Genomic DNA, 53,834 nt, shown 5'->3' on the forward strand with positions numbered 1-53,834 from the left:
ATTCACCCTCTATTATCAAAGCACGAGCTCTAGGTAGCAACAGTACACGAAAGGTAACGGCTCGAAGGAGCAAGTTTGAAAAGGTTTTAAACAGCGCTGACACAAAGGTACCAGAAAGTGCACTTCAAAGTTACTTACTACGAATGAGACCGGTCCCAGGAGACATAGAATGCATTCTCAGGCAGGAAATCCACGTGGGTATATTTGTGTGTGTAGTTTGCTTAAGGTATTTGGGTGGGTTTTGTACTAACACCATTTATTGCAGGAGTGAAGAATGAAGAAAGAAGACGTAGCTGAGGCCCCGAAGATTGAAGACATCGCAGGGGCCTCGAAGAATGAAGAGGGAAGATAATGTGTGTGTGTATCGGGAATGAGTGGACATTGATAATCCCTCGCCTGAACTGGGTGTACTTTTTTGTACTTAATTGTAACATGTCTGTAACTCCTTCCCTTCCAGCCATGAAGATTGAAGACATCAAATTGAGCTCGAAGAACGGCAAGAATCCGAGAGCGTGTGCTTTTAAATCTACCGTGTGATTTCGTGTGATTATTTATATTTGCGTGTGCTGCGAATATTTTTCCGTTGCGTCGCGTTTGGGCTTGCATGTTAGTGTTATTTATTTATTTGTTTGTGCATGCACTAATCTTACCTCTTCACAGATTCAAGCCATCGCTGGACATCCAGGAGTGAGGAGTGAAGACTGCACGAAGAAGAGGAAATTGAGGACGTAATTATTCACAGAAGAAAGAAGAGAAGACGTGTGCGATATTTGCGGCTTAGTTTTGGGCCCTTCTGGCCAATGAACATAAAGTTGCGTAAGGCTAGGCGTGCTTTAGTTTTAGTTTTTTGTGCCGTGGTTTTGCATTACGGATTCCATTGCGTCATGCAGGAATGTGGCTGTGACTAGGTAGGAAATTTATGATTTCCTATCGATGCCATTGTCTCGTTCTTGTGTGATGCTTTGGAGCGGTGCAAATCCTCGGAAGGGTTATTTATTTGTGTATGCACTAACCCGCTCTCTCCCTAGGTCCGCAAGCCATCGCTGGATGTGAAGAGAAGAATGAAGATTCATCGGAAGAATAGAAGACAGAAGAGGATGGCATCGCGGAACCAGAAGAAGGCGAAATCTTAGCTTTGGGCCCTTTAGGCCAATGAACATAAATTTGCGTAAGGCTAGGCGTTTTTTCCGTGCGGTAGTTTTAGTTTTTGTGCCGTGGTTTTGCATTACGGATTCCATTGTGTCATGCAGGAATGTGGCTGTGACTAGGTAGGAAATTTATGATTTCCTATCGATGCCATTGTCTCGTTCTTGTGTGATGCTTTGGAGCGGTGCAAATCCTCGGAAGGGTTATTTATTTGTGTATGCACTAACCCGCTCTCTCCCTAGGTCCGCAAGCCATCGCTGGATGTGAAGAGAAGAATGAAGATTCATCGGAAGAATAGAAGACAGAAGAGGATGGCATCTCGGAACCAGAAGAAGGCGTCATCTTAGCTTTGGGCCCTTTAGGCCAATGAACATAAATTTGCGTAAGGCTAGGCGTTTTTTCCGTGCGTTAGTTTTAGTTTTTTGTGCCGTGGTTTTGCATTATGGATTCCATTGTGTCATGCAGGAATGTGGCTGTGGCTAGGTAGGAAATTTATGATTTCCTATCGATGCCATTGTCACGTCCTTGTGTGATGCTTTGGAGCGGTGCAAATCCTCGGAAGGGTTATTTATTTGTGTATGCACTAACCCGCTCTCTCCCTAGGTCCGCAAGCCATCGCTGGACATGCTGAGAAAAGGAGAAAGAAGACTCTTGGAAGAAGATGGGATGGTGCACCTCACCGAGCCGGCTTCTTGCGGCTCTACAGGAGTTGCAGCAGATAAGGAGCGGTATGATCTCATAATATTCATTCAAATTTGGTTCATTTTTCCCACATAAATTTTTTAATTAACGAGTTGTTTGAGAATGTTCAATGTTACATTCATTAACGGAACTCAATTGTGCTTACACTGAACTTCTAATTTGCTCATAATGCCATTAAAATGAACAAATGAACTTAATATCCTCCTCAATTTAGTTATTGACTAATCAGTTTGAAAATTGTACTTGGTACTTAGTAACTGGAAGTGATTTATAATTTTATGGATCTATACTAACTTAGAATTGAATTGAAAAGTTATGAAAAAATATTTCCAATTATCTGCTTATTCATTACAAATGATATTTTCCATCATGATTTTTCACTCTGAATCAGAGTTATTTAACTTTTTTAGTTTTTGAAAGGTTACCCATTTCAAAATCAGTCCTTCATTTTTCCTATTCAAGGGAGATATAGTTCCATTGAATTGGAATCATTTTATAAAAATAAGTATTATTAATTAATAGAATATTATTTTAATTTCCTCTGTAATACGGGAAACGTTATTTTACACTCCAAGTTTTTTAAATCTAAGTCAAAGGTGAGCCTATTCACACTGTGACGTCCATGCGCCATAAGAAAATTTATCGATTGAATCAGCCATGAAGCCGATTTTCAAGCGTATTGCTTTGTCTCTTTATGAGTGTTCGTTTTTTTCCATTACAGAGTTCGATGGATCGTATTGTGTGAGTTGACTACTCGAGGCCTCGATAAAAGCACGTGCAAAGAGATCGAAAGAATACAGCTCGTTGCCGCAAGCAGACGGTAAGATTTCATTCATTCCTCCTCCAAGTTTTGAGTTAAGTTCAGAACCAATATTTAATGATCACATAGGTACACTATGATTTTTACATTCAGGAACCTCGATGATAAAAGTAATGATTGCGTGAGAAAAAAAATAAATTCACATTTCCTACGCGAAAATATTTAATTCAACCGCATCCAAAATTAAGATTTCGCGCTTTTTTTGTAACACTCACAAAACTAAAATCCTGCGCTGAATATCAAGGCATTGATTGGTTGGCGACGACGATAGCGTTTGCTTTCATATATTTCGATTTGAAACTTCATTTCTGAGAAATTATATAATTCGAATGAAGGACAGGTGTGGGAATTGTCGTGAATCTAGCATACGTATTTACTTTGCTGTTTAATTTTCTCATTGTAATGCGGAGGTCGAGGTTTCCATATTGGCCTTGCTTTTGGTAACTCAGCATCCGTCATGCGTGCTCAAGTAATAACTTCCTCGGAGACCCAACCTGAGTGAAACATGAGATTCAGGTCATATTTTCTACCTATCTGAATTTTTCCGTGAATTATATATTCCGAGTATAAGTGACATATTTTAAAAAAAGTCGCAACAATAATGTGTCAATGGTGTCAGAAAATTGAGTATATATTTTTCATTTTTTTCGGCTGTTTTGTTTCTGATGTGATTACTTAGAACTCTGCTTCTTTGCATGATCTTGAGAAATAATTTATGTTATTTCTTTCGTATCATTAGACTTATATATTAATTATTACATCCCACAAGAAATTATTATAATACATCCTCCTGGATAGCATTTTATCCTCAATATGGATGCCATATTTGTAACTTCTGTTTTCGTCTTTTTCAATAATTTCATCGTGTTGATTTTTATAATTTCATTATTGTTTTCCATTTCATAAAATAGTACATAAATTTTTGCTATCAATTTTTAGTAATACCCATGAAGTACAAGTAAGTCGCAAAAAAAGTTATATTAATAACACACTCAGCTCACTGTAATGATTTCCGGGAAAATTTTTAATATCGCCTAATCATGTCTTTAAATTTTTAAAGAATAATGAAAATACATTGAAATATTGCCGATTTGACAAGCGTCAAATAATTTGGAATTACCCACTTTTGCATTTTTTTAATTTTAAAAATTTCTACAAGCTCAAAAAGTTAATATTTTCTAAACGTCTTCCTCGACATGATATTTCTGAGCTGAGAGTCAACTTTTTATGTCTCTCCTTTGTTGGATTATGAGATTTTTTTGTTATATTACCACAGGTCAAGCTTGTGGACAACGACAGCGATTGCTTTAGGAGACAACTGTTCAGGTCCATGAAATGGACACCTGAAGGTTACTGCGCCGACAACTAGGGAATTGAGGATTTTATCGTGAAGAAATGAAGAATGAAGATAGGAAGAAAGAAGACACCAAGCCTGAAGATAGTTGTTTTTTTTTGCATTTTTTGTTGCAATTATTGTACAGGGTCTTTGTACATTTTTTATTAATGCATGTATTTTTTCCAGCTATGGTTAGGATTTGCGGCAGGAGAGTAGGGATTTTATATTGCGTCCTACCGTCGAGTAGAAATAACACAGATTAGGCAGGTCTTCGTGTATCGTGGCCACGATTCCGTATTTAGGCGTTTAATTAATTCATACGTATAAAGTAGCATTTAGGTAGGCAGGGCTGTATGAATGGATGAATGTGATTTTATGAATGAGTGAATGGAATGTGATTTTATGAGTGAGTGTGTGCTTGTAGTAGTAGTGGTACTAATGGTAGTGTTAGTAGCAATACTGACACTAACTCTCCCTTCCTTTCACTAAAAATCCCTCCCCACCCTCCCTCCCCCTCAAAATCCAAACTGCTCCCTCTACGTGGGGAGGGGGATAAACAGAGGAAAGTCTAATTGTCCAATCAATTGTTGATTTTAATGAATCATTTATGTCATCTCCTGCTTGAATTACAGCATTGGACTTTCCTCTGGCTAAAGCAGTATGGTATCCTAGTGCAATTTCAAATTCTGTATTTGTGCTTTGTATTTAGGAGGTTTGAAGTGATAGAATGTTATCTAATTTTTGGCTCGTGTAACTTTGTTCTGTTTATAATGTTTTCACTTTTTTATTATTTTAGCTGATTTTATCCACCAATTTTTGGTACTTTTTTTTTATATTACCTCATTACTATGATATGGTGAATAAGTATTACTGTGTTCATTTAAGGAATTAAAGTAATATAAAAATTATTTTCTGTATTCATTCATTTTCACTGCTCTTGATAATGTTGTGTTGTGTGATGGTATATTCTATAAAATTAAATATTAACTTGTATTCCCATTTAAGCATATTTTTGTAAAATACGTTTTTGTTCCTCCTTTTCGTTGGTATTGGGGATCTTTTGTTAAATGCATGATTCAACTGTCTCTACACGCTAAAATATGGTATTAATTTTTCTATTACCTTTGTGCATATTATTTTTTGTAAGTATAAGTAGAATTAGCTTGAATTAATAAAAATTTGAAGTACTGCGCTTTTTGAATCCCTTTTTTGTTAGGCTTTTCTTCGATGCTGTTATTATGTGCCCAGTCAGAGTTTCTAACCTGCCATCCATGTTGACGGCTTCCGCTGAGAGTATCAATATTGTAAGATTACGTCTGTCTCATTTACTGGTGAAAAATTTATAATTATATTTTTACTCCTGGTTTTCATTTTAGTTACACTAACACTACGCAGTAGAAGTTAGAATATTGTTGACCTCACAATGTGGGTCCATATGTAAAATTTTGCATGGGTTTTGCATGCTGAAAAATTTCGAGATTGAAAAACTTCTGAATACCTAGGTGAAAATGACACAACCGCGGTTAAAGGTCTTGAGAAAATTAATACACTACTTTTTAATCAAAGAGGACTACCGTGGCCCTAATGAGGACTCAGGGGTTGTCACCACCTGATGTGAAAGGGATGGCATAAGCAGCATGGTTGCTAAGATGTCCAAGTTTCCAAGTGTGCTCAAGTCAACATACCGATATTGTCAACTTGTGATCGCCAGAGTTCATGCGTGCAGCAAATGTTTATGATGTTTAATTTGCTCTACCTGGGCAGCCGAACTGACTTACCATAGGCTTTTTGCTTGGAAAAGTTATTCACGAGGTCTGCAGATCACCCAGTTCACCACCAACGGCTATACGGAGGTCATTTGTTATTGACGCATGAGGTGAAGTATCTGGACAAGCAAGGTGTCAACCCTAGTCTTAGAAGTATGAGTCAATGAAGTAGTATGTGATTAACTTTAGTGAAACTTCTTTTTCTTTGACCCCCTAAAATCCCTGATTTTCCAATGACTGTGATCTAAGGACAATTGAATGACTATATGATATGCAGGTATGGATTTTTATGCAGCGGTTTCACCTTTTTTCACATTTCACCTTTCTTACGCGCTGCAGTGCTTTCACTCCTAATTCGGCATTTGGGATTTTTCATAAAATGAATTGATGAATGAAGGATCTGATCCTTAAATCAATATTCCTATATCTGAAAGTCATAATTTAAGGTAAAAAAATCACAAATTTTTGCCTCGAATATTAGAAAGAGGATCTTCTGTTTGTCCTCTGTGTTGCCACCCATCGCGAATTTAAATGGGTTTACTAAAGTCGCCACTCAAGTCGCTGACGGACATATATATCCGAGTTTGATGGGGAAATAAAGAGTAATTAGGAGCGTCCACTGAGGTTTACATTCACGATGATGTGATTTATCAAATAGTGCAACTACAGATCGATAAACTCTTTAAAATAAAGACACTTAATTTCCATACGTTTTGCTTTGGGGGCTATATATTTTTTGAATTTATCACTATTCCTCTTGTTAATAGTGCTTTATGTTTTTGCTATATATATGCATACTGGGGGGATATGCATAGTCTTCGTCTATCTATATATGACTCAAGATAAGAAAATAAGCATAGGATTCGATGCGGTAGTTTTTTATGTGCTCATGTATTCGCATTTTTAATTGAGGTATATTTAACTAAAAACCACCGTTTGACGGACTAAAGATACTTAACTTAAATTCAATCTTCGAAAGCCCTTACTTTTCTATTTGAGAATAAACTAAAAATACAGGCGGAGTAATCTAAGGTAATGTGAGGACTGTAAATAAAGCATAAGTTTCGATAGAGAGGTTCTTTAATTTGCCTTTCAATTTCTTTTTATCAGAATGTGCCTGACTTTAGCTCTTAATTTGATTGAGGAAAAGACATGGTAGTATTCTTGCATTATAATTTAATACATAGTCATTAATTTCATTAAAATTCAGGTTTAAACTAAAGCAACAGAATTTTGAGCTGATACCCTCAATGGCCAACGTTCAACTTGGTAAGCCTGGAGATGAAAATTAAGGAATATAAGCGGATGTGAACATTAGGAACAACAGTGTTATGTGGTTACAAGATAATAAATGAACCAGAATATATACCCACTATATACAATGTGTAAAATATTTACAATGTACATATACAATACTAGCTGATCCAGCCAGTGGCATAGAGAGGGAAGGGGGTTTGGGGGATAACCCCCCCCCCCAGAGCTCAGAGAAATTTTTAAGTTTAATCCGGTTTACTTAATTGGATTGATATTATCAATAGAATAGCATAGGGATTAATAAAGTACCCCTCACAATGCCGTAAAACTTACCATTTTGAACCATTTATTTTAAAAATCCGCAAATTACTAATCTCACACCTACCGCTTATCCTGGAGGGTATTCAATACCCCCACACACCTCAGTATTATTTGCACCTAAACCCTCCCCCTCCTGTCTTAATTCCTGGCTGCTCCCCTGCATTTGGCAACAAAGGTGTTAGAAGATAAAAAGCAACCTGTATGTCTTTTTTGAAGGGTTATTCGAAATTGTTACTTTAGGTGGTTTTCAGATGTCAGTGCAGTTTCAAGGAACAAATTCACTAAATAGATAATATAGGAGCATCATATATTTTTCAATTTTATAAGCAGTGAAAATTTCATCTTCCATATTTTTTTTCTTACGAAATTGCTATTTTCATTAACTGTTTTCTGGTTTTTAAGATCCAGAATAGAATCAAAATCCATTTCCCAGCATGCATTTTCCTAAATTTTTCCGGGGGAGGAAGGGCTCGAGTCCACCCGGTAAAGGGAGCCCTTGGCGAGGGCCCCCAACCACCCTGACCGCCCCTACAAGGAGGGAATAGAAGAGTGGGCCTTAGGATAACCTCCCAGCTGTAGTGGGGGGTCCGAACAAAATTGTAATTTATCTACAGTAAAATTGATATACCACAGTTGGGGTCTATATCCTTTCTACACCCTGTGCCCTCTCCGGATCTGCCGCTGACTGTGATCTGCTCTCCCGTTCTTCTGCCCTTCCCGGCAAAAACTAATAGCTTCAAGAAGTCAATGTGAAAGTCTTGGAATGGGGTACAATAGAATCATCTATTTCGGGGTGGGGAGATTGTTTCGGAGGCTCTCCTTGAAAGTTGCAGCGATGAAAGTGGAAACCATTGGTTGTAGCCAGTGCTGAGGAAGGGTAACAAGGTCCAAGCTGCCCCCTTATGCAGTGGCGCAGCGAGGGGGGGTTTTGTGGGATAAAACCCCCCCTAGAGCTCAGACAAATATTTAAGTTAAATCCATTTTACGTAATTAGATTAGGATTACTTATAGAATAGTGTTAGGATTAATCAAATATCCCTCAGAAAACTGTAAAAGTCGCCATTTTGAACCATTATTCTTAAAATTTTCTGGAGGAGGGCCCCGGCAAATCCCGCTTACCCTGGCGGGTATGCTATACACCCACACCCCTAAGTGTTAGTTGTGCCTAAACCCCTCAGCCTTAATTCATAGCTGCGCCCCTGCCCTTATGAACTTCTGAGATATCAAGTGAATCCTTTCACCAAGAAAAGTCCGAATATACCCCATCAAATTAGGATTTAAAAAATTAAAAAATAGTTCTGCTACGGCCTAAGAGAATGATTTTTTTCTCCTGAAAGTGTGGCAGCTTTTTAAACTATTTGTTATCTTGGTAAATTCATTATTATGAAGATTGTCTTATTTCAATAGCCGCTTAAAATTTCTATTAGATGCAGCAACTGTGACGTAACATTTGAGTTTCACATACCCTTGGTCATGAATTAGTAATCCTGTTTTTTCTATGATATGTGAACATAAAAACTGAAATCGCAGGTTGCCCAAGGCCGTAGCCAGGGAGATCGAGGGGGATATATCCCCCCCGAAATGAAAACAAAAAAATTAAACAGATATTACCGACTTTATGCTTGCTTGGTGCTCACACGACAATATTATTGCGGCGCAGTGGCATGTAGTAGTGAGTAGTGATACTACTTAGTATAACTTCTCACTACTAAATGTCACTAGATAGGATGTACTACGCCAACTAAGGAAGCAACGAAACTTCGGAGTCGTGCTCGAGCTGTATTCAGGAATATTGGATAGGCTTAGAGATTTTTCTCGATGTTTCGTGGTGCCGCGTCTACGAAATAAATAAGCACGCCTTCAAGCACGGAGAGGCAGTTCCGTCTTGGAAAGTGATCCAATGCGACTTCAGTCAATAATTATGTAAGCGAAGTTGTAGGTGCAGTGCGTGTAGTTGCAGTGAAGTGTGCGAAATAATAGTCCTGTGAATTATAAGAGAGATGAGTGAGTTATGATTTTTTAAGAGTCCGTACTAAGTGAAACTTGCGAAGTATAATATGCCTATCAATTTATCAATATCAAGCTGTTTAATATACGAATCGGTAGGTATTTCAATTTGGCATTGTATTTTTAGGGCACTGTATTAAATGAAACAAGCCGTTTCGGAGATAGAAAAGTTTGAAAAAAGGATCACGAATCTTTAGTGGTAGGTACATTTGAAGGTATGTAGATATTTGTGTTCGGATTTGTTAACTACCGAGCGGGCGCGCCTGATATTTTTACACGACCGGGCGCGTGGCGTACTTTGTCCACGATAGATGCATTTATATGGTAACTCTCGACTATTGTTAAAATTTATCTTTATTTGTAGTGTGGCGGGCGTTCGAATCGCAGCGCGCCACGGCCGGAAGGTAGCACCGCCTGGAGGGAGACAGGCGGAAGGCCCTTGGCGCCGGCAGGGTAACGGGACCCTGAGGTTTTGGCGCCCTGGCAGGGGAGTAGCGTCCCGACAGCTTGAGGAGAGAGACCTGCCGATCCCGCGACCGTGATTTTCAATCCGCGAGCATCCGTGCACAACAATCGCATGTGCGCATGTAATTCTATCCCGAAAATAAACGGGTTAATTCCTAAACTATAGAGGTCTTAGTTATTTCGCCGCCTGCCGAGATAACCCTTAAAGACATCTAAAGTGGTGACCACGCCGACGTGATCGTATTAGGACCACGTGAGTGATAATTCTAGCGATTTTGTAGGGTATTTATGCGATTGTGTTTTATAATATTTGTGTGTTGTGTTCGCGATGGCTGACGGTGATAACCGCGTCGAGCGCATTTCAATGCGCGTGCCTCCGTTTTGGCCCGAAGACCCCGCAGTGTGGTTTGCCCAAGTCGAGGGACAATTTCATCTGAACGGTATCACGCAGGATGCCACGAAATTTTATTACATTATGTCTCAACTGGACCAGAAGTACGCCGCGGAAGTGAGTGACATCATTATTTCACCCCCGGCGGAAGGAAAATACGCGCGGCTGAAGGAGGAGCTGATACGCCGTCTCACGGCGTCACAGGAGCAGCGGATTCGGCAGCTTCTCGAGCACGAGGAGATTGGGGATCGCAAACCCTCTCAATTTTTGCGTCATCTCCGATCCCTCGCCGGCACATCGATTCCCGACACATTTCTCCGGACGCTGTGGCTCAACCGCCTGCCCGCCCATGTCCACACCATCCTAACGGTGCAGCAGGATGCCGACTTGAATACCCTCGCTGCCTTGGCGGACAGGGTACATGACGTCACGCCAACGCCTCAGGTAGCCAGCATTTCCGCCAACGACGCAGTGCTTAAGAGAGTCGAGGATCTCACCCTGCAGGTGGCTACCCTGATGAGCCAGATGGCCCAAATGACCGCCAGCGTGACCGCGCAGATCACCGACCCTTCGGCAAACCGCTCTCGCCGGCGATCCCGAGGCAATTCCCGCAGCCGCTCCCGGGCGAACTCCCGTCCCCCATCTAGCGACGGGCTATGCTGGTACCACGCGAGGTTTGCGGAGAAGGCGCACCGCTGCGAACCCCCATGCAACTTCGCGGAAAACAAGTAGGGCAGTTGGTAAACGCGGCAACCGACTCCCGCCCTGCTGTCAGCCGCCTTTTCATCACGGACACCACCTCTAAATTACAATATCTTATTGACACGGGATCCGACTTGAGCGTTTTTCCCCGGACGTTACTCAAAGGTCCCCGCCCAAAATCTACGTATCAATTATTCGCTGCGAATGACACGGTCATTGCCACTTACGGCTGGCTTGAGCAGCATCTAAATCTTGGCCTTCGCCGGGATTTTGTGTGGAGATTCGTGGTGGCGGACGTGTCGAAGCCGATCATCGGAGCCGATTTCTTAAGGCATTACGGACTCCTGGTGGACATCCGTAATCAACGGCTCATCGACAGCACGACTTCACTGAAGGTAAGCGGCGGCATAGTGCGAAACCCTCTCCCCCACATAAAGGCTGTATGTGGAGGAAATAAGTATCACAGTATCCTGGCGGAGTTCCCTAATGTGATCCATCCTGGTGGTGCACCGAGGCAGACATCACATTCCACTGTGCATCACATACGCACCACACCTGGACCACCTATTTCGTGCAAGGCGAGGCGATTGTCAGCCGACAAACTCCGTTTGGCGAAACGGGAATTTGAGACCATGATACGAGATGGAGTGGCACGCCCCTCGGAGAGCTGTTGGGCGTCTCCCCTCCACCTAGTGCCCAAAAAGGGAGATGAATGGCGTCCCTGCGGCGATTACCGAGCGCTTAACGCACGGACAATCCCCGACCAGTATCCCGTGCCTCACATTGAGGATTTTTCCCATAATCTTCTGGGAAAATCAGTGTTCTCTACTATAGATTTAGTGCGGGCGTATCATCAGATACCTATTACCCCCGAGGATATACCAAAAACCGCCATCAAAACTCCGTTCGGGCTCTTTGAGTTTAATTTCATGACGTTCGGCCTTCGCAACGCTGCTCAGACATTTCAGCGATTCATAGATGAGGTGCTCCGAGGTTTAGACTTTTGTTTCGCCTATGTTGACGACATTTTAATTGCTTCCGCATCCGAGGAAGAACACGAAGAGCACCTCCGCCAACTCCTCACACGCCTCAATGAGTACGGGGTTGTTATTAATCCAGCAAAGTGCGTGTTTGCCGAACCTGTTGTAACATTTTTGGGTTACCGTGTTTCTTGTGACGGTTCGACTCCCTTGCCCGAGAAAGTGAGAGCGATCGCTGAGTACCCACTGCCGCAAACGGTAACAGGCCTGAGGCAATTTTTAGGAACCATTAATTTTTACCGGCGTTTCCTCCCAGGCGCTGCTACTCTCCAGGCTCCCTTGAGTGATTTGTTGGGGGGGAAGGTAAAAGGGAAGGACCCAGTGCAATGGACTCCCGAACAAAGGCAAGCCTTCGACGCTTGCAAACAAAGCCTAGCCCAGGCCACTATGCTTGCCCACCCCAACCCCGACCTACCGCTGGCAGTATTTACCGATGCGTCGGACTTCGCCATCGGCGCTGCCCTTCAGCAGCACACAGCGAACGGTTGGCAACCCCTGAGCTTTTTCTCCAGGAAGCTGACGGCGCCACAAAAGAAATACAGTCCTTATGACCGGGAACTTCTAGCCGTGCACGACGCTATTCGCCATTTTCGCCATATGGTTGAAGGGCGAAATTTCATTGTATTTACAGACCACAAGCCACTAATTTTCGCGTTCCACCAAAAACCGGAAAAGTGCTCCCCGAGACAGTTTCGTTACCTTAACTACATAAGTCAGTTCACCGGCGATATTCGCCATATCGCCGGCAGAGACAACATTGTCGCTGACGCACTCTCGCGCGTGGAGGCTGTATCGCCTGCCGTGTCTTTTGAAGACCTTGCCAAGGAGCAAGAGGCAGATGAGGAACTAACCGCGCTCCAGCGAACCGGCTCGTCTTCTCTTGTGTTGAGGAAAGTGTGTGCGCCTGACAGTGATGTGACACTCATGTGCGACGTGTCCACCCCCACGGCCCGCCCCTATGTCCCCGCCCCCCTTCGCAGACGAGTGTTTAACTCCCTCCACAGCCTATCTCACCCGGGAATTAAAGAATCGGCTCGACTCGTCGCTAGTCGGTTTGTTTGGCCCTCAATGAAGAAGGACTGCAAGGAATGGGCCCGGAATTGCGTGCCATGTCAGAAGAATAAGGTGACGAGGCACGTTAACTCCCCGATAGGTGATTTTCCTACCCCCAGCCACAGGTTCGAGCATTTACATATGGACCTGGTGGGCCCCCTGCCATACTCCGGTGGTTTTCAATACTGCCTCACCTTGGTCGACCGATACACCCGTTGGCCGGAAGCTATTCCCATTCCTGATATCTCTGCGGAGACGGTAGCCAAAACATTCTTTCGAGAATGGATTTCGCGTTTTGGCACCCCCCGCCGAATCACCACGGATCAAGGCCGCCAGTTCGAGAGCCTCCTTTTCCGGAAGCTGGCCGACCTCTCAGGAGCAACACATCTGAGGACAACTGCCTACCATCCTGCCGCCAATGGGCTTGTGGAGCGTCTTCACCGCCAACTGAAGGCAGCCATACGCTGCCACGAATCCCAAGGATGGACGGATTTCCTACCAGCGATCCTTTTGGGCCTCCGCTCAGCATTTAAGGATGACCTCGGTGCCACCTCCGCGGAGTTGGTGTATGGAGAACCACTGACACTCCCTGGCGAATTTCTATCGCCATCGACTGGCCACACGATGGAGGACCAGTCCGATTACGTGGTGCAGCTGCGGCGGCGCATATCTAAATTGAGCCCCCGGCCCGCATCTCGTCATGGTGAAAGAGCCATTTTCATTTACAAATCCTTGGCTTCCTCCCCTTCTGTCTTTGTCAGAGATGACAGATCCCGCGGCGCCTTACAGCCGCCTTACGAGGGTCCGTTCGAGGTGCTTCAGCGAGGCAGCAAAGGATACGTGCTGCGCATTCGTGGGCGAGAGGTGATGGTCTCCATCGACCGCCTCAAACCCGCTTTCACCGCCACTGAAGACATCCCTTCAACGCCTGCAGCTCCACCCATGACCATTCTTCGGCCACTCCGGGAGGCCGCAACGCCGACGCCAGCCGAGACGACCGAGCAGCCACCATTACCCCAGCCTGACGGGATGGCGCCGGCTGCCGACGGCCGCATCACAAGATCCGGACGCAGGGTCCATTTCCCGGCGCACCTGCGCGATTTTGCCACCTAACTCCCTATGACCACCCAACCTTCAACCCCCTTTTCCGTTTCTTTTTTTTTCTCTATTTATCATTCCAGATCTCCAGAGCTCTGTCACTGGTGAGGGGGTGGTGTGGCGGGCGTTCGAATCGCAGCGCGCCACGGCCGGAAGGTAGCACCGCCTGGAGGGAGACAGGCGGAAGGCCCTTGGCGCCGGCAGGGTAACGGGACCCTGAGGTTTTGGCGCCCTGGCAGGGGAGTAGCGTCCCGACAGCTTGAGGAGAGAGACCTGCCGATCCCGCGACCGTGATTTTCAATCCGCGAGCATCCGTGCACAACAATCGCATGTGCGCATGTAATTCTATCCCGAAAATAAACGGGTTAATTCCTAAACTATAGAGGTCTTAGTTATTTCGCCGCCTGCCGAGATAACCCTTAAAGACATCTAAAGTAGAAATTAGTTCAGGCTAGTACGTTTATAGGTGATATTGGTATAAAGGGCACACAGATGGTAGAGGTGGTACACCCTTGGTCGCGCGGCGTACTTTATACGCCACGGTTGTCGGGTTCCTCTTGCCGATCTGAAAACATTTTTCTACAATAATTTGTACTTAAAAAAATCACGCTGCAGATAGTGAAAATTACATTGTATGAATACACGAGACCATTCAAGAAAAGCGAAGCACGATGTACACGGTATTTATAATAAATACGTATATAGTTAACTGTATACGCTATTTTATTTATCTAATTTAAATAATTTCATGTTTGTCTACTATTCCATGAAACCCTCCCGAAAATATTTCCTGGCTACGGCCTTGAGGTTGCCTGTAATGATTTGGAGTCATTGGCGGATCCAGAGGAGGGAACGTGCCCCCCCCCCCCCCTCATGACCCTCAAAAATATGAAAGATTTTTAATACGGTCCCATTATCATGCGTTCGTTTTGTATTACGAGGTATCCTTGTGACCTCCTCCCCAAGATAGAAATCCTGGATCCGCCCCTGTTTGGAGTTAATTAGAACTGTATCATGCTCTCCAGCACTTATAAGCCTATAGGCGGCTTGGGATTCCGACCTCGAGATAGCCTACGACCGAATTTCAAAATACGTCACGCAAATGTTGGTGCTATTTTTTGGCACATTGCCTCAACTTTCAATTGGTATAGTATTGAAAGTAATGACGAAACGACCAATAGCGCGATTAAGAATACCCTTCAATTTATATTTCAATGTGTTCGAAAAATCGGCGAGGAGAAAAACCTGGTTTATCGTAAACTTAGACCATATAAGCGAGTAGACCCACCGTTTGGGCGGAACGCTGTGGCCAACATCGCGCAGTGGGAAAGTGAGGGGGATAAGGGAGCATGACGTCACGGCTGGGAATGCAGAAGATATACTGTATATGCGCTTGAGATATTTTAACACTCATCCGCTGCAAAGTCGCTGAAAAGTGAAGATGCTGGGCGGGCAAAATGATTATAGACTTAAAAAAGATATTTTTGCGATGAACTAAGGCATCTTAGAGCCTTGACTGTGTGCAAAATGTTAAATAACCAAGATTAAGCAATATGCGATTGTATTAAATACATTGATTAAGAATGTCATATGTAAACATGTGCGTACCCAGCAATGGGCAGGGGCGGGCAGCTGCCCCCCTAGAAGCAAAAATTCTTAAGTATAATCTACTGAATTGAAACGAAAGTATTCGACAAAATAACATTCAAATTCGATATTTGAGTTTGAGAAATCTGCTATTCGACCCATCTCTAATAGTAACGCCAGAAATATACGACTTAATGTTTCTTGACCAGGGAGACAAATGATGGAATTGTCTATCAGAGATTTTTCTATGCCAACAAATGAATGCCATAAATGTATTTCTGGCACCTTGCCCCTTGGGAGCTGGTACATACCTCTACCCCTCCTCATACATTACGTCTCTTTGTGGCAATCGAAAAAAAACCAATGCCCCCAGGAGAGTTTTAAACCAGGAAAGCAGGGAGCCCAAATAACCTCGGAGTCCTAGATAATGTGGAGTCCCTGCTGAGATGGTCTCTTGGGACTCAGTCCAGCAGTCATGCTAAGGAGAGAACTCAGCCCTCCCAAAAAGGTTAAATTCTCCCAATAAATCAGCTTTATTTCATCATGAAATTCATTTGTTACTCATTTATATTTATGTACTTCATTTGCGGAACCTTACATAGCCAATATTAATGGAAGCTAGATTTTATGATTTAAATACTGGTTTCTTTGAATATGTGGAACGAATTGGAATAGTGATGAAGTAACTATGAGTTGAATAATTTTAAAAGAAGTAATTTATATTATTTCATCTTAATTTGAAGCGATTCCATCGTGCCTAGCTGTCATGTCGTATAAATTTTGCTCCATTTATGTTAATATGATTTATCATGTTATGTATCATCATTCTTTACCGTTATAATATCGGTACACACTTATGCCTCTTTGGAAAAGTAAGAGAGAATGTGTCCACCTCTCTCCTCCTCCCTGGGTTCCTCACTCTCTCCCCCATGGCTCAGCCAAGAGCGAGGAGATGCAGCGGTGAGTTCATTCAGCTGAGGGAGAAGCTTCAGATATGCTCAATGAAAGTTTTTCAAGCTGTCTCTCTCTCTCTCATGCAATCACTCTCCTTCTACTGAATGTAAAAAGTGGCCGTGTAGTGTAGACACGGAGGCAGAAATTTGCTTGGGATAGTTGGTGCTTTTTTGGTAAGGGGTTAGCCTATACTGATATTTCTCGATGACAATTATGTACTTTCAAATCAATGAATGAAATGCAAGTTTGATAAAAATTCCTATGTCATTCCCATCCCCCCTGTCAGCCTGGGATCAATAGATAAAAGGTCTTTGAGCTGTACTTGGGTGTTTTGGGGGCCTTCTTTTGTGCAGAAAAGAAGAATAAAACAATCTCCCTTCAATGCATTGGGGGAGAAAATATTGATATCTTTTTTTTTAGCTATACCATACAACCAATGGAATTGATAAAGAAAATATGACTGATATTGATTAGCATGTAAATGCAAGTCCATCAATGCATTCACATCATTGTCTACTCTGGCAAAACAATAGATGACTAATCTGAAAAATTTTCCTGCTCATAAATTAATGTTGATGTAAGCACAAAATATTTTACTGGTAATATGTGCTTTAATTAATAATTTTCTCCAGGAATAAGAGCAAACACACATCAATCCTAGAGATATTTGTCAATAAATTCAATGCCAAGTTTAGGGTCTCTAGGGATTATTTCGTGCAAAATAACTACGCCTTATGTAACAATGAACAACTATCAATTTATTACCTCAGCAATACAATTGAGTCGCACTGAGAGAATCGGCGAACCGCGATGGCCGCTGTTTCAGTCCAGTTCCGCGCTACAGCAGGCAGGTCTAACTCGCGTGGGCTCAGGGATGCTACTCCCGGTGAAGGGTGCCAAATCCCCAGGGTACCATTACCCTGCCGGCACCAAGGGTCCTTCACCTGTCTCCCTCCAGGCGGACTGTCTTTCGTGGTAGCGTAAATGATTTGAACGCTACACCTAGCACATGGAAACCACAATTAGACAAGGGACTATATTCGGAGAAATACAGTACTAAAATTTTTGAACCTCTTTTCTGACCAAAAAACTAATTACCATTCAATCATGGACACTTTCAAATAATATCTACTCAGGGAAAAATTTTTGCTTTGTAACTGCTTTGGAAGCCTTTTGAAACTGCTTTGGAACACCAAAATCTGCATTGGAACTGCTGTGAAACTCATTTTCACTCATTTGTACCAAAAATTAGAAATATGAAGACGTTTGTAACTCATTTGTGATCCCCTTTGGAACTCCTTTGTACAGAGTGTGTTCGTTTGGAACCGCTTTCTACTCATTTGGAACTACGTTTGAACGATTCCCTGTAAACCATAATGGTTGCCACAACGTTGCAGCAACGTCTCACGGCAACCAACTGGGAGTTCCATGCAACGTTGTGACAACGTCTTATTTACTGCCAAACGTCCTCCGTACTACGTTTTCACAACGTCTTCACAACATCTTTGCAACGTGACACGTAACATGATTGCAACCTGCCTGCAACCTTCTGTAAACCATATAGGTTGCCACAACGTTGCAGCTACGTCTCACGTCAACCAATTTACTGCCAAAATTTAATCCTTACTACATTTTCACAAATCTTCGCCACCAGAAGCGTAACGTGATGCAACCTTTAATAAATAATACTTTAAATTGTGTCGTTTCAAAGGAAATTTTTTTATTATTCCTTATTTACAATTTGTTTTCCTTTCCTCCACCCTCTGATGCCTTGACTCAGCGTGCCTGAACCAGTCAATTGCCTTCTCCTTTATGTGCTTATGGCCATATTCCTTTAATGTGGGCTTGCAACGGAAAGCATCTGAAATTAAATTTTAGTAAGGATTTTAGACACAAGTAGTTTTATTGAACAGTTCCCATTTTGAAATAATTTTATAAGCACAACATACCAATAATACAGGCACACGTTCTGGTGGCACAGAACTGGATTTTTTTAGTGTTCATTTTGGAATGGCCGAAAAATGAAAATCTCCGACCAAGGTTATTGGTAAATAGGTGGTATAACATGCCGAAAACACCCTCAGTAATGTTATTCCGACCTCGTCTGCATAACTCTACAGTCTGAAAAATCAGAGGAATTTTTACAACACAAAAAAACTCACAAATAGCTACTTATAAAAGCCCATCAAACAAATGACACTCAAAAGTTTTATTTTACCAGAGCTGCGTGGAATGGCTTTTTGAGGAGTTCCACCTCCAGGGCATCAAATTCTTCCATTGTATCCATGGGGAATTTCCAGGTCAATAATAAGTCGTTGTCACTTTCATCTGGCATCTGGCAGTTCGACTTAGCTCTTTTCAAAGCCCGAATTTCCTTTAAAATTTCCAGCTGCGTCTTCTCAATTCTCTTTAAATACTGAAGAAGGTCTTCAGAAATAACTATGGGACCAGAAGAAGTTTACATTACTAAAAAATATGTATAATGTACTTTTCATCTTATTATAAAGGTGAGAAGTAAATTGACTATAATATAATTAAGACAGTAGTTTTTATAGGGCCATTTTTAAATAGATGCACATAACCAATATGATGTGATGGTCAGCTGATGAAATCAGCAGGATTAGTATTGCACTTGCCACCTAGGTCAGAGCCCACAAATTTGGACTTTCTATGAGGCAAGAGTTGGCAAATTACTTCATATGAAATGACAAACAAGGGTTTGAGACACGAGCTTGGCTGCATATACTTAGTCATTTTCTTAAGCGATTCTATTATCATTACTGTCATTACATGAGATCTTGAAATGACCTCGATAATTAAGGCGTAAGCAGTTAATTTTCCCACAAAATCCACCTGATAAATTTAAGGCTGGAGAGTGGTTTCTTTACTTTAGAGAAATAAAAGTTTAGTCCAAATGTTAAAGAAATAAGCAAGCACAACAATAATTGAATGTCATTCAAAGAAAACAGAAATTATCTCATGATATTTTTTAGAACAGCCAATCTTGAAAATCATAGGAATGGTAATAAAAATAATCGAATGCTAGGGTTGTATTGAAAGGGAGAGTACTAACTTTGAATACAACCCAAGAGACTAGAGAGCATAATTCAATTCTGGGCGCTGGACAGCACAAAATAGCAAAAGTAATGTCCTTGCAAGAATTTCAACAAAATGCAAGGATGGATTGCTGATAGCTCTCAAGGAAAATACCTAAGCTACTGACATATGTTGGTCTCATTGAAGTATTTAATTAATAGAAATTTGAAAACTTTACTTACAGCTTAGAGCCGAATGAATGTGTGTCTGTCCAAACTTTATGTTCCCTTTAAGGCCTTCCAATAAATAATATTTTGCAATATCATCTAAGAATGATGCTCTCAACCCACGCCTTGTTGCATCAGGTGGAGTGGAACCCCCAACTCTTTTCAAAAAATCAATCTGAAATAAAAATTATTATACTAGGGATAATTCATTGAACCAAAGGCTGTACACATCCACTATGACAATTTCACATGAAGAATACTGGGTGTCCCATTTATCTTGATCACCCGAAATAACTTTTTGTCCAGATGGAAATTCAAAAATGTGTCAAGCAAATGTTCATTAGCCGTCAGGGGGACATTAATTAGCATGATTGACTTCCTTGTAGCTTTATTATTTACAAAGATATGAACAGCGGTATGTCTTTTTAAAATGGCACCCTATATTTTTTATTTGGCAGTTCATTTCCTCTCCTAAAGACTTATTCAAAAATGTAGCACAGTGGACCATTAACATAAACACAGTGTTATGAAAAATGTCTGACTCAATAGCACTTAGTGCAGGAAGGCGGGTATTGGAACTACTCCACCAGTCATTCATAAAAAATATAGGGTGTCATTTAAAAAAGACATACCACTCTTCAAATCTTTGTAGAAACAAAGATACAAGGAAGGCAGTCATGCTGATTAATGTCCCCCTGAGGGCTTATGAACATTTGCTTGACACATTTTTGAACTTCCATCTGAACAAAAAGTTATTTCGGGTGGTCAAGATAAATGGGATACCCTGCATAATTGGAATCAAGATCAAACAGTCTGCTTGCTTAGAAGAAAACAATATTAGGGAGCCAACGCATCTCAAAGTCTTTGATCACTCTATTGAAAAGTGCTTCAAGCAAACATAAAGGAAGATGAATCTAAACCATTTCCTATACTGGGCTGGGTATTAATAATATTACCACAGATAAACTGATATTCACTTTATCATTATGGCCCAATGGTTTTATCCCTGAGTAATGTGCACAAATAGACTTGCATCCAACAAATCAAATCCCATTACTTATCCCCTCTTTAACAAAATCACAGTGACATCTTTAACTACAAAAAATTATCAAAAATGAGACACAAAATTGATTGAAATGTTTTCTTTTAATAACAATTACCTGATTGGAACTTTGATCCAAAACTTTTTACATCATCATGAAGATGTTTTTGACATGAAGCTACACTTAAACCCACTACACCTAAATGAAAAATAAACACTATAAAAAATGTAAATAACTTTAAATGACTCAATAAATAGTAAAGCCGAGAAGTTTTTCTTCATAATCCTCCCACACTACGGTGATGCAATGCGTCAAGCATTAAAATAAATTTAAGTTTATGCATATGCAATGTTTTTCAATCCACAGAAGATGGATTGACTGAGCTGTCTCAGGAAGTGTGAGAAGGTTGAAAATATTAAGAATATGCTTCATTTAAAATAAAAAATGTTGCAATAAGCAACACTTCTACTTACCCAGATTCTGATGAAGGAAGCAAAAGTAGAACTTCAGCGGTTGATAAACTTTTGTTGGAGAAGTTTCGCAAACATAACACTACAAAATTACGTAGTAACAGTAGATGATTGCCTAGGTGCTGGTGAAACAAGTAAAAGAAGAACTTAAGAGGCTGATATGCTTCGGCAGGATCAATTCCGCTCACGAAGAACACAACACAGTTCACGTAACATTATTAATGTGCACATGAATACGACAACGGCCATCAAACGCCCATGGCCGTTGGCATGTTGTTTTTCTCTCGATGGAAATCGACTATTGGTGGAATCGACCATCGATGGTATCCACAATCGATAGCTCGACATCGCGGGCGGGAGTCTAAATCTTGGTAGGCGAAAAATTAAGTTTCGCCTTATGACTTGAGGAATAAATCCCACTGGGAAATATATCTTTTTTGTATCATCGCCTTAGTAGATTAAAAAGCACGAGTGAAATCACATTTCGAAGAACATTCTTCTTTATGAAACGAGGAAAACTTATCATGGCAAGATTTTTTTTACATCTTAAGGGAATTGATTGATTTTTTAATTAATCTGCATTTCGTAGCACCCCAGGTGGACGGCGTTCTTGGGTGTTCCGAAAAGAAATGATGAAACACACTGTAACAACTGTGACTCAGTTATTACATACACAAAAGCCTACTGTCAAAATATATACCGCGAATATCCCACAATGGTTCGCAATGTCTCTGGGACGAAATAGGAATATAAGGGATCAAAATAGGATATTCCAGGAATATCCTCTGCTGTGTGGGTACCTATTCTTTTAGCTCAATATTTTCATATTTTAATGAATGAGGGAAAATTGTTGTAAGGACGTTGCAAAGCAACCTGTCTGCAACGTTGCAAAGAGACCTAAGTAGCTCTGCAACCTCGTGCAACCTGTCTGCAACGTTGCCAGGACGTTGCAAAGAGACCTCAACAGCCCTGCAACCTCTGCAACCTCGTGCAACCTGACTGCAACGTTGCTGCAACTCATTGTGTTTACAGGGTTCGGCAGGATTTCCAGACGTCATCATTCGTATTGTAACTGCTGTGTACGGAGAAAATTCATTTGGAACTCCCTTTGAACGAGATGACAGGATTTCCGGGCGTCATCATTCGTATTGTAACTGTTGTGTACTGAGAAGATTCGTGTATAACGGCTTTCCATACGTTTGTAATTCTTTGTGAACAAATCCATGCGATTTATATACGTCATCATTTGTTTTGGCACTGTCTTCTACGCGCCAACATACCATGGCCAGGTTCAGTCTGATACGTTTGGTCGAGAAAACGAAAATTCTTTAATATATGCAATAAAAATGCATACGTGGTTTAATAAGAAATAATCGCAAGTCAGTTGATAGAAACGGAACTCCCAAATAATCACTCGAATTAGTTTAAAAATTATTCTATTTTCCTTGTGGCTTAAATCGTATTTTTGGGTCCGATTTGAAATGCGACGAGATTATCTTCACTACGTATACGGTATACCGAGAATTTTGGTTGCGTATAATAAAGGTATTCAATAACAAATTCATGGCGCTCGCGTTTTTTTGCGTTTCCAACTATATTATTATCGTAAAAATTCAATGTCTATACTTTCAAAGTATACTTCGCAATTATAAATATTGCGAATTTTACGGCATATTTGCAACCTTTTCTTTCATTGCTTTCGTTCTTTGATATTACCGGAAAAGTAGTATTTTGCATAGATTAATATACATAAAACCATAGAGTAAGTATATAATATACTTACTCTATGATAAAACATACCGATCATGTATTGTCTTCGCGATCCCTAGGAAATGGTTTATGTCCATATTTGGATCCGTATTTTAGGGCTGAATTTTTTCGCCATGAATCCCTCCTTCGAAAATATATTTCAATGTCGAGGTTGACAAGTTCGATTACCCGGAAAGGCCTTTTTTCGCATTTCCCATTGCATTTTCAGATATTTAACATGACGGTTTTCAAGAAAAAATATCCAGAAACGAAGGCATTTCACTCAAAAATGGACACTGAATGATCCACATCAACCACGTAAGATCAGAATTAAGCTCTCGATAACGACTTTCTTGACCACCAAAGTGACTTACCCCTCACTCCCCCATATGAAAACATGAAACTTATGTTAAGCTTGTCGAGCTTGAAGGTCTTTCGTTTATGGCTTTGCAAAGGAATGGAGCTATAGTGAAATGGCGGCACTGCCGCACTTCCATTAGTAATAGTCATTTTGCCTAAATATCCGAAACAGACAAAAATAAACTTCAAGAAAATTGAATACGCCATCTTGAACTGCTTCAAAGCAGGTGGCATGGTGTACAAATGAGTTTCAAAACGGATGAACGAGTGGTACAAACGAGTTCCAAATTTAAATCCAAATGAGTCCCATAGCAGATTCCAATAGAAATCCAAGGCAGTTCAAAATATGTTACAAATGAGTTGATGACATGGTAGGATGCTAAGACGTCAATAACTGCTGTGTACCGTGTTTCAATTCCACAGTAGTTCAAAAGCACATACAAATCAGTGGTACAAAGCAGATAGATGACAGTTCCAAATGACTTACACAGCAGAAATTTTTCCCTGAGTAGCAATAAGACTTCATACCTGCTTCTCCATCTTTCACATTTCAGACCTATGCATTCAATTTATTCAGACAGGAATGATGTACCACTATAAATTGAATCATATTCTCAGGAGCCATGTGCCAGTAACAGTGTCGTGTAAGCAATACTTAGGTGTAGGTAGTATGTTGCAATAGGTAGTATGTCATGTTTCTTTTTAAAAGAGAAAATAATTTTGAATTCAATTCTTTCAGCACAGTTAGCAAGAAATTAACACTTTATGTGCGGATGACATATATATATGTCACGAGGGCTTTTCCACTCAGGCAGATGACATAAATGTATGTCTTCGGGAGTTCGTTCTTCCACTGGTCACTAGGGCGCTCCGAGCGTGCCTAGCGTTACTTTTTCATCCTCCCGCAGTTAGGGAGTGACCTTACACCATTGCGGAAGTGTCCGTTTCTAGTTCTACGTGTTCCTTCATTTTTAGTGTTTTTTTGTTTACTTTAGTGCTATTTTTGGAACAATTTGACACGTTGGGATTTTTCTTTTCATAACCTTCACCTATTCTACATTATTCTTATCGTAAGTATCATCATCATGTCTTACATATGGATTATTTTTTTTAATTTGTTTTTTTACCTTCATTTCTAAATTATTCATATTTTATGTGCTATCACAAAAATTATGATAACTTTTTTATTAAATATATTTATCCCCGTTCCATACTCACTACATTATAAAAAAATGATCTTAGTGCGGTGCTTCAGTTAATTATGATATATTTGAATTTCTTTTCAAGGAACTTTTTTTATTATTGCAAATTACGTTTATCCTGGGTGATTTTTTTTGGGTCTTTTTCCTACTCTTACGGCATATTTCCTCAGTCATTGCTCCACATCAATTACTTATCCTCTGTTCATTATGGTGTTTTCATTTTGTAGGTCATTAATACATTCTAGTGTTAGGTACAGATACAGTCTTTACTTTCATAAAAACTAACATATTAATCACATATGCAACACTCCATTACACAAATAGCACTATTTTGCTGGATAATTTTTAAGGCTCAAGGTTGGAGTCCCTCCCTACCAGCCGCACTCCCAGAGATTATTTCAACTTGCAAATGATATTTTCTTTGGAATAATCCTCTCATAGACGGAGAAAAATGCAGAAAGCATTTTCATCTGAAATCCTTCACCAAGGTCCTTCACTAAGGGCATTATGGATTGGAAGCCATTGGACAGGGAGAACTGGAAACTTGGCTGGGCCTTCTTCTCCACATGGGCGCAATTAGGGTTAATACGATTTCTAACGATTGGAGGTCAGAATTAGTGCGAGTACCGATTTTCGGGAGAAAATGTGCCGTGATAGGTTTTTAGGAATGATGCAGGCTCTTCATTTCTCCGCTAACCGCGAAGGCATCCGTAGGACAGTGACTACGATTTGCCTAGAATGTGAAGGTCAACCAGGGCTCTGTCTAAGGCCTTGCTTTCAAATACATCATAAAAATTTGTGAGAATTTTTATTGAAATGTTTCAATGTTGCAATAACTCTGAGGTAACATAGATTTGCTTTGATAAAAAAAGATGTTTCTTCCATAAATATATATTTTTCTTGCCGTTCATAATTGTGTGTTCTACTTCTGTGACTCGTAAAAATTAAATCTACGGCCGTTGAAACAAAAAAATACACGTAAAACCTAATTCCAAGATATTTTCGTCATTAACCAAAGGAATCAACGGTAGAAGAAGTATTATAAACGGAAATATGAAAAGTTCACTCCTTCATACAAGGAAAATTGCATGTGTGTAATGTGGGTTGCTCGAATTGTCAATTACTGGTGACGGGTGGCATACATGTATGTCATTAACGTTTTTTACAAATTGCGAGAAATAGAAACAAAAAAAATTGCAAATTCTGTTGTATTACTTCCAAGACCACCGTTATGAAGGAAAATCACTAGTGATGGGTCGGTTCGATTCCTCGATTCTTCGATTCCTCGATTCTCGACCAAGAACCGGAATCGAAAACGAGTACTTGCCAAGGTGAAAAATCGATTCCGATTCCAGTAGTACTTCAAACAACAAAATATACGACCGCGTTTCCAACAGTTATTTGAATTTTCGCGCCACGTAATCGTAATGACAAAACACATCTTCTATGGATGTGCGAGTACTCGAAAATTCAAGTCGATCGAGTAGTTGGTACTCGACTCGAGCGTTTCGAATAGCATTACGAATGTCGAGTCGAGTAGTTAAGGTTACAGAGCTTTCGAGGCTAGAAGGTCCAGCAATCTGCCGACAGGAAGCGCTATCATAAAACTCATGTAATAACGCAGTTTTTAAAGCTGATAAGTCATTCTAATGCCTCGGCCAGGTAGTTTCAGCCTGCCGAATACACTATAGTTGTCGACGTGGGCGCCGAATACCTTTACGCCAGCCGCGGCGGCCGATCGTCTTCCTACCCGGCGCACACTGGTCCGAAATCGGAAAAAGCTGGAATAAAGTTCAAAATGACCTTTTTGGGGAGAGAGACTTGAAACTTAGCGTATATAATCATAAATCATTACCAGATATAGATTTATATGCCATTTTACATATATACGAACCTTTAGTGAGATACAGAGGCCCAAACATGACCAATTGTTCGATGCCACGCGAGATATCGTTTTTCCTCAAAAAATCTTTGAATTTATCCAAGTGGTTTTGCGTTGGTATGAGTTTTATGGAATAAAAAACGCAATATTCCTTTGATCTGGTGCTTTGCCTATACTCTCAATGACTTTTAAGATTTTGGCTCTCATCTGTCTGGTTTTACGACGCAAAATGGCCGACCCGTTTTTCACGTGAAATTTGACATAAAGTAGACATTATCTTTCGTTTACGAAAAATATAACTCGGAAAATTTGAACCACAATATAAAGTAGAGATTTCTAAAGAGTACTAATTAGAAATCTAGGAAAAAAAGTCTGCGACGAAGGAAATAAGAGCGATTTCACAATCGCGCGTCAAGGCTCAGCTACACGCCGCGGAACTCTAAGGCTCGGTAACTGAGGCCGATTTTTCAAGTTTTTAAAAACATTAGTCTTGAAAATCGTCATTTAAAGCATGGATAATCATCTCCATAGACTTAAAACACTAAACTGAGGATGTTAAAAAGGATTATGTATACATCGACTAGACCATTTAGCGCATTACTCGAGTGAAAATACTAAGGATTGGATATTTTTCGAAACTATCCCACGCATAAAAAATATGCCCCGGGTATTGAAGTAAAGTGAGGAGATTAAGTCAGCATACTTAAGAGAGAGAAAAATGAACTGTTTCCGTGAAAAACAACAACCGATACACTTTTTCCCTTTCCACCTTCGCCGAGGTGAGTCGCGTGGAAGGGGGAGTTTTCACACCACAAGGCTCTTTTAGCCTTTTTTATTACTGCGTCCGTACGATGTGATATTCATTTGTAGCGTTTAGTTTCTTTCTTGAACTTAAAAAAAGCAAGAGATTTTAAGGTTGATTAAATGACGTGAGAAGTATAGAAGTTTTTTGGCTCTACAAAACTAAAGTTTAGTTCTATAGTTCGTTCGCTTCGTCCACTTGAATTCCATGAAGATTCAAGATCCAAAAAAATCGTTGATATACTTTTTAATAAAAATTCCAAAGTCTCCATAATCTTGCAATTTTGGTAGGAAAGTACTTGTCCAATCACACAAGTGTGTAGCAAAAGGCAATTTTCTGCAGGCAGTAATACTGTAACATGGAGACGTCAAAACCTGCTGGCTGAGCATGTAGAATAATTGGTTTTTCTGCTTGAGAATTTGAAAGGGCCAAATATTACATGATTCACATATGTAGTATGTATGTAATATTTATTACAGCTATGAAAATTTCTGTACTCAGGGCTCTCCCTTGTAGTTTGGATACATATATATGGTCGACATATTATTAGTGCCAATATTTTAAAGTAATAACTATCATGTAACACCACTTTTCAAGTATTTTCTGTTTTGAAATTTAGCTATTATATTTTAATTACATAGTGATGATATGAAAGATGCTTTTGTCAACTGACTCTTTTACAGAGTAATATTTTTAAAAGTGGTTTTCTTGTTTCCTGGAATTAAGTCATATTTTTCTTGGAGCCTATGGCATCAGAATCGATGGAATCGGTATCGGTAGAATCGGAATCGAAATGTCAGAATCGGAATCGGGATCGGAATCGATAAAATTTTGGAATCGACCCATCACTAAAAATCACCCATCCGTCACTGGAGGTTTCGGCAAAAATATCATCCGCATTGAATGTGTTAAATGTATCATTACAGAAAATATGCACATGTAGTCTGATGTACTACAAGGAAATGAAAAGGCATTAGGTATGAACAGCAAAAAAAATGATTATGATAACCAAGTGTAAAAGAAGTAAAAGGCTTGATATGTTTTATCTCTGTATACAGTAGAGAATGTATTACTTGGGTCAATGAATAAAGATTAGGTATCTGTTTTTGAATAATATTAAGTTCAGAGAATTGACTCTTAATGGACAGTACACATTACTTAATTAATGTTTGGCATGGAAATCATCTCACATTAAGAGGTGACCATGTTTTGGTTGAATATAGTCAAGTCCACCCCTGAATGATAATAAAAGATGATGTGCTTGAATTTCGGATAAAATCACTACTTTACAAAAAATAACATAGAACAACTTGAACTGGATGAAAATTATAAGTACCACTCATATCCAGGGCTGATAAACCACCACAAACAATCTTTTTCTGTGCCAGACTGGAGCCTGGGTCGAAGACTTCTTGCAACTCATCACCATCTCCTTTATTTTCATTGGGAAAAGGTGACAATACCATTCACAGAAGACATTCTTGCTTGATGCACTGATGTATGCACACTGCACAGACAATCATTCATTGATTCAGGCATGAATATGTACTTCCAACTGATTCACAGGCGTAAATGGATCATTCCTCTGAGTTTCTGTCATTCTACGAGAAAATGAAATGGAGAAATAAGATTTTCTCACTTTCTATGACTAATACGATTTGAACACAAGCGTACCCAGCAAAGGGCAGGGTGGGGCAGCTCCCCCCCCCTTCCACTTAGAAACAAGAGTCGCAGAAGTCTCTGAGCAAAATCAGTGCTGAACTGAAACAAAAGCATTCAACATATTTTCTTTAAACCCACGAAAAATGATATATATTAGTTTAAGATGTGTAACTAAAATAAAGCTGTTTTTTCAAGGAAATAGTATCTTAAATCCTATTGCTGCTCCCCCCTCAGACCTTGGCTTGCACCCCCTTCCCCTAGAACACGGCTTGTCCTCCCCTAGTAATGATTCTGGGTACGCCCTTGAATTTGAATGTACCTGAACAAATGGAAAAAAAATTTAAATTGAAGTTTTACAATAGTACTTCTACTAAACAGATTATTTGCAACCAAAAATTGTGTCAAATGGTAATTAACAAAAAAGGATTAACAAATACATATCAAAAAACAAAAGAGAGTCAAAAAGATCTCGCTATGATCTTAGAGTAAAGAGAAGGGAGAGCCTTGAAAGTGAGCTAAGATTATATCATGCGTATTACTCTATACAAATTATTTTCATTATATAAAATAAAGTTTAACCTTGGACTTTTATTTTGAAATTTGTCTGTTTTATTTGATTTTCACACTCACCCCTTTGCTTATCCTCATTTCTCAAAAGACTTCTTTGCTTCAATATGTTTACATTCCATGGTCCAACATCCTCATCCACCACACTATCCAGGGGTGGTATGGCCGGGTCGGCTGATCGGTGACAGCCAATGGCCCCATAGCTTATGGGCCCATCACAATGCTCGAGTCTATTAATTTTGAAGCGTACATGAATGGCGTTATAGAAAACTCAGATTACTTAAACATAAGATTTTTTTGCAATTACAAAATTCTAGGTGTTCATTAGTTGCTTTATTTATAAAATAATGACAAAAATTATATAAAAAACAAATTAAGGTGCCAGAAGATAAAAGAGAACGTGACGCTTTTTAGAAAGGGTTATTCAAAAGGTTATTTTAGAGGTTTAGTTTAGATTTGAGTGCATTTTAAAGGAAATTAGGTATACTCTTAATAGATAATAAAACCATAGTAAGGTTTTAATTTTTATTAGCAGGGGAATTTTCACTTTTAGTGCTACTTACTTTGTTTCCTTGTTGTGTGTATTTATTATTCCTTTTACCAATTTTCTACTGATGCCATAAATATCCGACAGTACGTTTCTTTACCCAGGAGATGAAAGCCAGAAATATGTATTCAATGGAGAATTTCCTACACATTTCCTATACCAGATAATGACACAATTTCTCAATAAATTCCTTATTAATCTACCGAAACCTACGACCTGTCTTTCCTTATCTACCCATCCTTCCTTTGCTCTTAAATATTCTTAATGATTTCTTCAGCAATCCACAGTTTCCTTATCCTATGCCTTTCCATCTTTTTGGAAAAGGGTATTTGAAGGGTTATTATATAGGTTTCTTTTATATTTCAGTGCAGCTTTAAGGAAAAAATATTCTTAATAGTAGATGATAGTACCACAATAAAGTTTTAATTTTTACAAGCAGTGGAATTCTCACTTTGCTAGAGCTACTTTCCTTATGAAATTGCTATTTTTCATTAATGTTCATCTTATTTTTAAGAGCCAGAATAGCATGGACATACAATTTCCTAAAATTTTCTGGAGTGGGACCCCTGAATCCTCCAGGAGGAGGGCCCCATAGTGGACCCTAGCCGAGGGCCCCCAGTCACACTAACCTGCCCCTGGCACTTTCTCCCTTTAGGATCAACCTTGCTGGTCTATTCCATGTGTCATACAGTTCATCAATGTATTCTTTCCACTTATTCTGCATCATTCTATTATTTGGACAAATTGCTTCATTCTTAAACCAAATTTGCAGCATAGCAAGTCCTCCTTTAATACCAGATAGTGACACAGACTGGCTTATGATTCCCCTACCTCTTCTTCCCTCTCCAAGCTTCCCCTTTCACCAAATTGCTTCTTCCCCTAAATATACTTCAGCCTCCTTTTTTCTGTGCCATGTATCATTAATCTATGATTCTGCTTCGCGCTCTCGCAGTGAACGGACGCGTTTCCCCGGCCTTGGTCGTGCCTCTAAGTCTCGAATATTTGCCTGAGTGTAAGGTGGTGCTAGCCGACGGTATTAAGGTGGTGTTGTTGGTGATCTTCATCTGGTGGTTTTGGTGGTATTCTTTGGTGATCTTCATCATGCCTGCCTGTTCGCAATGCAGCCAAGTTCTTAAGCGCACGCAGAAAACTGTAACCTGCCGCACTTGTGAAAAAGTGTTCCACCCTGCTTGCGCCTCGCTCAACGCCGCGGATTTGCAGCTGCTAGAGGACACTAGTCGTGCCTGGAACTGCGCCACCTGCATAGCGAAGTGTCGCTCCACCCGCGGTGATGACACCCCGATCAAAGCCCTGGACCCTGGATCTCTCTATGACAAGAGTCAACGTGAGGTTTCCAATCCCATATTGAAGGAGTTATTGGATCGTGTCAAGGTAATCCAAGAAAACCAAAGTGAGCTTGTGAATTCTTTAAAAAACGACATAAGTGAACTAAAGAAAGTTATATCAACCTGGGAAAGCTTAATCAACGAACATAGCAAAACTATTTCTCTAATTATCGAGTCACTATCAAATATAAGTGGTAAATTCGACGGTATGGTGGCTAAAAATGAAATTTTGTTGAAGCGAGTCGCTAACCTTGAAGCTCAGTTGAACACATGGGAGCTGGAGGGCAAGTCGGTAACTTGGGGCGCCTCGTTTGGGAGAGAGAGTTGTCGCCCAAAATTGTCTCCCCACCCAAGTCCGTAACTCGGTAGAGAGAACTGTTTCTCCCAGGCCTCGCTCACTCCCATAAGGCCCTATAGTATAGCTTTTTGCCCTCTCTCTATCTCTCTTTCGACGGTGGAGACATCTGGCTCGGACTTATTTGGCAGCTATCGATAGAAGGTCTCATGATCGATTGTGGCTCTCACAATCGATAGGGGTTGACACTATCGATAGAGATGGTCACCGATTAGGATCGAAGTGTCGTTACCCGGATGAATTCCATTGTTTGTTTTGGAAACTGTGATGCATGTGTATCAGTGTGTATCGTTATTTTGATCCCATTACGCGCTCCTATTTAATTATAACTTGTTTTTGTGTGCGTGTACCTGTACTCCGGAGTGTTTTCTTGCTCGTTGGGAGTGGTGCCGAGCTTTTACAATATGAATAGCGGACTTTGAAAGAGATGTATCTGGCGATTATACCAAGGACTTGTGAAGTTGAAGTTTTGTGCCTGCGAATCCCATCAGTTTATATCATGATGAAGGACAAAAGAAGAAATAGTGACTTCTTCAAGAAATCCAAATTTGATTAGGTTGGCTCGTTAATGATGCTGTGACTTTCGCATGTTCAGTGAGTAACGCCATTAACAATGTTGTAGTAAAGTAAATCATTCTCTTTCTCAAATTAGAGGACACTAACATAGTGAAGCAATAAGATTGGATGAATCGAAAAAATCCATGATTAATGTAAGGTATCCAGCAAATAAATTCCTAAAAGACGATTGCTGTCTTATTCTTTATCCTTGTAATATTATGTTAGTAACATGGAAGGAGTAGGAGGATTGCGCTCCTCTCCTCCTTCTTCCATAGTAGTAGTCTATTTCCTTTTTTTTTTGGAATTGATTCTTTTCATATTATTGGTTTCATTGCATACAATACCATTTACTGAGATTTTCCTCACATTGCGTACTCCTAATACTATTTATGCATATTAATTTAGTAATGTCGTTTATGATTAAAATTTAACTTGGCTATTGTTAATGTAAAGGCATGGTATTCTAGTTAACTGCTTACTTAGTCTCAACAGTGGACAGGGTCGGGCGACATAGCTAGGGGGCGACCAAATTTGATAGTGGGCTATTCCATACCAAACCCCAAGTAATTCGGGGATATCTCATGCCAAAACCCCCAGTAGGTGGGTGACAAAACAGTAGTTTTCCGTGGTAAGTATTTTGCCTTGAGCCGGCCCTGACAGTGGACGTCGAGAAAAAGAGTGCTGTAGGTCAACGAAGTCACCGGTAGTATTATTTAAATCATAGAGGTATCTTGGCTACCTTCGTTTCCCAGCCGGTGAACAACATGAACGTAATGCCTCTTGCTACAAAGTTGCGGCATTATAGCGAGAGAAAAATCTTAGTCAATAAAGACAAACTACGTACAAGGATTTCCCGATTTCCCCTGTGGATTTTCGAATTCGCGCTTTAATCAGTGCCGAGCCGCCAGAGGCGCTGTTCCCGGCGACTGCCCTGACATCTTCAGGCATTCGTTAGCATCTGCCTAGTGAGCGGGGCCTGGTTTCTCCCGTTCGGATGGGAGAAAACTCGCTCCGATGGGTAGTATGAAAAATTTCTAAGGCGAATCTGATATTGGAGCTTGATTTATCGAAAAATTAACCGTGTGCAATTTAAAAATGTTTTTAATTTTATGTCAAACTCATCCATGCAAATATTTTCTAAATTAAATGCATAATAACCTCATTATGACTTACTAAAGTCGGGACTACTTTTTTGACCGCGCGCAGTGATTCCTCGCTTGCAAGCGGCTGCTAGGCTAAATCCAAGTGCCGGTATATTTTGCTTGTCACCATGTAAATTCTTCATTTCGTATCAATTACAACCTCACCAAAGTTGAAAATTAAGAGTGTATTTCTAATGTGAATACAGCTTTTGCTCGCTGCTTGCAGATTTGTGCAAACATCTTTTGTGCCAAAATTGTGTTATTGTCAATGTGACAACTCCCGTAAATCTTCTGCTGATAATCACAGTGCCAGTGGTTGCAATGTACAAAAATATCGGCTAAGAGTTGTAATTATCAGTGCTCCATCGTGATTGAATTGTAAGCAGTGTTATTACCATATCGATTAATGTCTGACAGCAATGTAAACATTGTCAGTGGCGTGTTCACCTCCGTTGTTCATCGTATAGGTACATTGACATTTCACGATCAAGCTATCAAGATCAAAGCTGTGTGTGAAGTTTCTTTTTCTAGTATATTAACGAATAATAGTCAGAAAAGTCACCTGTGCCTCTTTCGTGGGCTAATTTCTGGCTTTAAATCAGTGAATTAATAGTTGTTTTTATCATAACGAGCTTAGTGATTGTAAGTTGTTCGTGATGAATAAAAGAGTGGAAGTGATTTCCAGTTTTTTTATATTTTATTTGCCTATGTCTCACTTTATGTTTACGGTGTGTGCTAGTACTTAGTTTGTGGATATTCATTTATTATTGAAGTACATTTATAGCTTCTGTATGTGTTGACAGCGGAACCGATTCGCGATCTCATGTTGTGTGCACACGGTTATGCTGAGCAGTCGTATTCGTGAAGCCAATGAAATGGTGAAACTCTATTACATTGTCGTGGAATAAGTTCTTTTAACAATAAGGGCATGTCTTGTGTTTCATTAACTATCTGTTGCTTTTCATAGGTAACTGTTTAGAAGTTATTTTCCATTATTTAAAGTGCTTTTCTTGCGCTCTCTGAATTAGCATTAGCTTTCTAAACCCCGCTACTTACACGAAAAGAATTCAGAGCTACAGATAATTGTTATTTCATAGGATTGCGGTGTTTTTGTCTGCTATTGAGGGTGATGGATTTTCAGCAGGAAGAGAATCGGACCATCGAAGGACGGATAGGACAAATCTTCCTCCCTCGCCTCAAACGGTTTATTAATATCCCGCAACAATTTCTCACTGGTGTTAATTGCCCCACTTCTCTTAAATGCACCTCATATACGAGCAATAATATTCTATGGTTTGAAAGAAAACGCGCCATATTGAGAAAATACAACAAAACACTGTCGAGATACGCACTTTCTCCATGGGAGAAAGAGATACGTCGGGCTCGTCGGGCTCTTGAGGGGGACGTAACTGAAGCGCCCGTCTGGGGCGCCAAAGGCGCTTGAGGGGGCTTACGGACTTGGGTCGAGAGACTAGTACTCTCCCAGGCGACAAATAGTCTCCTTTCTCCGGCGGGGCGCCCTAGAGACTTGGGGCGGGCGACAACTCTCGCGCAGGCGCTTCACGAATCTCCTTTCTCCCATTTTCGGGAGAGAACAGAGTTACAGACTTGCCCTCCAGGGGCCTAAGTCTGTAACTTCGTTTTCTCCCGAGTTGGGAGAAAAGAGACTCGTGAAGCTCCAGTTTCATCCAACTGAAGTCTGTAACGGTAACGGAGAAAACTTTCTCCCAGTAACGGAGACTCTGACTCTCCTGGAGAGTATCTTTCTCCCGACTGAAGTCCGTAACGCGATTTGGAGACTCTGACGCGCCCTGGACGGGAGCTTGGGAGTCACCCGCCCGGGACCCGGCGATTCATTTTCTCCATAGGAGAAACGAGGAAAATACCAATGGCGGACCGTTGTGGGCGATCGTACTGCAGTTCTAATTGTATTCTAATATGGTTTTTTACGTATTTGTGACAAAATAGAACACGAAAATGCATTCTTCAAGTTAGGCAGGCAACTTATGTAGTGTAATTTGTGACAAGAATAGAAATTTTTGTATGGCTGCATTTGCAAGGAAACTACGTGGAGTGAACTTTCATTGTGCCTCTAGTATAAGTGAACAAAATTTGTGTCCTTAGTGTACCCCTTAGTGAATTGATTGCACATAGACGATGAAGTAAAGAGTGAAGTGTGTTGTGAATGTAACATCTTCGACGAAATTATTTCGCACGTATATAATTTAGGCTACGAATCAACTGTATACATTACGATGAAAGGTATCTAACTATGTATTGCGAAGGGGATATGTTTCATATTTGAACTAGTCTTACTTTAGGGACCCTGTCGATTTCTGTAACAATAAAGTCTGTTCATTGTCTGTCAGTTGGCTGTTCGTTCCCTGTTCCCTGACCAAGAGAGAACAGGCAGGCGACTGTTCGTAGGATGTAAATTGGAACGCCTTGTCTGTTCCTTGTCTGTGAGAAAAGGGTTACTTGTCTGTTCCCTCCCTGTTAAGAAAGCAGCATTCTCTGTTCCTTACCTGTTGGACTACAGACAATGAACAGGCAGGGGACTGTGCGCTGTCAGTTCATTGCCTGTTTTCTTAGGTTGTTTGTTCCCTGTTCCTTGACCAAGAGAGAACAGGCAGGCGACTGTTCGTAGAATGTAAATTGGAACGCCTTGTCTGTTCCTTGTCTGTGACAATGTGGGAAGATGGTTATTTGTCTGTTCTCTCCCTATGCGCATACTTTGTTCCTTAACTGTTCGCTGTTGCTAAGTTGGACATAATAGACAAGAGATAATTTATGTTAAAATAGAATTAAAAGTTGAAATTCATTTGAATGATTGTAAGAAAAACTTTTATTGTGCATTTCCACATATTCCATAAGTTATAAAAATCTTGAATAGTTGCAGAAAAGCAAGCTTTGTCATCATTAACAGAACAACCACTACATCAACAAATATTTCACATGCCTTCATCAAAGAAATATGTACTTCCTTAAATTAATACAACTCGGATTCTGCACTATGTCAATATAATACGTGTGATTTTAAAAGAGAAACACGCCTTTAAAGAATATTTATGAACACGATGATTTCACTTCTCACAAACAAACCTACAAGAAAGACACTCTGACAATGTTTGTTGGTTCTTATTGGCGACGTAACGCACATACGCATAATACAAATACAATACAAATCTCAGTACTTGCTCAAAAACTTAAGAGACACAATAAATTATTAAATAAACACACTCAAGAACAAATATCACTTCACGACTTTCACTATCACTGAATGGATGCACGAATTACTTAATTCGTCACTGCGGGCATTTAGCACAGGTTAAATAATAATCAAATAAATAACTGTTTTCTCCGCAACCAACAACTTCACCATAACACAGTCGACCATGTGCTCGTAAACTGTCCGGATAACGGTATCGGTTATTGGCGTCATTGTTTGCGTTTGCTATCTTCTATAGGTAGGTAGCAGCACCACGCTATCTTTCCGTCCTTGTTGAGAACCTGTTCACTGGCTGTTCACTGTTTTCTGTTCGTACCCTGTACCGTGAAACGGACTATGAACCGGCCCTTGCCTGTTGACTGTCCGTTCACTGTTGTCTGTTCGTTCACTGTTGTCTGTTCGTTCCCAGTCCGCTGAAACCACAGAGTACATACTCTTTGGCTGAAACATACGGCCCCTGCCTGTAATTGGCGAAGTAAAGTATTTAACGTGCGTAAGCCGAGCAGATAGCTAATATAATTTGCGTGCTCACTTCAATAACCGTCATCCGTGGTTGATGGTAATCGTGATAATGAATTCAACCGTATATAATTACTGTTTAAGTAGATGATATTTTCTTTGGATTCAATCAAACTTCCTTGTACTCAATTAAATTTGGATTAATCCAAATTGTTGTCCAAATTCCGAAACTTAAAACAATTGTTCGTACGTTGTTCATAATCTGTTCTCAAAATCTCCAAAAGGTTCCAAACTGACAGCGAACAGGCATCATTTTTACGTAAATCGATAGGGTGTTTAGTGTTTGTTCACTGTTGTCTGTTCATTCCCTGTTCGGTGAAACATACTACCAACCGGCCCCTGCCTGTTAAAAGCTTGTTCACTATTGTTCCCGAAATGCTTGTTGCCTGCCTGTTAAGGAACAAGCTGCAAACAGAGTACAAACTGTTGGTAGGCTGTTCGTAAGTTGTTCCTACTTGTGAGTGACCCGAGATTGTTCGTTGGCTGTTTATACTCTGTTCACTAATCTCCAACAGGCTATCAACAGACTTCAAACGGACAACGAACAGGCATTGTTGTTTCAGAAATCGACAGGGGATACATCGAACGCCTGTTAATTTTCATTCGTTTGTTCGCTTCTAAGTTCTGTTTGATTTTATTACGTATTGCATCTATTTCCAATTCCCGTTGTGAGATGTGAGGTTTTGGCAATGTTTACATTTCACGCATTTCGTTGTGTTGTTGTTTGTTTTTGTTTTGGTCATGTTACGGTGAGAGTGATAGTGAAATTCGAAGTTTGTTGGTGTCACAATAACTGGTTTAGCAATTTGTTTCAACCTATTCATTTAATTGTCTTCGCAATGTTAATGTGAAATAACGTAATCTGATTCTAAGTCGTTAGTGATGAGTAGGAAGTGAGGTGTAAAGAATCCTTTCGAACTTCAAGGAGTGCAAATTCTTTTAGTGTGTGCAAAGTGATTGGAAAACCGATTATCATGTTTTATTAGTGTTACATAATAGTGTTTTATATTTATTGTGAGCCAAGATATTTATTGAAACAGTTGATTCCGAATATAATGATTATAAGCATTAAAAAGATAGAAATGTGTGCGTTGTAGTGCTGTATGTGATATGATGAGCAATAAATATGTACAAGTAAGGGTAATTTTACTTTGTTTTCTCTATATCCCATACAGCACGGGGAGAATTTTACTCGTGTATGCTACGTCGAAATTCGGTGTAAGGAATAAGTCGAGAATTCGCCCATTTTTACACGTGTACTTTCTGTGTAAATTTGGGCCGACTCCCTTGACCCTTATCATGTACAAAAAAATATGATGCAAAATTTAGTACTGTATATGCTGTGGCCAGCAGTAATCTAAGCATGATGCAAACTTTAATTGATGATTCAATTGAGTCGTCTACCTTAATGCTAGCAGAATTCTCCCAGCTTAATCTGGTGATAATCATGAAACGAATCATCATGCGGCATATATTATACAGGTGTATATTTTCTTAGGACGACATATATATGTTCCTAATGTTTTATGAACGAATAAATCATCAATTGCAACTAGAATGCTGGTGTCGATCAATTTAAAATTCTGAGTAATTCCGAATTATCTACGCCATAGCCTCGCACAACAGAAATTGAACGCTGGGAAAACAATCACGTAACGATATAACTCGTGCGATTCGACGTGGAAACCCCAACCAATCGGTGATTCTCTTTTGCCTCGTTGCCTTGTGTACTTGCGCTCAGTGAAACGTCTTGCGGTTTTCCGAAGATTTTGTGGTTTTTTTAAACTATCCATCAGTTCTTTTAAGAGCTTCATCTATCATATCATATTCGCTATCATCCTGTTCATTACAATATCATTCATTTTTCACATCATCACCACTTCATTTTTGTCGCATCATCACCCCTCGTGTTTTGTCCTGTACCGACAAATCCATTCCATCCTTTTATTCATCCTTCATATTTAGTATTTTCATTCATACTATTCATCCATTTAATTCATCCACGGTTTAATTCACCGTGAAATCTGTGGGAAACCGCGGTGCGACCACGTGGTTGGTGAGCGGACGCCGCATCTTTGCGTCAAGCAAACAAGAAGTTTTTTCTGTTCTTCGAGGCGATCCATCTTTCCTGGGCTTCTCTGAGGTAAGAGTATTTCTTTAATATGTTTATTATTGTAAATTTACATTTCCGTGGCTCAGAGAATTTATCCTCTTGTCCATTGAGGTATTAAATTATGAGTGGTTTTGTTTCCCTCAGCATCGCGTTAACTACATGTAATGCGTGTTTTATGTGTTTTATTTATTTTAAAGTGTTATGGAAGTTACTCCAATTTGTCTAAGTCCATTTGTGCGTGTAAACATGTCCGCGAGTGTTTGTGCGAAAGAGAGAGATGTTTTCTGCCTTGCCTGAGTATCACACTCAATTGCTCACGAATTGCTGCTTTTGTAATACTTTCTCACATTTTTAATTACCAATTGCGATACTTTGTTAACGAAATGGAATGTTTATATTTTCTCCGGATCTAATCCAATCCGGCAGTAAGTTTTTGGCCGGAAGGTACGAATAGTAGTTGGAGCAATAATGTTCTATAGGATACTTAATGATGAAAATATATTTCGTGATAAATCTGATTTCCCGTAAAGTTTTCAGGGTCGATGTGAAGTCGAAGGTTTGGAGATAATGATGTTGAATTGGTGTAAAAGTAAATGGTCGAATTCCTAAACGGAACTTAAGCTGAAGTGTGCTTTAAGTGGGATAAAGTCTGCTATCTCAGCTTCATGGATGCCACTTCAGGATGAAAAAATGGCAGAAGCGTCGTCTTGCCGTAAAGTGCCGTCACGGAGCTCACTTTAGTGCTACATTACCTGATTTAAGAATAAATAAATATAGCTGCACAGACTTGCTTTTGAAATTGAACTCTGATTTGAATGGTCTAAATCGTCCCGGATATGGCTATAATTGTTGGAAATTACACTATTTGAGATATTTTGGGTTACGGCGAAATTAATGGCGATATATTAATGAGGACAGAGGGGTTGAAACTGGAACTGTTATAAGTATGTTTATTTTACCTGAAAATATACCAAGCCAGTGTTGATGGAGATGACCCATTCCGTAAATTCTATTTGAATTGAACTATATGTCTGTGTACTATCTAGGAAATTTAATGATTGTGATAACAGCGCAGTAATTATTTGAAAAGGTTGGCGGCATATATATGTATTCGTATTTTGAATACGACTTAATGATATGCTTATATACAGGTAATGCTCATATGTTGATTTTCTAGAACATCCCTATAGATGTTGAAATTGGTAGCAAAATTGTTCATTACGGCGTAAATGGTCTATTAGCTAATACTTGATTTTAATGTCGGTTTCGCATGACTAATGTTATTTTCTATACATACATTGCATTGTATTATATGAGTATTTCATTCGATTTCTCAATTTTCTCTTTCCATTTCGCGTTATGCAGTTTTCGATTATTCTAGTCGTTTTTCTGTTAAGTTTTTCGAATATGAAATTGAATGTTTACACGGTCGATTTAGGATCGCATCAAGAAAGGCAGCAATAGAAAAGTATAACATAGTTTCCCTGTAAACACAAATAGCTGCAGCAGCGCTGCACAGGGGTTTCACAGCTGCAAGTTCGTTTCCGTTTCAATGAAGCGCGGTAACAGCGCTTGTGCAGCGCTCTTTCGCAGCACGCTGGCGAAACATGCAATTGCAGCGCATCAGCAGCGCATGCGCAAAGCATGCCTGCAGCACGCTGCTGGAACGCTGCAAATGCGAGTTTGTGCAACAATCCTCCGCTACGCGATACGCGATTGTTTACCAGGGTGCTTGGGAAGATTGCTGAGGCGGCCAACGTTGTGAAACTGTTGATCGTCCTTGGGGATTCTTATTAGGTAAGAATTTATCATCTTCTTTTAAAATGTATAATTTTAGTTACTTTAAATTCAATTCTCCTCGAAATTAGGTAGAATTGGCATTCTTTCATGGTGAATATAAACACATTTTTAGAGTGAGTGTTTTTGTTTACATACGTGGTCGTAGTTATGTTTGGAACCATTGGAAATAAGCTTTAAAATAATGATCATATAGGTTTCCATTAACAGTGAAATAGGAAATTTGTAACGCATGTCACAGGAAAAGTTCACAGCTCAAAAGTTTTTAGTTAGCCAACCTTTTTAGTAAAATACTAAAAAGATTGTCTAACGAGACGGGCTGACGCGGGAGTGAAAAAATCATTAAAGCGACAGAGAGAATGCCCTGCTGAAATGGAAGATGTCAATACTGATTTATCCAGTAATTATCTCGTGTTACTAATTAAAAAATATAAGTTGTTTAAAGCTTAAGTAGGTACGCCTTCAGGAATGCATTGATGAATTTTAAAATGAAAACACTGGTAGAGGAGTAACGGGATAACTCAAAAGCATTTTGGTCTGGTGTTAGGGAAGCACGAGCAATGTAAAATATCTTCCGTTTGATCGCTAAAATACGATGATGGATAAGTATTAGCAAACAGTTTCGTGAAAGCCAATATATTGAATTCCTACTTCAAGAGTGTGTTCACTGAACCTTCTGGGAACAAATTAGAAAATATTGACAATGTTTTTGCAAGTTCTAGCTTCAGGGTAGATTGCCTTCATGAGTGTTTGGCAAGTTTAGCCTTTATATAAATGAGAGAGTGTAATTTTCTGGCGTATGTAACATTGTTGTGACCGTGTGGTGTGCATGTGGGAATCCTCTTGCGTGCTTATGATTCATCATGATAAATATTATAATTATTACAAAGCTATTCTTGGTATAGTTTTTACTCTTGTCAGTTATTCCTTCCCTCCATTTACAATTGGTCTCCCATTGATTGCGTCTTTTGTATCAGTAGATGCTTTATGTGTGTTCTTTGGTATTTCCTCAGATGCTGATAAGAAGCCTACGCTGGTTCATGTTGGTTTTGGTAAAATAAATAAAAAGATAGGAGAGTGGTACCAGCAATTGCACCAGGATAAGGAGATCCGTTTTTGACAGCGATTGTGTATACTATTGCATTATTATGAATATATGATTTTATTTTTCATTGAATTACTCTTGCTTCATCTGATGTGTCTAGCATAATTACTTTAAACGACCACTGTTTATTCTCTAATTTTCAGTTTTGTATTTCGAAGAAAGAGCATAAAAACTTCCACTGCTATTATATGCCATGCAATTCTGCCCTTGGGTACTGTCATTTTGTTCTGTAACTAGGAATTGTGGTGCATTCTCATTCTATATTGAGTACTATGTTTGTTGCCTTTGCTTTTGATGATTTTTCGTTGCATTGCTTCTGCTGATATATCATGCATTAATTACTTAACATGAATTTTGTTTATTCTCTAATTTTCAAATTTATATTCTGAGGAGAGGGCAGAGAAACTTCCTCTGCCATTAATTGCTATTTAAATCGGGCCTTGCATACTGTCTCTTTGTTCTGTAACTTTTTGGGATGCAAATTAAAAGATGCATTGAAAATAAATTTTTGAAGCATATTTTGAATTTTTGCGATTTTATTCTTCTACCAAAAACTCATGCTGCTGTAAGGATAATGCTATATAGCGAATGGTGAGTAAGTATCTGTGTTTAAGGTATGCTTAGTTATTCTGAGGATTGTTGTACGCTTTGTATGGAGTGGTTACCAGTTCTTAATTTTGCATTCTTTTTTGATTCGAGATTTGAGAACTAATGCTGTTTTGGCTGAGTGAAGTACTGATGGTAAGCCTAGAGTGAAAGTCTATGGAAATTTTACTTTCTAGGTTATGACCGTCATAGAATTCTACCCTGTGTGCCAAACTTCTTTTCAAGGTAATTTCGTTTTGGATTACTACCCTGTGGCCATAGTTATGCAGGTTATTCCGGACCTTTTCATTGATGATATGCTTTCAGCGTAAATCCCCAAAAGCAATTCCATCATTCATGTGCAGGTCTGAATTATCATCGCTGCTATGCTCGTAGATATGTCTACTTGTCCGGGCACTAGTCAGCCTGGATGGTGAATGAAGAAATAGCTATTGGGCATAAGCTATGGAGTACTGAAATAAATTATTAGGTCTTGATTGAACTGCGTAATTCAATCAAGACCTAATAATTTATTTCAGTACTCTTTCATAGCGTATGCCCAATGGCTAATTCTTCATTCACCATCCAGGCTGACTAGTGCCCGGACAAGTAGACATATCTACGAACATAGCAGCGATGATAATTCAGACCTGCACATGAATGATGGAATTGCTTTTGGGGATAGGCCACCGGGTAGTAATTGGCAAGGATAAGAATTAAAGCGAAATTCGGGTGCCGCAGCATCACAAGACGGTTGTTGCAGCGCTGCCGCAGCAACTGAACGGCGCTGCTGCAGCTGTTCAGCAGCGCTCGTGATGCTCCTCCGTTACGCTGCCGCAGCTGTTCTGCAGCGCTACAGTGGCGCTCTAGCAGCGCGTGTGGCATTCAAAAAACGGAAATTTGAAGGTTGCTGTCGCGCGTCAGCAGCGCGTGGGCACCGTCTGCAGCGCTACGGTGTAGCGCTGCTGCAGCGCTTCAGCAGCTATTTGTGTTTACAGGGTTCCTTCATAGTAATATAATCTGCAGCGTAGCAATATTTTCTCTAGGGTGTAGCTTTGACATGAAATTTTCTGTCATGAGCTGCGATCTATATATCAAACGTGGAAGTATAGGTTATTACTTTCAAAGTAACTCAAAGAGTATCTTCAGTGAGAAAATAATTCCGTTTCTGTCACAAGTGTATTGTCTGCTACATGTGGTATGTTGTCCTATTGAATGACAAAAAGTGTTGCAAGGTGACTTAACTGTGTGAACCAATTCTGTTCAGTTTGTAATGTGTGAGGTATGTCAAGTCATTGTGAAGCTCGTGTGGAAAATAGTTAGAACTGCATCAGTTTCTCAATTTAGCTTGCAACTGCATGTAACCAAGAACGAAATATTAATGTGCTATCATGCAGGCAGTTTTTCATTGTTGTTGGAAGTTGCAAATGTGAGTGTGCATTGTGGTGAGAACAGTATTTTTTTCTTAATCTGGCATTGCATGAATGCTTGAACAGAATTAGATGTGGTTATTTCTGCAATCTTGCATTCTAGTCCATTCATTCATTCAGCGTTCGTGTAGCACTCTAGTTCTTTAAATTCTTCTAAAAGACTTCTTTTCTAAAAAAAGAATTCTAATGGTACAATTTCACTTTTTATCTTCCACTGAACGCTTATTAGTTTTAAAAGATTTTTTGTATAAATTTCCAGGTGCTACTTCATCCCTTCTTACTGTGGTTCCTTCAATAATGCCAAATCGCAAGGAATTCATGTCCTGTAGTGATCGTCACAAACGTAGAAGGGCAAACGAAATGTCAAATGAATTTCTGGGTTCAGATAATTTGTGCTTAGGGGAGCAGGAACATCAGGAGAGGTGTGAGGTGAATGAAGGTTCATTGGATGGCAGTGAATCTCAGCATGAGGTGGCTGATGTTCGGGAACTACCTGATAGTGATGTTTCAGTTTTTCTGGCCTCTGATGAAATGCCATCTGAGTCAGAGAGTGATCCAGAGTCGGATAGCGAAACAGAATGGGATCCAGTAGATATTCTTGACAAGCTGAGGCAATGGGCTGCTTCTGGAGTGACCCAAACCAAAGTAACTGAGGTACTTAAAATCTTAGGGGAACACAGCTGCTTTAATGGATGGCCTTCAGATGCCAGGACTCTTTTGAACACTCCTAGAGACACGCCTACTCAAAGGGTTGCTGGAGGTGAATATTATCACTTTGGAGTAGAATCCAAGCTGTTGACTCACCTTGAGAGGTACCCTCAACTGAAGGAGTTGGAGATATTGAAGCTCCATTGTTGCATTGATGGAGTGCCGCTAACAAAGAGTACCAATAGTCAGTTGTGGCCCATTGCTTTATCCTTCGAAGACTTTCCAAATATACCACCTTTTCTGGTTGGACTATTTCATGGAACTAGTAAACCTAATTCAGCCTCAGAATATTTCAGGGAATTCAAAGGAGAGCTCACCAAAATCATACCTTCAGGAGTCAGTTATAATGGTAGAAGGTTCTCAATAGACATAAGTGCCTATATTTTAGATACTCCTGCATTTTCCTTTGCTACCCAAACTGCAAGCCATACGGGGTATTACAGTTGCCGAAGGTGTACCACTAAGGGAGAGTTTGAAACTTCTCATGTAGTTTTCAATGATTTTGATGCAGCACTGAGGACTAATGAGAGCTTCCGTACGAGGACTCAAGCAGGGCATCATAAAGGCGGCTCTCCACTTGAAGAGATTCCAGGGACGGACATGATAAAGCATTTTCCTTATGATTACATGCACCTCACTTGCCTGGGTATCATGAGAAAAATTCTGACCTATTGCATGATGGGGTCTCTCCTGGTAAGATTACCTAGCTCTTCCATAGAGAAAATGTGTCAATTGCTGGAATCATTGGCAAGTAGCATTCCTTCTGAATTTCCGAGGAAGCCAAGAACACTGAGGGAACTCAGTAGATGGAAGGCTACAGAGCTCAGGCAAATAATGCTTTATACTGGGCCCTATGTCTTTCACAAAATTGTCGCTACAGATGTTTTTGTCCATTTTCTCTGCTTCCATTATGCAATGAGATGTTATGTGAGTGACACATATTGCCAGCAAAGGAAGAGAGCTAGAAACCTAATGGCTTATTTTGTTGAAAATTTTTCCAAACTGTATGGAAAGAAAAGTGTCTCCCATAATGTCCATGCCCTTATCCATTTGCACAGTGATGTGGATGCATTTGGTTTTCTGGAGAAGGTCAATGCATTCAAATTTGAAAACAGGTTCCAGTCGCTGAAGAAGTTAGTGAGGAAATGTGAGAAGCCTCTGCAGCAAATAGTTAGGCGGGAGTCTGAATTGGCCCTTGTTCCTCCCAAGTCAACTATTTGCCCCAAAAATGCAATATTAGGAAATGCTGAAAGGTTGCCTGCGGGAATGACTTTGCCAGCATACTCTAAGTGTGTCATCCATGAAGTTAGTATTGGGTCAAAGGCACCAAATAATTGTGCCATCCTTCAGGATGGCTCTATTGTAATTGTCAATTGCATCGCAACCAGGGAAAATGTGATCCATATCTATGGAAAGAAATTCAAAAATGTTAGCAATTTCTATGAATCCCCCTCAAAATCAAGCAATGTTGGCATATTCATTGCATCTGATTTAGCTCGTCCGGACATGTGGCCATTGACTGCCATTAGAGGCAAGGGAATCATCCTTCCTCTAAGGACTAAAGATGGAGAACAGGAGTTCTATGTTTCAGAAATAATCCATTCTGTAGGATTGTAGTAAGTTGATTATGTCGTACAGTAATAATTAACTGTTGACATTGGGAATCTTAATGATAACTAATATACTATCTTGTTACAGAATGGCCTGGAAGATAGTGGACTTCGGGAGCATGGTTGGGAGTGGCGTTTGCAAGGGGAAGTCCAATGACCACCCGAGAACAAAGGCGACGACTGTTGTACCCGAGAAGTGGCTGTTCACCAACGAGGGTAAATTTTTTTGCTACTGGCCTCCCAAGTTCTGCCAGCAAGTCAGCACCCTGGTCAAAAAAATGACCCAGCCTCAAAAGGACTGGGAAGTTTGGCGTGTGACTCATGCATCTGCAGAGACTCTTTGTAAGTGACATCCATTTTAATATCTTTTTGTGCCATGCTCCTTTTCTTATGTGAAATTATCGTGTTGTACAAAATTATGATGAAAACCTTTGATGTTTCTTTTTCACCATTTAGATGACTACGATTTTGCCAGGGACGTACTGCAGGGCATATCTGAAGTGACAGATGTGGATGAATTCATCGGGAAGAGGAAGGAAATGAAGTATGGTAAGGGGGAGCGGATGAGGAAGAAGAAAGTTCGGGACTTTGAAGATGATGTGGTCACTCAAGCGAGACCACTGCTTCCCGCAATACCGGATGATTCAAGTGAAGACGGTAATTTTAATTGAACTTTCAAGTTTGAGATGAGTCAAAATTAAAACTTTGTTGCTCATATTTTGCTTCCTTTGCAGACATGGCAGTACAATTATCCCAACGTGTAAGTTGGGAGAATGATGGTGGTTCCAGGTGTGGAAATGGTATGGAGAATTCATTATGACATGCTTTTACTTTTTGCACCAGTCTAAATACTTATTTTCACATATTTTTCATTCATATTGTATTAACTGATTTTCCGATAGGTGGCAGAAGTACATCATGTCACACGTCAGCAAGAGAAACCTCTTACCGCGATGCTCAGTGTGAGTGTGTCAAGGTTTAAATTTTGAATGATTCAATGATGATAATTTTGGAATATCACTTTTTCTAATTGCCTATTGGTTCATAAAACTAATTTAAGTATTCTCTTGCTCTAGGTCAGACCATGGCATTGGAAAAGTGTGATTCTAACGAGCTTAAGGAGCTCAGTGATAAATTTGACAAGATGCTTAGCATCATGCAAACATTAGATAAGAAAATGACGAAAATATGTTCTCAGGAGGTTGACAAGCACCTTGGCAGGCTTTGTTCCAAGGTCATGAGCTTGGAGGTTTCCCAGAAGGAAATAATGGAGAAAATGAAGAGTGGATTCACAGAGGTTTTAGCGGAAAAACCCTCCAAGGAGGCTGTGGACCTCCCATTTAATTTACCATTTGGTAATTACGCTGAGTTTTGCGAGGGAATGGCAGTGGTGAGGCAGCCTGATATAATGGAGAAACTGGTGAGTTAAAATCAAATATTTATGTATTCTGTCTGTTTTCTTCATTGTAACCCTTGCACTAATTGTTATTTTTGCCCTTTCATAGCATCAAGATATGAGCAGGGTTGGTGGGAAGGACGAGACTGCCATAGTAAATGCAATTCTATCAAAATTAATGACTAACAGTTTTGCAGCCCAATGTAATTGGAAAGGGCAAAGGAGCGGGAAGTACATGTTGGAATCTTCTCCGTTGCTAATGATAGTGCATGGTAAGATCTGCTAGTTGATACTAAACCCTTAAGCAGCAACATTCCTTATTTGTCTGTCCTATGCAAACTAAAGTCTTTGACTCATTATTCATAACCATTGCCTACATGTTGGTATCTAGGAGAAGTCATTTTTAACTAGAAATTTCTAAATGCACAAAATAAACGTGACATGCTGAACATTTCATGAGCTATTTGCAGTTTCATAAGAATTTATGCATTTTCTGTGGTAATTATTCCAACTTATGTCTGTTGACCCTGCATGATTAAAGGTGAATCTGATTGTGGATGGGTTACTTCCTAGGGTGAACAGTTTTCTTCCATTAAGGTTTCATATTTAATGAATTAATATTGCATATCACCATAAATGAATGTACATGCGTGAAACCAAGATTGGTAGCATAGCTCATTTACTCTGTCTTAATTTTTTACTTATTATTTTCCACTTCCTTTTTACTTGCATTGCCTTTTGGGAGGTCATTGAATCACCTTGAATTTAAATTGTTAGTTAAAGCTACGTGTGTAACAGTGAAATGATTTCTTTTATCCCATTTCTCAACCTACTCGGCATTTATCATGTTGTTTAATGATTATTTGATCTTTTTGAGAAAATGTTTGAAATATTTTTTTGTTTGTTTTTAGGGGGAGCTATTCGCAATGTGGGCTTTGCCAGCATAACTGAGGAGACGGTGAAGGACAGGATCCAGAAGTGGCTCAAGCAAGCCGGTCGTAGACGAATGGATGTATTTCCTGACGAATTATTTTATGCCGAGGAACCTTCTGTGTCAATAAACGAAAATGTTTGAACTAATGTGTTGCCTTTCCTTATTACCTCTTTAGTATAAGTAGTCTTATGGTATGTTTAATGGTGTGGAAGTTTGTTTGTTAATTTTGATCTTTTAGCAAGCTTCGTTATTTACCTGTTTATTTGGTATAGTTAAGTTAGGGATAGTTAATGTTATTATTATGCATTATTATATCATTTGGTTGCTAACTGACTAGGATTGAATTGATCATGCAAGATGGATTCATTTTTGTTAATATTATTCTTACCAATACAGTAAGGTGGTTTTTTTTAGGGCGTTTTCCTTTTTCATCTACCATTGGCAGCTGTACTAATGATTGCAATGTAGGTCATGGGTAAATTGATAGCAATAGTTTTTGAATACCAGGAAAATGTCTGTCACTTAGTAATTTTTGGCTGGAAGACGAGTTGACTGAATGTTACGGTACAAGGGCCAATTTGTAGGCGATGTTGTTTTGTGGGTTCCGTATATGGGTTTCTTATCAATTGGAATTGCAAATATCGGGTGCCTCATTATTAAATGACATCAAGTCTCCACAGTAGGCGGCGATCCCAGGCGCGCTCGATTCCGCATTTGAATTTGCCGCCGATTGCGAGGTTACTGCCATCTTCTGGTCATTCAGTACACTATTTCAAGAAGGCTTTCCCCTGGTGGCGGATTGAGTAACTACAACGGTCCCCCAATTGCTTTCCTTGCGCATACACGTGTATTATCCGGTTTGTGGCGGACATAAGACCATAAATACACGAGATTTATTCCAGTTCTACTCGGGTAATAACGGTTTTTACACGAGATAAAACACGGGTAAATCACGGCCTATATGCCAGTTTGCGACCGTTCGTGCTGTATGGGATATACCTCTAGTAAACCATTTTCCCCATGTTTTCGCTATTCTACGCTGTCAGTATTTGAAATTTTTAAAAGTAGCGAGGCAGGTTGTTGTGTTTCCTAAACTATAACATTTTGGGAGATTGTAACATATGCTACTAATTGCTGGCACGTAGGTATTTGCAAGAATAACTATGTACCATTCACACATTTATCTTAACGTTATTTTCTTTACGATTCTTTTCTGCATAGTAAAGTTTTTCAATTTTCTTTTTCCACTCCCACATTGTGTATTTCAGCTTTTTGAGGATAAATGCATGTAATACTGACGTTGATAGTTATGTTTTTCCATACTCATCATGCATTCACCAATGAAAGTAAGCATCCGAAGTGCAAAAAAATATGCCATATATATCATCAATGAATACAGCGGCCGTTTGTATACAAGATTACCTCCATCTAAAACATAAAAATGCTTTGGTGTTACGCATTAGTCTCTCCTTTTTCAATGGTATAATATACTCTTTTGTGTGTACTAATGAAGAAATATATCTGCGATGGATTTAAATCGATTTATCCACTATCAATTATAATTTCGATGCATCAATTTCTTTTATTTGAAAGTCTAACTTTAATGATGAACGAGTAGCCCTTATTACAGGTGATAATCGTTTGATTTCCCTCTCGTTTTTTTATTTGAAACAAAGCTTTTCTATTGGTTCTTCACGGTATCGCCGGCTTCGGATTCAATATTTTTCATACCTATCTGCTCTTCCTATCCGATACCGAGAATTAGAGTTTTCTCCGGTAGCGGCCAGGAACTGATGTTTTCTCCGCCGAGTTACGGACTACAGTCGGGAGGAAACTACGGGAGAGTACACTTTCTCCGGAGAAAGGAGAATTCAAGTTACGGACTTAGGCCCCAGGACTCTCTACGGAATGTCGTAGAAATTCACGGGATCCCATTTAAGTCTGATGAGGTATTGGAGACCCTTGTCTGTCAAGTTGGGCTGGGCCTTGGGGTCAAGTTAGATGCCAGTGATGTCGATTATGCATATAGACTGAAGGCCCGTTCAAACTTACCTAACAACAGATCCCCTTCCATCCGGGTTCGGTTCATGAGATCGAATTTAGCACGAGAAATACTGGAAGCTCGAAAAGCAAAAAGGAGTTTCTCAACAAGAGATATTGGATTCAGTGATTCCCCTAACTACCCCATCTATGTCAATGAATCACTCAGTGCTTTGAATCGTAAAGTGTATGCTAAGGCGAGAGAGCTTAAAAAGAACGGTAAACTTAAATACTTATGGATAAGAGGGGGGAAAATATTTGCAAGGGAATGTGATGGGAGTGAGCGAATTCTTTTACGCACCGAAGGCGATCTCCATGCCCTTCAATGACCACTTTGACCACTCGTAACCACTTTGTTTGTGGTGATTATCATGCGATAGCAATTTCTGAATCCTGGTTGAAACCATCTGTGCCAAACTGAATATGTTAATTTGGATAATTATATATTGTTACGAAACGACAGGTTGGAACGAAGTGGTGGAGGTGTGTGTGTATATATCAAAGAGAATCTCAATGGAAAGATATTGTCCTGTGTCAATGAAAACTTCAAGCTTGAATTTATGTTTGTTGAAATAACATGTCCTCTTGGAAAGATTTTACTCGGTGTTGTATACAGACCTCCTAAGGTTGGTTACTTGAGTGAATGTTTTGAATGTACGCTGGCAGCCTTCCTTCCGTCATAAAATAACATACTTATATGTGGTGACTTTATCTCGGATCTTTTAAAGATTACGCATGACAGTAACTACATAAGAGACCTATGTTTCAGGTTCAATCTGTCTTTAGTACCATCTCATCCAACTCATCATCGGCTCACATCAAGTACTCTATTAGATATATTTATTATAGATGACCTTTCTAAAATAAAGGAACATGGCCAATATCCAGTTCCTTTCTTATCTGACCATGATTTAATATACATCAAATTTAATCTTAAGGTGCCAAAAATGAAATAGAAGGTAATTTGCTACCGCGATTTCAGTAAATTTGTCCTCCGTAATTTTCAAGAAGAATTTGATAATATGCCATGGGCAGACTTCATGTCCACCAATAGGGAAGTGCACTAATTTTTTTTATTGCTGAATTTGAAAGTTTAGCCTAAAAAATAAACATTAGTATAGTCACTTTTATTTTCTGCATCTGGGGTATGCACTTTAAAACGTTTTGAAAGTCGGAAAATTTCATGTTGCGCTGAAACACAGTGCCTCCATCTTGATTGAGATGTGACGTCACAAGGCAGTAGTCACCAGTGGAGTATCGCTGTATTCCGTCGCCTTCTTTAGCGCGGCGAGAGTTTCCGGGAATCGGTGGAGTTTACTTCATAAAAATGTCGTCTAGTACCGAAAACATGAATTCAAAATAGAATTATAAATGATTTTTTGTTCCAAATTTCATCTCGACGTCGAAACAAAAGCCTGGAGAAGATGTTCATTCCCGTGCCTTAAGCACAAGCTATACGGAATAAATGGTTCAAGGCTGCTCCTGACTCTTACCTATCGATGATATTCTGTTTTGAAGATCATTTGAAGGTATTGTAAGATCAAATTGATATTTATATTATATTAATTTACTTAATAGGTTCCTCAGTCACATCAGAAAGTGTGTTGAGTCAAAATATAGCATCTTCCGCGTAGACCTACGTAATTTATAAACTGAAAGTAGTTTGGTTAAAGAATTATGGCGCGACTGTTTTTTTACACGACCGGGCAAAATGCGCACTTTGCCCATGATATGTGCATATATGATAACAAACGATTTTTGTTAAAGTTAAATTTTATTTGTTGAAATTAGTACATTTATAGGTGATACAGATATAAAGGTACACGGCAGGTCGCGCGGCGTAATTTGTACTCCACTGGTGACGGGTTCATCTTGCTGATCTAAAAAATTAGCTACAATACCTCGAACTTTGAAAACTCGCAATATAGGCAGTCAAAGTACATTGTAAGAATACACGAGACCATTGTAGCCCAGAATGTACGTAGGGGAGACCGGGGCACGTTGGCCATAGGGGCAGGATGGCCCAGTCGAGTTAATTCATACAATAGACACTGAATCGTGCTAGGAATCTATCAGAAGGTTGGTAGTACACTTCCCCTTTCTCCACAGCACCATTATGACTGGCGGAGCAGTTTTTGACAAGTTGTAGCGATTAATTGTATTTGCGCGTGTTTCAGTAAAATTCTACCCCCAGGTTAAATGTGTGTTATTTAAGTTTTGATAAATTTGGGCCCAATAGTTGAGTACTATAATTAAAGCTCATAGTTTAAGGATAACTTCTGTGTGGCATACAATCTAAATTGCTTCAGTGAGTTTTGTAACGAATAGAATTTATTGTAAACATGGCGATGGGGTAGGTTGGCCCAGCGACGACGGGGCACGTTGGCCACCCGGGCCAACCTGCCCTGTCCTATGCATTTCTTCGTCAAAATGGCCTAATTTTGAATAGACAGTCACTTCCATCATCAATTGAGCTGTCATTCAGGTGTAAATGACTTAATATTTTTTCAAATCGGTTACAATGCATGCTTGCCAACAAGAGTGTGGGGAAGTACCTTTTGTTAAGTTTTGTTACCTTTTTGGACCAACACATACGATTATTAGGGTATTTATCGTAGCATGACATTAGCATTACATGTCATATTACCTGACTTTATCATGTCATACGTTCCTCCTTCTCTAAAGCTAGATTTATATTTTTCTGGTTAGCATATACGTCACTGTTTATGCAAATGTTCTTAAGCAGTTCATCCGAGAAAATTGAAAAAAGTCGAGTGG

The 53,834-nt window shown here is 39.8% G+C and overlaps 2 protein-coding genes and 1 long non-coding RNA gene across 5 annotated transcripts; 2 read left to right on the top strand and 1 right to left on the bottom strand.

The window, feature by feature from the left end:
* Positions 1–10,145: 10,145 nt before the first annotated feature.
* Positions 10,146–10,940, top strand: LOC124165023. Its single transcript, XM_046542260.1, has one exon. It carries the CDS (start codon positions 10,146–10,148, stop codon positions 10,938–10,940), a length of 795 nt encoding a protein of 264 aa, XP_046398216.1.
* A 6,650-nt stretch (positions 10,941–17,590) lies between these two features.
* On the bottom strand, positions 17,591–29,948 carry LOC124165174. Its single transcript, XR_006866143.1, has 3 exons — positions 29,706–29,948; positions 28,750–29,014; positions 17,591–17,644 (listed from the first exon to the last, which is right to left on the bottom strand). It is a non-coding gene; the product is annotated as an uncharacterized LOC124165174 (long non-coding RNA).
* A 9,103-nt stretch (positions 29,949–39,051) lies between these two features.
* On the top strand, positions 39,052–49,162 carry LOC124165175. 3 transcript variants are annotated; one of them, XM_046542472.1, is made up of 8 exons: positions 39,052–39,481; positions 46,775–47,028; positions 47,143–47,343; positions 47,421–47,486; positions 47,589–47,648; positions 47,763–48,106; positions 48,192–48,354; positions 48,994–49,162. In XM_046542472.1, the coding sequence occupies exons 2-8, from the start codon at positions 46,776–46,778 to the stop codon at positions 49,155–49,157; spliced, it is 1,251 nt and encodes a 416-aa protein (XP_046398428.1). In that variant the 5' UTR covers positions 39,052–39,481; position 46,775; the 3' UTR covers positions 49,158–49,162. The 3 variants fall into 3 exon arrangements, with proteins under 3 accessions (XP_046398428.1, XP_046398427.1, XP_046398426.1); XM_046542471.1 differs by lacking the exon at positions 39,052–39,481 and adding an exon at positions 46,601–46,692; XM_046542470.1 differs by lacking the exon at positions 39,052–39,481 and having other exon boundaries at positions 46,746–47,028.
* The last annotated feature ends 4,672 nt before the right edge of the window (positions 49,163–53,834 follow it).

This window comes from Ischnura elegans, chromosome 9 (assembly GCF_921293095.1).
Source record: "Ischnura elegans chromosome 9, ioIscEleg1.1, whole genome shotgun sequence".
Taxonomy (NCBI): Eukaryota; Metazoa; Arthropoda; class Insecta; order Odonata; family Coenagrionidae; genus Ischnura; species Ischnura elegans.

What these genes read in the sequence shown, in the direction of transcription:
- LOC124165023 (XM_046542260.1), top strand. Translation starts at nt 10,146, where the DNA reads ATGGCTGACGGTGATAACCGCGTCGAGCGCATTTCAATGCGCGTGCCT.
- LOC124165175 (XM_046542470.1), top strand. Translation starts at nt 46,746, where the DNA reads ATGATAACTAATATACTATCTTGTTACAGAATGGCCTGGAAGATAGTG. An exon ending in GGATGATTCAAGTGAAGACG is followed by an intron (nt 47,344 to 47,420) that starts GTAATTTTAATT and finishes CTTCCTTTGCAG; the next exon opens with ACATGGCAGTACAATTATCC. An exon ending in CTGATATAATGGAGAAACTG is followed by an intron (nt 48,107 to 48,191) that starts GTGAGTTAAAAT and finishes GCCCTTTCATAG; the next exon opens with CATCAAGATATGAGCAGGGT.